Source organism: Capricornis sumatraensis, chromosome 20, assembly GCF_032405125.1.
Source record: "Capricornis sumatraensis isolate serow.1 chromosome 20, serow.2, whole genome shotgun sequence".
Classification (NCBI taxonomy): domain Eukaryota; kingdom Metazoa; phylum Chordata; class Mammalia; order Artiodactyla; family Bovidae; genus Capricornis; species Capricornis sumatraensis.
The window spans coordinates 67768705-67825000 of record NC_091088.1 but is presented as its reverse complement, the minus strand read 5'-3'; the positions used below and the strand labels follow the sequence as shown (position 1 = coordinate 67825000).

The 56296-nt window shown below is 44.8% G+C and overlaps 3 protein-coding genes and 1 non-coding gene across 4 annotated transcripts in view; 3 read left to right on the top strand and 1 right to left on the bottom strand.

The window, feature by feature from the left end:
• LOC138096951 (leukocyte immunoglobulin-like receptor subfamily A member 6) overlaps positions 1-1740 on the top strand; it is a 16226-nt gene extending 14486 nt beyond the window's left edge. Inside the window, exons 13-15 of the mRNA XM_068993180.1 lie at positions 1-33; positions 1362-1414; positions 1493-1740. The exon at positions 1-33 is cut by the window's left edge and continues 99 nt beyond it. Of these exons, the coding sequence (XP_068849281.1) occupies positions 1-33; positions 1362-1414; positions 1493-1633 (227 nt within the window). The 3' untranslated portion in view covers positions 1634-1740. The remainder of the gene's footprint in view (positions 34-1361; positions 1415-1492) is intronic.
• Positions 1741-15117: 13377 nt separating this feature from the next.
• Positions 15118-15189, top strand: TRNAW-CCA (transfer RNA tryptophan (anticodon CCA)). The gene has a single exon. It is a non-coding gene; the product is annotated as a tRNA-Trp (tRNA).
• A 1006-nt stretch (positions 15190-16195) lies between these two features.
• Positions 16196-41785, top strand: NLRP2 (NLR family pyrin domain containing 2). Its single transcript, XM_068993179.1, is given in 10 exon segments — positions 16196-16417; positions 16719-16776; positions 30679-32293; positions 34239-34409; positions 35840-36004; positions 37384-37554; positions 37895-38065; positions 38268-38438; positions 39075-39245; positions 41647-41785. Coding segments are annotated over 10 exon segments (3054 nt in total).
• Positions 41786-44639: 2854 nt separating this feature from the next.
• On the bottom strand, positions 44640-55875 carry GP6 (glycoprotein VI platelet). The gene is made up of 8 exons (XM_068993178.1): positions 55842-55875; positions 53123-53158; positions 52748-53005; positions 51197-51481; positions 49652-49705; positions 47994-48053; positions 46377-46427; positions 44640-44878 (listed from the first exon to the last, which is right to left on the bottom strand). Exons 1-8 carry the CDS (start codon positions 55873-55875, stop codon positions 44640-44642), a joined length of 1017 nt encoding a protein of 338 aa, XP_068849279.1.
• Between the last annotated feature and the right edge of the window lie 421 nt (positions 55876-56296).

Sequence of the window (56296 nt, the reverse complement as noted above, 5' to 3'; positions counted from 1 at the left end):
TTATCCTCTACTGTCTGCGCAAAGCCAAAAGCGGTAGGTCCTTGAGAGCAGGAGGGGAAGCCTGTGTAGAGATCCCTGGGACGCAAATCCCACTGGGGAAACGCGGCGGGGCATTTGCTGGGGGAGGGGGAGGGGCTGAGGGGTCCAGAAGCAATGAGGGGAGGGCTGTTTTGCTGGTTCACGCTGTGATTGTGATTAACTGCCTTCCAGAAGTCAGGGCTGGGGGGAATCTACAGCCACCCTCCCGAAAACATGACCCTCTCTTTGTTTTGTTCACGAGATTGTTGTTGTTGTTTTTGCTGTGTCATTTTTCATTATCAAAGATGAAAAAATGAGAAAGTTCAATCGGGAAAGATGAGATGTAAACACTCGCTTAAGCTGCTGGTGGAAGGATACACGGATTCACAAACATAGTCACCATGGCATTATTTACAATATTACAAAACAATGTCATAAAACAATATATAAAACATAAAACAATAACCCATATACCAAAACAGTGTCATAAAACAGAGCATATAAACCATACACGTTGCTACAACTAACGTGGCCATTTAAAATATGTTTAGGAAACACCTCTAGTGGCAAAGAGAAATATTGAGGCTATAATGTTGTCTGCTAAAATTACAGACACAGAGAGAAAACTAGCAGTGACTAATGGGGAGGGGAGGGCAGTTAAGGGGTAGGGGATTAAGAGGTACAAACTAGTAGGTATAAAATAATCTACAAGGATGGGACTTCTCTGGTGGTCCAGTGGCTAAGACGCCACATTCCCAATGCAGGAGCACAGGTTTGATCCCTGGTCAAGGAACTAGATCCCGCATGCCACAACTAGGGGAAAAAAAAAGATCCCAAATGCCCCAACAACAAAACGGGGAATATAGCAATATTTTATAATAACTATAAATGGAGTTTAACCTTTTAAAACTGTAAATCATTATACTGTATACCTGTAACTTATATTGTATATTCAACATTACTTCAGTTTTTTAAGAAATGACCCTCTCTTTGTCTGTTCGAGCTGCTGTAACAGAACACCATAGACCAGGTGCTTCAAACATCCAGCATTCATTTCTGACAATTCTGGAGGCTGGGAGGTCTGAGATGTAGGTGCTAGGATTCAGCTCCCGGTGAGGATTCTCTTGCAGATGGTCACCTCTCCTGGCAGAGAGAGCGAGCTAGAGCTCTGGCTGAACATGAGAATCCCACCCTCAGGACCCCAGCAAAACCTCAGTTTCTCCCAGGGGCACCATCTCCAAACAGCATCACGTGCAGGTCCCCACTGCAGCAGATGAATCTGGGGGGAAGGGGAGGGGGGGACACAGATACACGGTCCACAACAACCTCCCCCTTCCCTCTAGATGCTGCAAGGAAAGAGAGACAGCCAGAGGCAGCTGGCCGGGCGAATGGACAGGTAGGGGCTTCCTCCCCTAGACTGTCCCTTGGATCCCCGTGTCGCACCCCCGTCTCATATTCTCCCTTCCTTCCTCAGGCTTCTGAAGCTGCAGACCCTCAGGAGGTCACCTATTCCCAGGTGACCTGCCATGTCCCCCACCAGGGGACAGCTGGGGCCCCCTCCTGGGTGCCCAGACAGACCCAGAGCAGCGAGTATGTGACGCTGGCCTTCAGATAAGCCAGGCACCAGGGCCAGCACTTCATCTGGGCGGCAGAACTCACAGCTACTGCTGGTAGCTCCCTCCTCTAGAACTGAGGCTCCAAACCTGACAGCCTGGTTGAGGGAGCCCACATTCCTCGGAAGGTCCTGCTGCCCCCACACACACACCCAGAAATCTGGAGACCTCAGCAACATGTGCCAGTCAGTCCCAGAGTCTCTAATTGCCCAGGAGTCCCTGAGACCCTCTGAAGTCATCAGAAGAGTGACGGGGTAATATTTTGTAAGTTTTCATTATTCATTAATTAAATGTTGTTTAGTTTCTATCATGTCTGACTCTTGGCAACCCCGTGGACTGCAGCACACCAGACTCCCCTGTCCTTCACTGTCTTCCGAAGTTTTCTCAGATTCATGTCCATTGAGTCGGTGATGCCATCCAACCATCTCATCCTCTGTCGTCCCCTTCTCCTCCTGCCCTCAATCATTCCCAGTATCACAGTCTTTTCCATTGAGTCGGCTCCTCCCATCAGGTGGCCAAAGTATTGGAACTTCAGCTTCAGCATCAGTCCTGCCAGTGAATATTCAGGGTTGATTTTCTTTTGCCATGACAACGCTGTGATCCATGAAGGGGAATAATTAAGTAAGTGTACTTAAATCCTCCTGGGTACCAGGTTTTATGTTACAGCCTTCTGAAAACAAAAGCTGAGAATGTTCATAACCTACTGTAAGAAATACTAAAGGAAGTTTTTAAGCAAAGGAAAAAAATATACCAGATGAAATTTTGAATCTATATAAAGGAATGAGAAAGGACTGAACACTGGCTTTTAAGGAATCTATCAGGAGTCTTGAGTGAGTGATAGGAAATTCTGATAGTTTTTTTACCTTTTCTCTAAAAGTCTCCACTTAGAGGCTACTGGGTGCCAATTAACTGAAGGTCCATGGAAATAACTTTGAAACCAGGTTTCCAGTTCAGATAAGTCCTCAGATATAAATACACTCACTCTCATTGTATCTGTATGATTGGTGCTTTATTTTGCAAATTGACTATTTGTAGGGGCACAGGAAAGAGCCTAAAACCATCCCTCTTGTTGAAGAGTTTGTTGTCTAGAGCAGGGGTCAATAAATTAGAACCCACAGGTCAAATCTGGCAAGTCACCAGTTTTGTACCATACATGTTACATTTTTACACTTTTCAATACTTTTTTTTGCTTTTCCCTGGTGGCTCAGAAGGTAAAGAAACCACTTGCAATGCTGGAGACCTGAGTTTGAGCCCTGGGTTGGAAAGATCCCCTGGAGGAGGGCATGGCAACCCACTCCAGTATCCAGTATTCTTGCCTGGAGAATCCCATGGACAGAGGAGCCTGACGGCGAGAACCGGCGCACTAAGCGCAGGCGGCTGTGCGGGGCGCAGGCGAGAGGAGCTACCCCAGGTCTGAGGTCAGGGGCAGCGGCCTAGAGTGCCAGGCTGCGATGGTGCGGAAATGGGCGAGAGGAGCTACCCTGCGTCTGAGGTTAGGGGCGGCAGCCGAGAGGAGCTACCCTGCGTCTGATGTCAGGAGTGGCCGGGAGGAGTCACCCCACGTCCGAGGTCAGGGGCGGCCGGGAGAAGCCACCTCGCGCCGCAGGCCAAGAGCGGCAGCTGGGATGAGACACCTCGCGCCCAAGGCCAGGGGTGGTGGCCCTGAGGAGCCACCCTGAGCCCGAGGCCAGGGGCGGCAGCTGGGAGGAGCATCCCGAGGAGGGGTGGCTGCGCAGGCGCAGGAGGGCCTAGAGGAGCTACCCCACGTTGAAGGTCAGGAACGGCGGCGGTAAGAAGATACCCCTCGTCCAAGGTAAGGAGCAGTGGCTGTGCTTTGCTGAAGCAGCCGTGAAGAGATACCCCACGCCCAAGGTAAGAGAAACCCAAGAACGATGGTAGATGTTGCAAGAGGGCATCAGAGGTCAGACACACTAAAACCATACTCACAGATAACTAGTCAATCTAATCACACTAGGACCGCAGACTTGTCTAACTCAATGAAACCAAGCCATGCCTGCGGGGCAACCCAAGACGGGTGGGTCATGGTGGAGAGGTCTGACAGAGCGTGGTCCACTGGAGAAGGGAATGGCAAGCCACTTCAGTATTCTTGCCTTGAGAACCCTGTGAACAGTATGAAAAGGCATAATGATAGGATACCAAAAGAGGAACTCCCCAGGTCGGTAGGTGCCCAATATACTACTGGAGATCAGTGGAGAAATAACTCCAGAAAGAATGAAGGGATGGAGCCAAAGCAAAACCAATATCCAGCTGTGGATGTGACTGGTGATAGAAGCAAGATCTGATGCTGTAAAGAGCAATATTTCATAGGAACCTGGAATCTCAGGTCCATGAATCAAGGCAAATTGGAAGTGGTCAAAGAAGAGATGGCAAGAGTGAATGTCAACATTGTAGGAATCAGCGAACTACAGTGGACTGGAATGGGTGAATTTAACTCAGATGACCATTATATCTACTACTGTAGGCAGGAATCCCTCAGAAGAAATGGAGTAGCCATCATGGTCAACAGAAGAATCCGAAATGCAGTACTTGAATGCAACCTCAAAAATGACAGAATGATCTCTGTTCGTCTCCAAGGCAAACCATTCAATATCACAGTTATCCAAGTCTATGCCCCAACCAGTAATGCTGAAGAAGCTGAAGTTGGACGGTTCTGTGAAGACCTACAAGACCTTTTAGAACTAACACCCAAAAAAGATGTCCTTTTCATTATAGGGGACTGGAATGCAAAAGTAGGAAGTCAAGAAACACCTGGAGTAACAGGCAAATTTGGCCTTGGAATGTGGAATGAAGCAGGGCAAAGACTAATAGAGTTTTGCCAAGAAAATGCACTGGTCATAGCAAACACCCTCTTCCACAACACAAGAGAAGACTCTACACATGGACATCACCAGATGGTCAAGACCGAAATCAGATTGATTATATTCTATGCAGCTAAAGATGGAGAAGCTCTATGCAGTCAACAAAGACAAGACCAGGAGCTGACTGTGGCTCAGATCATGAATTCCTTATTGCCAAATTCAGACTTAAATTGAAGAAAGTAGGGAAAACCGCTAGACCATTCAGGTATGACCTAAATCAAATCCCTTATGATTGTACAGTGGAAGTGAGAAATAGATTTAAGGGTCTAGATCTGATAGATAGAGTGCCTGATGAACTATGGAATGAGGTTCATGACATTGTACAGGAGACAGGGGTCAAGACCATCCCCATGGAAAAGAAACGTAAAAAAGCAAAATGGCTGTCTGGGGAGGCCTTACAAATAGCTGTGAAAAGAAGAGAGGTGAAAAGCCAAGGAGAAAAGGAAAGATATAAGCATCTGAATGCAGAGTTCCAAAGAATAGCAAGAAGAGATAAGAAAGCCTTCTTCAGCGATCGATGCAAAGAAATCGAGGAAATAACAGAATGGGAAAGGCTAGAGATCTCTTCAAGAAAATTAGAGATACCAAGGGAACATTTCATGCAAAGATGGGCTCGATAAAGGACAGAAATGGTATGGACCTAACAGAAGCAGATGATATTAAGAAGAGGTGGCAAGAATACCCAGAAGAACTGTACAAAAAAGATCTTCACGACCCAGATGATATTGTGATCACTAATCTACAGCCAGACATCTTGGAAAGTGAAGTCAGGTGGGCCTTGGAAAGCATCACTATGAACAAAGCTAGTGGAGGTGATGGAATTCCAGTGGAGCTGTTTCAAATCCTGAAAGATGATGCTGTAAAAGTGCTGCACTCGATATGCCAGCAACTTTGGAAGACTCAGCAGTGGCCACAGGACTGGAAAAGGTCAGTTTTCATTCCAATCTCAAAGAAAGGCAATGTCAAAGAATGCCCAAACTACTGCACAATTGCACTCATCTCACATGCTAGTAAAGTAATGCTCAAAATTCTCCAAGCCAGGCTTCAGCAATACGTGAACTGTGAACTCCCTGATGTTGAAGCTGGTTTTAGAAAAGGCAGAGGAACCAGAGATCAAATTGCCAACATCCGCTGGATCATGGAAAAAGCAAGAGAGTTCCAGAAAAACATCTATTTCTGCTTTATTGACTATGCCAAAGCCTTTGACTGTGTGGATCACAATAAACTGTGGAAAATTCTGAACGAGATGGGAATACCAGACCACCTCACCTGCCTCTTGAGAAATCTGTATGCAGGTCAGGAAGCAACAGTTAGAACTGGACATGGAACAACAGAATGGTTCCAAATAGGAAAAGGAGTGCGTCAAGGCTGTATATTGTCACCCTGCTTATTTAACTTATATGTAGAGTACATCATGAGAAACGCTGGACTGGAAGAAACACAAGCTGGAATCAAGATTGCCAGGAGAAATATTAATAACCTCAGATATGCAGATGACACTACCCTTATGGCAGAAAGTGAAGAGGAGCTAAAAAGCCTCATGAAGAAAGTGAAAGAAGAGAGCGAAAAGTTGGCTTAAAGCTCAACATTCAGAAAACGAAGATCATGGCATCCGGTCCCATCACTTCATGGTAAATAGAGGGGGAAACAGTGGAAACAGTGTCAGACTTTATTTTGGGGGGCTCCAAAATCACTGCAGATGGTGACTGCAGCCATGCAATTAAAAGATGCTTACTCCTTGGAAGAAAAGTTATGACCAACCTAGATAGTATATTCAAAAGCAGAGACATTACTTTGCTGACTAAGGTCCGTCTAGTCAAGGCTGTGGTTTTTCCAGTGGTCATGTATGGATGTGAGAGTTGGACTGTGAAGAAGGCTGAGCACCGAAGAATTGATGTTTTTGAACTGTGGTGCTGAAGAAGACTCTTGAGAGTCCCTTGGACTGCAAGGAGATCCAACCAGTCCATTCTGAAGGAGATTAACCCTGGGATTTCTTTGGAAGGAATGATGCTAAAGCTGAAACTCCAGTACTTTGGGCCACCTGATGCGAAGAGTTGACTCATTGTCAAAGATTGTGATGCTGGGAGGGATTGGGGGCAGAAAGAGAAGGGGATGACAGAGGATGAGATGGCTGGATGGCATCACGGACTCGATGGACATGAGTCTGAGTGAACTCCGGGAGATGGTGATGGACAGGGAGGCCTGGCATGCTGCGATTCATGGGGTCACAAAGAGTCGGACACGACTGAGCGACTGAACTGAACTGAAGTGAACTGCACATATTTAGTGGGTACTATTTGATGATTTTGGATAAATGTAAATGACACGATATCATCACCACAATCAAGGCACTGAAGTGAAGTTAAAATCACTCAGTTGTGTCCGATTCTTTGCGACCCCATGGACTAGTCCATGGAATTCTCCAGGTCAGAATACTGGAGTGGGTAGCCCTTCCCTTCTCCAGGGGATCTTCCCAACCCAGAGATTGAACCTGCATCTCCCACATTGCAGGCAGTTTCTTTACCAGCTGAGCCACAGGGGAAGCCTAACTAGACGTAACCATATCCATGAAACCCAAAGGACCCCAAACAGGATGAAAAAAGTAATATTTTATGACATGTAAAAACTATTTGAAATTCCAACTTCAACCTCCACAAATAAAGGTTTGTTGGAACACAGCCATGCACGTTGATTTACGTATTGCCTGTGCCTATCCCCTCACTGTAATTCCTGTAGCATTAAGGAATTGCAGCAGAGACCAGATGGCTCTCAAAACCTAACATATTTACTCTTTGGCCCTTGACGAAAACATCTGCCAGCTGCTGGTTTACTGCAAATGTTCCAAAACTTCAGTTTCAATAAGAATTATTGGGATGGGAAGAGGGCCTGGAGGGAGGAAGATTAAAAGTTGGTTCTATGGCTTGTTCAGCCAACCAAGGACAGTACTCAGGAAACTTATCATTTATAAAAATTCCCACTCATTTCTAATGCAGATAATTAAGAGGCACCCACTTAAAGAGATGTGACTCTGGTACTGTGATTTTCAAATTTGGTTATGTATTCAAATCAATTAAAGAATTATTTTAAATCCTGGGAACCAGATTCCCCACTCTCCCACCCCCTGGAAAAATCTCTTGGAATGGGACCCCAGCAGTAAAATTCCTGAGGTCTCCCAGGTTATCCCCATATGCAGCCAAGGCTCCAAAGCCATGATGTAGCGCAGCTAGTGCTGTGATGCAGTTAGCGGGCTGCTGATATGTAAACGCATGGCGTGACTGTGTTCCAGTAAATCTGTCTTTACAGAGACGGGAGAAGTGATTTTTTTACATGGGGTCATGGGGATTAGGATGAACAGAAATCAGTCACAGGGACCATAACAGAGGACCTGTGGGCATAAAATGCAGAGGGAAGATATAGTCCCTGAATTCAGTCATCATCACGTGGTGGTGGTTGTTCTTGTTTAGTCCCTAAGTCATGTTCGATGCTTTTGTAACCCCATGGACTGTAGCCTACCTGGCCTCTCTGTCCATGGGATTTCCCAGGCAAGAATACTGGAGTGGGTTGTCATTTCCTCCTCCAGAGAATCTTCCTGACCCACAATTAGAAGCATATGTATGAACACACGAACATGTACACAAACACAAAAATTACATAAAGGGATGGAACCCGAGTCACCTGCATTGGCAGGTGGATTCTTTACCACTGAGCTGCCAAAGGAACCCCCATCATTATGTGCACCTTATATATTTTATATACAACTTCTATTTTTAAAATGAAAATTTAAAAACCCACCATCCCTTTGATAAAAAGTTATTGTAACTTTAGATTAAAAGTCATTGTAACATTGCCCCACATGTTAGGAACCACAAAACTTTGCTTGGGTTGAGCACCAAGTGGATAGAAATGTGAAAAGAGAAAAGAATTAGCTGAAACCAGATTCAAACAAATCTCAAAAATTACATTCAGTCTGGATTTTACAGAAAGGGGGATTGGGAATCAAGGTGCAGTTTGAATAGAGAAGTGACAAGATCAGAACTGCATGTGAGAGAGAGCTCCCTGGAGGTCACCATGGAGACTGGACAGGAGGGGAGGAACTGAGAGAAGCACAGCTCTTTAAAATGGAGGGAATCCATGTCAGAGGTCAGATCTGAGCCCACACAGAAAGGAGGGAGTAGATTTCAGAGCTTCCCAGAAGGTAGCAAACAGAAGCTGCACCACCTGACTGGTTCCTGTGGTTGAGTCAGAGGAAGAAGTTGGGGGAAGCGTCAACTGATGCAGAATTTCTGGAGAGCAGTTTGCAATGTATCTCAGAACTGAAGATGTGGGTCACTTTTGACTCAACAAATCCATTTTAGAAACTTGACTTCAAGAGGTCATTACACCACATGGAACTGTTTTCTCAGGAAATTCTCAGTTCAGTGTCCTTTAAATAAGCAATTACCCTCCAATTAAAAATAAATTTATAAAAAAAGAAAATGGGGGGGGGGGGGAACCGTACATGTTAACCTGAACAAATAGACTGCCAGTTATTTCAATGGCAAAAATGTGTTTATTCAGAATTAGAGAATTACAGTTTAGGGTCTATGACCACGGGGACCCATGTTCCCAAAGGGCAGGAGAAGACCACTTTTATAGAGGGGACTAGGAAGCTGGAACCCACTCCAGTGTTCTTGCCTGGAGAATCCCAGGGAAGGGGAGCCTGGTGGGCTGCCGTCTATGGGGTCGCACAGAGTCGGACACGACTGAAGCGACTTAGCAACAGCGGCAGCAGCAGGAAGCTGGAGGTCTGTAGTAAACAGTCCGTGGCTTTTCATTGGTTGAGTTGTTACGGAGAAGAGGGGTCTTCCTTCTTCCTATCATGCTGAGCTATCAGCTCAGGGTGTGGGAGCGCCCCCTTCTGGTCTCTCCCAACTCCAGTTAATTGAGGTTTCTGTTTGCACTCACAAACACACAATTAGAAGCACATGTATGCACACACGAACATGTACACAAACACAAAAATCACATAAATGGAATAATTATGCTTGGGAATATTATTCTTGGGAATAATAAACACAGTTATGTACATGACCAAATGGAAAACTCTTCAGTTACTTAAATCATGCATAGATTTATGTATTTATATAATATCTAATATGTTATACACATTATATATACTAACATAGAAATAATTATATATGCATATATTTGAATATGCATGTTTATACATTTATATTGTGTATAGTATATTATACATGTAATATATCATGATAATCTATTGTTCAGAATGTATTTTTTATGTGCATGTGCATAATTTAAATGATTGAGTAGTTTTCCATTTTGTCATTCACATGATTCTACATATAACTCACGTTCATACATTTTATTTAGGTATCTATAGATGACTGAGGGCATTCCCAGGTGGCACTAGTGGTAAAAGAATCCTCCTGTCAATGCAGGAGACACAAAAGACAGAGGTTCGACCCCTGGGTCCGGAAGATCCCCTGGAAGAGGAAATGGAAACCCACTCCAGTATACTTTCCCAGAGAATTCCATGGACAGAAGAGCCTGGTGGGCTACAGTCCATGGGTCGCAAAGAGTCAGACACAACTGAAGCTACTGAGTTCACACATCTATGGATACAGATATGAATAGAGACAGAGGTGGAAATGTTAAGGATACACTTTTAAGGAGAAACAGCAGGATACAGAATCAGGAGGATGTAACATTTCTATAAAAATAAATCTGCTTTAAAATATTCATTGCCTCATTTTTCCATGTCTATAAAATCTTACATAAAAATATATTTTTGCAAGATGGCTAGTTCACAGTATCTAAAAGAGCTAAAATATTTAACCATTAAAAGGTTTGTATCACATTATTAACTAATATGGCTTACCTGACCTGTGTGGAAGGGCCTCTGACTACAGTGTTTCAGGCTCTGCATAAAGTACAATTTCTTCTTTTCTGGATTTAAGGTAAAGGGAGAGCCCACTTCACAAAACTGAGGCTCAAACAGAGGATATCCAAACCTTTGAATCCCTTGGCCCTCCTTTCTTTTAAAGCCAGAGGTCCCAAACTTCCCTATTGATCCAGTGGTTAGGAATCCACCTGCCAATGCAGGGAACATGGGTTCAATCCCTGGTCCGGGAAGATCCCACATGCCACAGAGTGACTAAGCCCATGTGCCACAACTACTGAGCCCACATTCTAGAGCCCATGAGCTGCAACAAGAGAAGCCATTGCGATGCAAAGCCCACACACGGCAACAGTGAGCAGTCCCTGCTCACTCCAACTAGAGAAAGCCAGGCACAGCAATGAGGACCCAGCACACCCAGAAAAAGCCCTGGCACAGCAACGAGGACCCAGCACACCCCAAAAATATTAATAATAAAACGTTTAAAGCCAGAGGTCCCCTTCCTGTCCTCTAGTCCAGACCTAACCCATACGGTGGCCAGTAGACACATGTGGCTATTGAAAGCAAGGACTGTAGCTAATGTAAGCTTAAATGTCCTCCCAGTGTGAAATACCAGATTTTGAAGCTTCAGTACCAAATGTCGAAGGGAAAATATCTCAGTTGTTTTTATGTTGACTACAAGTTGAAATAATACTTTGGATATATTGGCGTCAATATATTATAAAAATCAATCTTATTTAGTTTTTTTACTTGTTTGTTATGGCTGTTAGAAAATTTTAAATTACAAGCACGGTCAATATTACATGTTTACTATATTTAGTATGTTAAGCTATTTCATTGTATTCAATTTATTGTATAGTATATTGTCTTCACTGTAAGACTTCAATTTTGAGCAGATAGGCAGAGATGGGGAGAGAGAGACAGAGATATAGATATATTGGTTCTAAAAGATGAAGACTTCAAAACTCCAAATTTTGACGTCTTAATGTAAATCTACAGAAATTAATATTGTAAATATTAATGTTTATGAAATAGTGTAAAACTGATGAACCTGTTTCTGGATGCACTTCTTGTGTTTCTTACATTGAACGTGAAATGTGGATGGATTTTAATGTATCTGGTTCGATGGGAGGAGGCAGCTGATCAACAGCTGAAGGTTCTAAGCAGTGGTTCTCAAGCTTGACTGCGATTACAGTCATCTAGGGGGCCTTGTCTCCTGAGAAACCTGCATGCAGGTCAAAAAGCATCAGTCAGAACCCTGTGTGAAACAACTGGCTGGTTCACGATCGGGAAGGGAGTATGACAGGGGGTTCTGTGTCACCCTGTGGTTTAACCTGTGCGCTGAGCACATCATGAGAAGTGCCGGGCTGGATGAGTTACAAGCTGGAATCAAGATGGGCCAGAGAAACATCAACAACCTCAGATATGTGGATGATACCACTCTAATGGCAGAAAGCAAAGAGGAACTAAAGAGCTTCTTGATAAGGGTGAAGGAGGAGAGTGAAAGCTCCAGCTTAAGACTAAATATTAAAAAAACCAAGATCATGGCATCCGACCCTGTTACTGCATGGCAAATAGAAGGGGAAAAGGTGGGAGTAGTGACGGATTTCCTCTTCTTGGGCTCCCAAATCACTGTGGACGGTGACTGCAGCCATGAAATCAGAAAACAATTGCTTCTTGGCAGGAAAGTGATGACAAACCTAGGCAGTGTGTTGAAAAGCAGAGACCTTGCCGACAAAGGTCCACATAGCAAAGGCTATGATATTCCCAGTAGTCATGTACAGTTGTGAAAGCTGGACCATAAAGAAGGCAGAATGCCAAAGAATTGATGACTTCAAACTGTGGTGCTGGAGAAGACTGAAAGTCCCTTGGACAACAAGAAGATCAAAGCAGTCAATCTTAAGAGAGATTGGTCCTGAACATTCACTGTAAGGACTGATGCTGAAGCTGAAGCTACAGTATTTTGGTCATCTGATGTGAATAGATGACTCTGGAAAAGTCCCTGATGCTGGGAAAGATTGAGGGCAGAAGGAAAAGAAAGCATCAGAGGATGAGATGGTTGGATGGCATCACAGACTCAATAGACATGAGTTTGAGCAAGCTCTGGGAGATGGTGAGGGACAGGGAGGCTTGGCATGCTGCAGTCCATGGGGTCACAAAGAGCTGGACACAACTGAGTGACTCAACGACAACAGGGCACCTTTAAAGAATCTCGGTGTCTGGGCATCTCTGATCTAACCTAGAAATCAGAATCTCTGGGTGTTGATACTTTGAAACCATGCCCCAGGGAGGTGAGTTTTAAGGCAGTCAAGGTTGGGAACCGCTGGTCTGGGAGAACTTGATGCTCAAATTGAGGCAAAGGTCTCCACCTGTCAGTCATTGTCTGGCTGCAGGAAGCTCCTGGCAATGGGATTGGCTCCCAGTGGCCAATCACAGAGCTTGGGCAGAAAGAGGAAGCCTTTTATTGGAGATTTTCTGTGGCTTAAGCACACTCAGAGGCAGAGAGTAGGTCATGGAGCAGGGGTTAGGCATCGGAGAGGTGAGTAACAATCCTGCTTCTTGACTTCATTTCTCTCTATCTTCATTCAACTGCTAAGTCTCTACAATAAAAATTCCTCCTCCTTTTCTTTGACTATTTGGATGTCAAACTGTTGAAGGACTTGAAGTTTCAGGTCAAACTCCTGGTTGTGCAAAGATGGAGCACTCCTGGAGGGGAGACCCTTCCTGGGGCTGCTTCCATAACTTTAAACAGGTTTTTTTCTCTTGCTGAAGCTCAGCCTCCTGAAGTCACAGGAACATAATGTAAACTGGATTAACTTCCCATGCACCTCAGGAGCACAACAGAGGTGACTGTCCTTGGCTCAAACCTTAAACCTAACCCTTTCTTTAGTGGGAAGGCTGTATGGGAATCCCAAGCAGTTAGAGGTGGAAGAAACCCAGCTCAAATGAGGGCCCATAACCCAAGTGTTTCTGTTCTTACAAATTCTTTTTTTCCCTCCTTCCATATCCAGTCAAAAACTATTGATTTCTCTCAAAAGATATAACCTGGATTCAATTAGTTCTCTACAACTAGGTGTGAGTGCTAAGTCGATTCAGTCATGTCTGACTCTTTGCGACCCTATGGACTGTAGCCAGGCTCCTCTGTCCATGGATTCTCCAGGCAAGAATACTAGAGTGTGTTGCCATGTCCTCCTCCAGGGGATCTTCCCAACCCAAGGACGGAACCCACATCCCCTGCATTGGCAGGTGGGTTCTTTACCACTAGTGCCACCTGGGAAGCCTCTCTACAACTACATCTAAGAACAAAGAACCATCATGGCAGAGTAATTAACTAAAACATGGACCCTAGAGCTATTGGTTATACCTGGTTCAGAGCCCAGTTCTGACACTGTATGACCATGTACACGTGGATGATCTGTCTAACCTCTCTGCTAACCCAGTATCAATATCTGGAATAGGGAGGATATAGTACTCGGGAATATCATAGGATTAATGATCCAAGTCTACAGGGTTGATTGCAGTGCCTGGTACTGTCCAGGTGTTCCCTGACCCCACCCTCCCCTGGATGAGTTCAGAATTCTCAGCAGGCAGCAACAAAGACTCTCCTTGACCCAACTCGAGTCAGGATTCTCTGAGTCGCTTTTCACTAGACTTCATCCTTGGGCGCTCTCCCTTTCCTGTTTCATTCTGGTTTGAGCAAGAGAGCCTGGCAGGCTACAGACCGTTGGGTCGCAAAGAGTCACACATGACTGAGCAACTAAGCACAGTACGCCGCTGCTCAGTCAGTTGAGCAAAAATCCCCACCTTCAATATCATCAGATTCGTCACCCCTCAGTGATGTCTGATCATCCCGACCTGCCCTCAGCAAGAATACTCCTAGCCTTGTCGTTTCCTCTTAGTAATTGGGTTCCCACAGAACCCCTCCCTACCCTGTAAATCCTGTTCCTTGGCTCTCAATTCCTACTTGTCTTTATTGTAGTTGGAGTTAAGTTCTCTCTCTCTCCCTCACTTCAAAACCCCTGATTCAGTAACCTCTCTCAAAGTCTTCCTTACCAGCTTCAAGCATCATGAAACATTTTAACCAGCTCCTTGGTGTGACTCCCCTCGCTCCCCAAGAAGTAAGAGAAAGTGCTGCTAAAAACACAGCAGTCTGTGAGGTCTCCCCACTGGAAATTTTGCAGCAGCTTGCTACTGCACTTGGAATCAAATTGTAAATCCTCACTAACCTGGAACCCCTTCAGGACAGGATGTCTGATCCTAGGAGTCACAGCCTTTGTCTGTCTGTATTAGCCAATACACACCTAAACTCTTTGCCTCAGACCTGCCGTATTCATTTCAGCCCTGAAATGATACTAGCCGTTCACACTGCTTAGAATTTCTAACCCCCACCAGTTTCCCTAACCGGCAGCTCCTACTCATCAGGTCCTCAATTGAAATGACACTTCCTCTGAGAAAATCCCATGGTCACATGACCCTTACTCTATTGCTCTGTGCCATCTTGTCTTCAAGCTTTGTCACTGCTCCTGTTTGAACTCACCTGTGAAATGTCTACTGCTCCCCCCTACACGCCATGTGTGTAAACCCCAAGTAGGCAGAGTTCTTACCCATCTTTACAGCTGTCACTTAAGTTCTAAAATTTTTCCTGGGGGAAGGGTCGGGGGATAGATGTATTGGGAATTTGGGATTAGCAGACGTAAGCTACTATATGGCTTCCCTGGTGGCTCAGAGGTTAAAGCGTCTGCCTCCAATGCAGGAGACCCAGGTTCGATCCCTGGGTCGGGAAGATCCCCTGGAGAAGGAAATGGCAATCCACTCCAGTATTCTTGCCCAGAGAATCCCATGGATGGAGAAGCCCTAGTAGGTTACAGTCCACCGGGTCACAAAGAGTCGGACACGACTGAGTGACTTCACCTCACCTTAAGCGACTATATACAGGATGCATAAACAACAGAGTCCTACTGCACAGCACAGAGAACTATGTTCAATATCCTATGACAAATATAATGGAAATGAATACAAAAATGTATATATGTCTAACTGAATCACTCTGCTGTATAGCAGAAATTAATACAACATTAATCAACTATACCTCAATAAATTTTTTATTTAAAATAAAATAATTCCTGACATCCAAAGGAAACTTTTATTGGCATAGATGAATGCCCCTATCCATTTAATAAGGCGGGTGATGGTGTAGTTGATTAGCAATTAGAAATTCAATCTCAGAACCCTTGGCTCAAACCCTCAACTGTTAAAAGGATTTCAAATCCAGGACTGTTGAGTTCAGGAAGTGACTCTTTAAGAAGAGTACATTGAAAAGGCATTCCACTCAATGCAGAGTGAATATCTGTTAAGAAAGTCTCAACTCAAGATCCTCATTTGGTAATCAAGCTCTGTAAACATCCTAAGATAACTACACATCAAGTTGCTACTAAGGGCTGAAGTCAATAGTTCTCATTAATTTATTTGTACATCAATTTACTGGAAAATACCAGATAAGCCGCTGCATACAAGAGATCCAGCAGTGTGGACTTCCTTCCTAGCTTAGCCATCTCCTGTTCTCAGAGGGGCCCTAAGTTCTAAAGCCAAGAAAGAGTTCTAGGTGGGTTTTACCTCTACTGGGGAGTTTGTTCTTAACACAACAGGTTAGGCAGGGAGAATAAACAGCCTATTTCCTGACGCAGAAGCAACCAGCATTTGAGAGGGGAGTACCAATCCCCTGTGCCTTTCCCTTCCTCCCCTTAAAACGTGGTTAATGCCAAAAGTTGAGCTCTTGCTTGTCGGTCAAGATGGCGCCTTCTGCCGAGCTGGGTTTCCATCTGCAGCCTCTAGTAGAGGAGCTCGGCCAGGATGAGCTGAGCAAATTCGAATCTCTTCTGAGGGACCATTCCCTGAAAGAGGAGTTATAGCACCTCCTGCAGACGGAGGTGGAGGAGGCCAGGAGGTAGCCGCCGGCCGACCTTCTCACTGCCCGCTGCCCCAGCTTCTGGGTAGAGATGGTGAGCATCCAGGTCTTTTTTTTAAAAATTTATTTATTTTTAATTAGAGGATAATAACTTGACCTACTGTGTTGGTTTCTTCCATACATCAACATAAATCAGCCATAGGTATACATATGTCCCTTCCTCTTGAACCTCCCTCCCACCCCCAACTCCATCCCACTCCTCTAGGTCATCACAGCACCACGTTGAGCTGCCTGCATCACATAGCAAATTCCCACTGGCTATCCACTTTACATATGTAGTAGTGTATATATTTCCATGCTGCTGTCTCAATTCATTCCACCCTCTCCTTCCCCCATTACGCATCCAGGTCTCTGATGCGATGAGTCAAATGGATCTGTCTGAGAGAGCAAAGGATGAACTCCAGGGTAAGCAGAAACAAGCCCACACTGCATCCTGGGAGGGAGGAGTAATAGTCTCTGTGGTTTTAGAAACACAGAAATGATATTGCTCCATGGAGAGGCCAGCTGACCTGAACACAAGTGCTAGACCTTGGTCAAGTCTGGTGGTGTCTTCCGAGGTTCTTGTATTCTAGCTATTTTTACTCCAAGTGTTGTATACCTACCCTGGCCACTTCACTAAACAACTCTTCTCCTGTTCAAGACTGTTCCTGGAGTAGGTTCATTTTTTCACTCTTTCACATGTCCTCCAAGATCTTATCAACCCTCTGTTTGCAACATTCATGCTGCTGCTGCTAAGTTGCTTCAGTCATGTCCGACTCTGTGTAACCCCATAGACGGCAGCCCACCAGGCTCCTCTGTCCCTGGGATTCTCCAGGAAAGTATACTGAGGTGGGTTGCCATTTCCTTCTCCAATGTATGCATGCATGCTAAGTTGCTTCAGTCGTGTCCGACTCTGTGCGACCCCACAGACAGCAGCCCACCAGGTTCCTCTGTCCACAGGATTCTCCAGGCAAGAATACTGGAGTGGGTTGCCATTTCCCTCTCCATAAAACATTCATAATATTCTGTATATTTAAAAATGCATACAGTATTATGTATATTTAAAAGTAAAATAAAAACATGAAGAGAAGTGAAATTCAAAGAAAAAGTAAAAATACTATGTGCATGCAGGCTCAGTCTCTCGGTTGTGTCCAACTCTTTGTGACCCTATGGACTGTAGTCTACCAGGCTCCTCTGTCCATGGGATTTTCCATGGACTGAGTTGCCATTTCCTACTCCAATTACTCATAAAACAGTTGCCTCTATGTAAAAAATATAGGAGAAAAATGTGAAGCTTAGGGTTATAAACCCTCTATTTTGTGTTCAAGTCCCACTATGTTTCCCTCCCCCATATAATATGACTATAAACATTCTCTCTCTCCCCCACCCTCAGCAAGAGCATTTAACATATCTCTTCTTATCCTGTCATTTTTAAAATTAATTTAATTGGAAGATAATTACCTTACAATATTGTGGTGGTTTTTGTCATACATTGGCATGAATCAGCCATGGGTGTACAGGTGTCCCCCATCCTGAACCCCCCTCCCCTCAGGCCTGTCCCAGTGCACCAACTTGGAGTGCTCCGTTTCATGCTTTGAACTTGGACTGGTGATCTGTTTCACATATGGTAATATGCACGTTTCAATGCTCTTCTCTCAAATCATCCCACCCTGGCCTTCTCCCACAGAGTCCAAAAGTCTGTTCTTTATATCTGTGTCTCTTTTGCTGTCTCGCATGTAGGGTCATCAGTACTATCTTTCTAAACTCCATATATATGTGTTAATATACTGTATTGGTGCTTTACTTTCTGACTTACTTCACTCTGTATAATAGGCTCCAGTTTCATCCACCTCATTAGAATTGATTCACAGGTGTTCTTTTTAATAGTTGAGTAATATTCCATTGTGTATATGTACCACAGCTTTCTTATCCATTCATCTGTTGATGGACATCTAGGTTGTTTCCATGTCCTGGCTATTGTAAACAGTGCTGCGATGAACACTGGGGTACATGTGTCTCTTTCAATTCTGGTTTCCTCGGTGTGTATGCCCAGCAGTGGGATTGCTGGGTCATATGGCAGTTCTAGTTGCAGTTTTTTAAGGAATCTCCACACTGTTCTCCATAGTGGCTGAACTAGTTTGCATTCCCACCAACTATTTAAAAGGGTCGGTTCCCTCTGTCCACACCCTTTCCAGCATTTATTGTTTGTAGACTTTTTGATAGCAGCCTTTCTGACCAGCACGAGATGGCACCTCATTGTGGTTTTGATTTGTATTTCTCTGATAATGAGTGGTGTTGAGCATCTTTTCATGTTTTTGTTAGCCATCTGTATGTCTTCTTTGGAAAGATGTCTGTTTACATCTTTGGCCCATTTTTTGATTGGGTCATTTATTTTTCCGGAATTGAGCTGCAGGAGCTGCTTGTATATTTTTGAGATTAATTCTTTGTCAGTTGCTTCGTTTGCTGTTATTTTCTCCCATTCTGAAAGCTGTCTTTTCACCATGCTTATAGTTTCCTCTGTTGTATAAAAGCTTTTAAGTTTAATTAGGTCCCATTTGTTTATTTTTGCTTTTATTTCCATTACTCTGGGAGGTGGGTCAGAGGATCCTGCTGTGATTTATGTCAGAGAGTGTTTTGCCTATGTTTTCCTCTAGTAGTTTTATAGTTTCTGTTCTTACATTTAGATCTTTAATCCATTTTGAGTTTATTTTTGTGTATGGTGTTAGAAAGTGTTCTAGTTTCATTCTTTTACAGGCGGTTGACCAGTTTTCCCAGCACCACTTATTAAAGAGATTGTCTTTTCTCCGTTGTATATTCTTGCCTCCTTTGTCAAAGATAAGGTGTCCATAGGTGCGTGGATTTATCTCCGGGCTTTCTGTTTTTTTCCATTGACCTATATTTCTGTCTTTGTGCCAGGACCATACTGTCTTGATGACTGTAACTTTGTAGTATAGTCTGAAGTCAGGCAGGTTGATTCCTCCAGTTCCATTCTTCTTTCTCAAGATTGCTTTGGCTATTTGAGGTTTTTTGTATTTCCATACAAATTGTGAAATTATTTGTTCTAGCTCTCTGAAAAATACCATTGGTAGCTTGATAGGGATTGCATTGAATCTATAGATTGCTTTGGGTAGTATACTTATTTTTACTATATTGATTCTTCCAATCCATGAACATAATACATTTCTCCATCTATTTGTGTCATTGATTTCTTTCATCAATGTTTTATACTTTTCTATATATAGGTCTTTAGTTTTTTAGATAGATTTATTCCTAAGTAGTTTATTCTTTTCATCTCAAAGGTGAATGGAATTGTTTCCTTAATTTTTCTTCTGTTTTCTCATTGTTAGTGTTTAGGAATACAAAGGATTTCTGAGTGTTACTTTTATATCCTGCAACTTCACTATATTCATTGATTAGCTATAGTAATTTTCTGCTGGTGTCTTTTTAGGATTTTCTGTGTAGAGGATCGTGTCATCTGCAAACAGAGAGTTTTACTTCTTTTCCAATCTGGATTCCTTTTATTTCTTTATCTTCTCTGATTGCTGTGGCTAAAATTTCCAAAACTATGTTGAATAGAGGTGGTGAGAGTGGGCACCCTTGTCTTGTTCTTGACTTTAGGGGAAATGTTTTCAATTTTCACCACTGAGGATAATATTTGCTGTGGGTTTATCATATATGGCTTTTATTATGTTGAAGTATGCTCCTTCTGTGCCTGCTTTCTGGAGGGTTTTGTCATAAATGGATGTTGAATTTTGTCAAAGGCTTTCTCTGCATCTATTGAGATAGTAAAACATTTTTATCTTTCAATTTGTTAATGTGATGTATCACATTGATTGATTTGTGAATATTGAAGAATCTTTGCATCCCTGGGATAAAGCCCACTTGGTCATGATGTATGATCTTTTTAATATGTTGTTGGATTCTGTTTGCTAGGATTTTGTTGAGGATTTTTACATCTATGTTCATCAGTGATAATGGCCTGTAGTTTTCCTTTTTGGTGGCATCTTTGTCTGGTTTTGGTATTAGGGTGATGGCGGCCTCATAGAATGAGTTTGGCAGTTTACCTTCCTCTGCAATTTTCTGGAAGTTTTAGTAGGATAGGTGTTAGCTCTTCTCTAAATTTTTGGTAGAATTCAGCTGTGAAACCATCTGGTCCTGGGCTTTTGTTTGTTGGAAGATTTTTTATTACAGTTTCAATTTCTGCACTTGTGATGGGTCTGTTAAGATTTTCTGTTTCTTCCTGGTTCAGTTTTGGAAGGTTATGCTTTTCTAAGAATTAGTCCATTTCTTCCAAGTTGTCCATTTTATTGTCATATAGTTGCTAATAGTAGTCTCTTATGATCCTTTGTATTTCTTTGTTGTCTGTTGTGATTTTTCCATTTCCATTTCTAACTTTGTTGATTTGATTCTTCTCCCTTTTTTCTTGATGAGTCTGGCTAATGGTTTGTCTATTTTATTTACTCAAAGAATCAGCTTTTAGTTTTGTTGGGTTTTGCTATAGTCTCCTTTGTTTCTTTTTCATTTATTTCTGCCCTAATTTTTATGATTTATTTCCTTCTACTAATGCTGGGGCTCTTCATTTCTTCTTTTTCTAGTTGCTGTGGGTGTAAAGTTAGGTAATTTATTTGATTTTTCTTTTGTTTCTTGAGGTAAGCTTGTATTGCTATGAACCATCCCCTTAGCACTGCTTTTACTGAAACCCATAGGTTTGGGGTTGTTGTGTTTTCATTTTCATTTATTTCTATGCATATTTTGATTTCATTTTTTATTTCTTCTGTGATTTGTTGGTTATTCAGCAGTGTGTTGTTTAGCCTTCATATGTTTGCATTTTTAATAGTTTTTTTTTCCCTGTAGTTGACATCTAATCTTACCACACTGTGATCAGAAGAGATGCTTAAAATTATTTCAATTTTTTTAAATTTACCAAGGCTAGATTTATGGTGCAGGATGTGATCTATCCTGGAGAGTGTTCCATGTGCACTTGAGAAAAAGGTGAAATTCATTGTTTTAGGGTGAAATGTCTTATAGATATCAATTAGGTCTAACTGGTCCATTGTATCATTTAAAGTTTGCATTTCCTTGCTAATTTTCTGTTTGGTAGATCTATCCATAGGTGTGAGTGGGGTATTAGAGGCTCACACTTTTGTTGTGTTACTTTTAATTTCCCCTTTCACACTTATCAACATTTGCCTTACATACTGTGGTGCCTCTATGTTGGGTGCATATATATTTATAATTTTTATATCTTCTTCTTGGATTGATCCTTTGATCAATATGTAGTGTCCTTCTTTGTCTGTTTTCATGGCCTTTATTGCAAAGTCCATTTTATCTGATATGAGTATTGCTACTCCTGCTCTCTTTTGGTCTCCATTTGCATGAAGTATCTTTTTCCAGCCCTTCACTTTAAGTATTTATGTGTCCCTTGGTTTGAGGTGGGTCTCTTGCAGACAGCATATATAGCAGTCTTGTTTTTGTATCCATTCAGCCAGTCTTTGTCTTTTGGTTGGGGCATTCAACCCCCATTTACATGTAAGGTAATTATTGATAATTATGATCCCATTGCCATTTACTTTGTTCTTTTGGGTTCAAGTTTATACACCTTTTCTGTGTTTCCTGTCTAGAGAAGATCCTTTAGCATTTGTTGAAGAGCTGGTTTGGTGGTGCTGAATTCTCTCAGCCTTTGCTTGTCTGTAAAGCCTTTGATTTCTCCTTCATATTTGAATGAGATCCTTGCTGGGTACAGTAATCTGGGTTGTAGGTTTTTCTCTTTCCTCACTTTAAGTATGTCCTGCCATTCCCTCCTGGCCTGAAGACTTTCTATTGAAAGATAAGCAGTTATCCTTATGGGGATCCCCTTGTGTGTTATTTGTTGTTTTTCCCTTGCTGCTTTTAATATTTGCTCTTAGTGTGTGATCTTTGTTAATTTGAATAATATGTGTCTTGTGGTGTTTCACCTTGGGTTTATCCTGTTCAGGACTCTCTGGGTTTCTTGGACTTTGGTGGCTATTTCCTTCCCCGTTTTATGAAAGTTTTCAACTATTATCTCCTCGGGTATTTTCTCATGGCCTTTCTTTTTGTCTTCTTCTTCTGGGACTCCTATGATTCAAATGTTGGGGCATTTAACATTGTCCAGGAGGTCTCTGAGGTTGTCCTCATTTCTTTTAATTCTTTTTTCTTTTTTCCTTTCTGCTTCACTTATTTCCACAATTCTCTCTTCCACCTCACTTAGCCTATCTTCTGCCTCAGTCATTCTACTGTTGGTTCCCTCCAGAGTGTTTTTTTATCTCAGTTATTGCATTATTCATTATTGATTGACTCTTTTTTATTTCTTCTAGGTCCTTGTTAAACATTTCTTGCATCTTTTCAATCCTTGTCTCCAGGCTATTATCTGTAACTCCATTTTGTTTTCAAGCTTTTGGATCACTTTTACTATCTTTATTCTGAATTCTTTTTCAGGTAGACTCCCTATCTCCTCCTCTTTTGTTTGGTTTGGTGGGCATTTATCATGTTTCTTTACCTGCTGAATATTTTTCTGCCTTTTCATTTTGTTTAGATTGCTGTGTTTGGGATGGCCTCTCTTTAGGCTGGAAGTTTGTGGTTACTCTTTATTATGGAACTTGCTCCCTGTTTGTGGGGTTGAACTAGTGGCTTGTCAAGGTTTCCTGGTTAGGGGAACTTGCATCTGTGTTCTGGTAGTTGGAGCTGGATCTCTTCTCTCTGGAGTGCAATGAAGTGTCCAGTAGTGAGTTTGGGGGTGTCTATGGGCTTGGCATGGCTTTGGGCAGCCTGTATTTTAATGCTCAGGGCTGTGTTCCTGCATTGCTGGAGAATTAGTGTGGTATGTCTTGCTCTGGAACTTGTTGGCTCTTGGGCGGAGCTTGGTTTCAGTGTAGGTATGGAGGCTTTTGGATGAGCTCTTGTCTATTAATGTTCCCTAGAATCAGGAGTTCTGTGGTTTTCTCAAATTTTGGATTTAAGCCTCTGGATTTCAGTCTTATTCTTACGGTAACCTCTAGACTTCTCCATCCATACAGCACAGATGATAAAACATCTAGGTTAATGGTGAAAGTGGAGAGTGAAAAAGTTGGCTTAAAGCTTAACATTCAGAAAACGAAGATCATGGCATCTGGTCCCGTCACTTCATGGGAGATAGATGGGGAAACAATGGAAACAGTGTCAGACTTTATTTTGGGGGGCTCCAAAATCACTGCAGATGGTGACTGCAGCCATGAAATTAAAAGACGCTTACTCCTTGGAAGAAAAGTTATGACCAACCTAGATAGCATGTTGAAAAGCAGAGACATTACTTTGCCAACAAAGGTCTATCTAGTCAAGGCTATGGTTTTTCCACTGGTCATGATCTATGTGAAAGTTGGACTGTGAAGACAGCTAAGCACTGAAGAATTGATGCTTTTGAGCTGTGGTGTTGGAGAAGACTCTTGAGAGTCCCTTGGACTGCAAGGAGATCCAACCAGTTCATTCCGAAGGAGATCAGCCCTGGGTGTTCTTTGGAAGGAATGATGCTGAAGCTGAAACTCCAATACTTCAGCCACCTCGTGTGAAGAGTTGACTCCTTGGAAAAGACTCTGATGCTGGGAGGGATTAGGGGCAGGAGGAAAATGGGACGACAGAGGATGAGATGGCTGGATGGCATCACTGACTCGATGGAGGTGAGTCTGAGTGAACTCCAAGAGTTGGTGATGGACAGGGAGGCCTGGTGTGCTGTGATTCATGGGGTCGCAAAGAGTCAGACATGACTGAGCGACTGAACTGATCTGAACTCATGGTGAAAAAATTCTCCACAGTGAGGGAGACCCAGAGAGGCTCACAGAGTTACATGGAGATAAGAAGGAGGAGGGAGATAGAGGTGACCAGGAGAAGAAGAGGGGGAGTCACAAGGGAAGAGAGCAGTCTAGCCAGCAATCAATTCCCTGTGTGCTCTCTGCAGCCCGGAGCACCCAGACAGATTCACAGAGTTAAGTAGAGAAGAGAAGGGGGAGAGAGGAGATAGATGTGACCTGAGGGAAAAAAGGGAGAGTCAAAAGAGGAGAGAGCAATCAAGCTAGTAATCACACCCCTAAGTGAAAATGGATATTGAAGATTCTTAAAGGTACAAAATTGACAGCAAATACCAAAAAGCAAAGATTAAAAATCTAGAGTAGAGGTTCAGTCAGTTCAGTTCACTTCAGTCGCTCAGTCATGTCCGACTCTTTGCAACCCCATGGACTGCAGCACGCCAGGCGTCCCTGTCCATCGCCAACTCCCAGAGTTGACTCAAACTCATGTCCATTGAGTAAGTGATGCCATCCAGCCATCTCATCCTCTGTTGTCCCCTTCTCCTCCTGCCTTCATTCTTTCCCAGCATCAGGGTCTTTTCCAGTGAGTCAGTTTTTCGTATCAGGTGGCCAAAGTACTGGAGTTCACCTTCAGCATCAGTCCTTCCAATGAACACCCAGGACTGATTTCCTTTAGGATGGACTGGTTGGATCTCCTTGCAGTCCAAGAGACTCTCAAGAGTCTTCTCCAATACTACAGTTCAAAAGCATCAGCTCCCTCATATTGTCCTCAGGGCATTCAGGCCCGGTCCTTACCCTAAGCATGCAGCCCACGCCTCCCTGTCCAGCCCCTGCTTGCTGGTGGCAGACAGGAGTGTCTGGGCTACTTCTCCACTGGGAGTTGCAGTTAGGCACGGATTCTGTGGGGTGTTTTTCTTCTTCTGGTTATGTTGCCCTCTGAGACTCCAAAACTCCCCCACAGACCCGCTGATGAGAGGGTCTCCTGCTGTTTGTAAACTTCTCCTCCTTCACGACTCCCTCTCCAGGACTAGTCTCCATCCCTAACTCTTTTGTCTCTTTTTGTCTTCCCTATTTTGTCCTACCTCCTTTCATAGAGAATAGGCTGCCTTTCTGGGTATCTGGTGTCCTCTGTCAGCATTCAGAAGTTGCTTTGTGGAAGTTGCTCAGCATTCAAATGCTCTTTTGATGAATTTGTGGGCGAGAAAGTGCATTTTAGTTAGTTGCCAATTTAAATTCAGTTTTCAGCTTTTTGTAAATTTTATTTTGTCTTTATTTTTTGGCCACGCAACATAGCATGTAGGATCTTAGCTCCCCCACCAGGAATCAAACCCTCACCCCGTGCATTAGAAGCATGGACTCTTAGCCACTGAACCACCAGGGAAGTCCCAGCTTCAGTTTTTAGCCTACTGTTACCTCTTCAATGGACAGGTGTTGGTTTTAGGCCCTAAAACCATCTGGAGGGTGCAAATTTTAAAATCACTTGAAGAAACTCAGAGGGCTGTACAACTACAAAGGTCTGGGCTCTGAAAAGTGCTCATTTCTTCCTTTTTTTTTTCAGAAACAGCTTTGAAGTCAGTGCAGGAAAATAAGCCTCCATCGTTTGGTAAGTCACCTCATTCACAATCTCACTTTATCTAAAAGTGAGATTTTAGAATTCAGGATTGTTTTAATTAGAAAACACATCATACTGAGCAGTAGGAACGCAAAGAAACAAAAGACCTCGCCTCTGCTGTCATCCAGGTGGGCAACAGTAAGACATCGAAAGCTACCATGAGGCAATGTTTATGCCAGAAATCAGTAAATACACACAAACATGAGAGAGAGAGAGAGAGAGAGAGAGAGAGACAGAGAGAGAGACAGAGAGAGAGACAGAGAGAGAGACAGAGAGTGAACTTCCTCTTGGAATCTGAATAGGCTGAATTTTAGATGGCCCTAAAGCCAGGGTTGGCAAACCATGGCTTCCAAAGCAAATCCAGCCCACCGTGTGCTTTTGTAGATCCTTCGATCCCTGGGTCGGGAAGATCCCCTGGAGAAGGAAATGGCAACCCACTCCAGCACTCTTGCCTGGAAAGTTCTATGGACAGAGGAGCCTTGTAGACTATAGTCCATGGGGTCGCAAAGAGTCGGACACGACTGAGCAACTTCACTTCTTCACAAGCTAAGAATGGTATGTGCATTTTTAAATGGCTGGGAAGATCAAAAGAATACTTTACAGGGACTTCCTTGGTTTTCGAGTAGCTAAGACTCCATGCTCTCAATGTAGGGGGCTAGGGTTCAATCCCTGGGCTGGGAATTGGATCCCACATGTCACAACTAAGACCCAACTGAAAGTCACTCAGTCATGTCCAGCTCTTTGCGACCCCATGGACTATACAGTCCATGGAATTCTCCAGGCCAGAATACTCGAGTGGGTAGCTGATCCCTTCTCCAGGGGATCTTTCTGACCCAGGAATCGAACCTGGGTCTCCTGCATTGCAGGTGGATTCTTTACCAACTGAGCATCAGGGAAACCTCAAGATCCAATACAGACAATAAATAATTTTTTAAAAAAGAAATATTTTATGGCCTATGAAAATCATGTGAAATTCAAATTTAACTACATATTAATATAAATAAACTTCTTTGTACATAGTCATTTGCTTATATATTATATTACCTATGACTGCTTCTGCCCCACAAGGGCAGAGATGAGTAATTGCAACAAACTATATTGTGCATAAAACAGAAAATCTTCACTATCTGCTCCTTTGCAGAGGGGATTTTTTAAAAAGTTTGCTAATCCTGGCCAAAAAGAATTTTTGAATTTGTGATTTTCAACATTATCTTCTCTTGACATCCCCAGTATCTTTAAAAATAACTCGGGTTCAAGGCAATTGTAGACTAGGGGGCTGGTTTGAAAAGTGAAGACAGCCATTCATACATAATCCCCCTACCAAAAATCTAACTGCTTCTATTGATACACAAATATGTTAAATATCCTACTGTCAGGATCTAAATTCAAACATAAGCTAATGATCTGTTAGAGGTGACATTTGGCAATGCTTTAAGGAATAGTACCAGCCTCAAAGTTGATATTTAATTTAATGTTGTAACTAAACTAGCGTCAGAGAGTTCGCTGTCTAAAAATCTTTCTCTTGGGGACTTCCCTGATGGTTCAGTGGTTAAGACTTCACCTTAAGGCAGGAGATGCAGGTTCGATCCCCACATACCTTAATGGCCAAAAAACCAAAACATAACACAGAAGCAATATTGTAATAAATTCATTAAAGACTTCATAAAAGTGGTCCACATTAAAAAAAATTCTTAAAAAAAACCTTAGCTCTTGGCAACATGACATCACCTGTATACAAACATTTTTTCCCTAGAGCCCCTGCTCCCCTGTTTAATCTTCAAAATGAATGGTTGGTTGGCCATTTTTCACTCTGTATACTTATCCTGGAAGGCTCACCTGGAGTCTTACTGACTATTTATATGCCAAGGACTCTCCAGGTGACATCTTCAGCATTTCCCTGAACTTCAGATACTCATATCCTGTTGCCTCCTGGATACCTTTTCAGAAGTTCCACACACTCACCTCTTCTTTTGTTTTGCCTTTGAGGTCCTAGCTTCCTGACCAGGGATTGAACTCAGGTCCTCAGCACTAAAGCTCAGAATCCCAACCACTGGACCACCAGGGAACTCCCTCACCTCTTCATTATCCATGTTGCACTTGAAGTATTTCTTCTCCTGTATGACTTCTCCCTGTTCCAAGGTTGCATCCTAGGACTATGTAACTTTACATACCTTGTCAGAAACTAGGGAGTTTGTCTTGAAGGCTTTTTGATGCCCCTCGGAAAGAGCCATTGTCTGTATGTGCCCATTTCTTAACTGCACAGGAATTCAGTTGTCAGAAATGGCACTGAGATCATGGTCTGACACTTTAATTTTATCTCCAGAACCTCAATAACACTCTTTTCATGTAATCTGGGCATAGACATTGAGACCAATTGTTGAACTTGAAACTTCTTGAAATCCCACTCTCTTATAAACAGAAGCTTCAATACTGGCATAGTGGCAAGACCATAACACCCTCCCTTTTCTTCAGGGACAACAAAATGTGAAAACCTGGAACAAACACAGCAGCATTTAGGAGAAGAGGAAGACGAAGAGCCAGGTTGATCTTAGGACGTCCAATGTTGGAGTAAACTAAATCAAGCGGACCCTTCCTGGCTGTCCTCTCCCACTCTTCGGGGGAACCTCATCTCTCTCTAACTTTACCACTATTCATAGTCCCCTAGACATGTTCATTGTCAACCTAGACAGCATATTAAAAAGCACAGACATTACTTTGCCAACAAAAGTCCATCTAGTCAAAGATATGGTTTTTCCCGTAGTCATGTATGGATGTGAGAGTTGGACTATAAAGAAAGCTGAGCACCAAAGAATTGATGCTTTTGAACTGTGGTGTTGGAGAAGACTCTTGAGAGTCCCTTGGACTGCAAGGAGATCCAACCAGTCCATCCTAAAGGAAATCAGTCCTGAATATTCATTGGAAGGACTGATGCTGAAGCTGAAACTTCCATCCTTTGGCCACCTGATGCGAAGAGCTGACTCATTTGAAAAGACCCTGATGCTGAAGGCAGATTGAAGGCAGGAGAAGAGGACAACAGAATGAGATGGCTGGATGGCATCACCGACTTGATGGACATGAGTTTTAATAGGCTCTGGGAGTTGGTGATGGACAGGCAAGCCTGGCATGCTGCAGTCCATGGGATTGCAAAGAGTCGGACACGACTGAGTGACTGGACTGAACTGATGCATCATCCCCAGTTGTCTTATGGAGAATGCCTTCCTCCCTATCTTGTTCCTATTATGTAAGAATATTGAGGGAAATAAACATTTGGGAAAGCCAGAATTCAGTTCATGGAAAATCAGGAGTACATGGTATAGAATTTCTTAGATTTTGCCAATTGTTCAGACAACTTTGATAGTGCCAACTCACAGATTAGAAAATTGAGACCTATCGTAGGTGGCTGATTTGCCTCAACCGATGTGGAGGTCAGTTTAACATTAGTCTCACTCTCAAGTCTGCTTCAACAGCTCTGTTGAAGTATAACTTATGTATCATAAATTTCATTCATTTTAAGTGTACCTGTTAATAACTTTTAGTCAATTTACTGAGTTGTACAAAAATCACCACTATTCAATTTTACAATCTGTCCATCACCTCCAAAAAGATCCTTCTTGTCCATATGTAACTGTTACCTGGTCTCTATCCCCCAAGTCCAGGCAGCCGTTAATTTTTTTGTCTCTCTAGATTCTCCATTTCTGAATATGTGTGGTCTTTTGTGTCTTTTTTTTTTTTAACTTACAATAACATTTTTGAGGTTTTGGGGGCTTCCCTGATGGCTTAGTTGGTAAAGAATCCACCTGCAATGCAGGAGACTCTGGTTGAATTCCTAGGTTGGAAAGATCTGCTGAAGAAGGGATAGGCTACCCACTCCAGTATTCTTGGGCTTCCCTTGTGGCTCAGCTGGTAAAGAATCTGCCTGCAATGTGGGAGACCTGGGTTCAGTCCCTAGGTTGGGAAGATCCCCTGGATGAGGGCATGGCAACCCACTCCAGGATTCTGGCCTGGAGAATTCCATGGACTGTATAGTCCATGGGGTCACAAAGAGTTGGATACAACTGAGCAACTTTCCAAAAAAAATGCTTTTGAGGTTCATCCATGTCGTTACATGTGTCTCTGAACCATTCCTTTTTGTTGCTGAGTAATATTCTATTGAGTGGATATAAAATGTTTGGGTTGCTTATTCATCGGGGAAGGGAAGTTTGAATCATATCTATTTATTGACTGTCTTGAATAACGCTGCCATGTGCACTCTTTGTATAGAGGGTGCAAGTCTTTGTATAGACACGTGACCATTTATCTTGGGTGCATACTTACGAGTTGCCTGTACTGTAATACTTGAGCTCCTATAATGACTTGAGACTATTATGGGGAAGATCCATTACCTGTTTTCTGGGCACTTCTTCTAGTCCCTTGGAAAAGATAGACAAATAATTTAAATAAACCACATTGAGTTGTGATAGAGGCAGCATTTCTTGTTATGGTTCCAAGAGTAGAGGCATGCAACTTGGTTTAGGGACTCACTTGCTATCTTCATCACTATAAACCCAACTTTACACATCCCAGCACACACTGTGGACAAAAAAACTTAGATTCTGGACTCCTTGGAGTCTACTTTAACACCCTATTTCTGGTTAAAAAAAAAAAGCAAGTACACCAGTTTTGTATCAAGCTCACTTTAATTTGTATTTTGCAGAGCTGGTCCAAGTACAGGAAGAAGATGTCACAAACCTACAAGAAACAACAGAAGATTTGGAAGGAGAAAAGCCAGGTCTGTCCTCTCTACCTGGAGTGAGTTTGGTGTCAGGTGGTTCTTTATAAACCTCATTTCTTCTTTTTCCCTTTCCTACTTAAAACAAAGCATCATCTCCCTAATGAATAACCAACTATACTCTGTCTATCCCCTGATTCTTATCACTGAAGGTAAACAAGATAAATACAGAAATATATCGAAGAAGTTGTTCTGTCAACGCTGGAAGAACTTCTGGCCTAGACTCAGTGAAGATGTTTGTATTGTCACCCAAAGATATGAGACCCTGATCCCATTCTGTAATCCTAAAATGCTGGCCGGGCCATTTCCATACACTGTGGTGCTGCACGGCCCTGCCGGCGTTGGGAAAACCACGCTGGCAAAGAAACTGATGCTGGACTGGACACAGGACAACCTGGCAGAGACCTCCAACTCCGCCTTCTACCTCAGCTGCAAGGAGCTCAACCACAGGGGGACGTGCACCTTTGCAGAGCTGATATCTGCCAACTGGCCACATGTGCAGGACGACATACCGGCGATCCTGGCCCGGGCACAGAAAGTCCTCTTCATCCTCGACGGTTTTGATGAGCTCAAAGTCCCCTCGGGGGCGCTCATCCACGACCTATGTGGCGACTGGAAGAAGCAGAAGCCGGTGCCCGTCCTCCTGGGAAGTTTACTAAAGAGAAAGATGCTACCCAAGGCCACCTTACTCATCACCACCCGACCGGGCGCCCTGCAGGAGCTGCGGCTCTTAACAGAACAGCCGCTCTTCATAGAGATCGAGGGGCTCTTGGAGGAGGACCGGAAGGCGTATTTCCTGAAACACTTCGAGGAGGAGAGTCAGGCCCTGCGAGCTTTCGACTTGATGAAGAGCAACGCGGCTCTGTTCCAGCTGGGCTCGGCGCCCTCCGTGTGCTGGCTGGCCTGCACCTGTCTGAGACAGCAGATGGAGAGCGGGGAGGACCCCGCCGCCACCTGCCGGACCACCACGGCCCTGTTCCTGCGCTTCTTCTGCAGCCGCTTCCCCCGCAGCCGCTTCCCCCCACCGCGCGGCGGCGGCCCCAGCCGGGGCCTCCAGGCTCCGCTCAAGCCCCTGTGCCTCTTGGCTGCCGAGGGCGTGTGGACGCGGAGCTCCGTGTTCGATGGGGAAGACCTCAGGCGACTTGGGGTGGGCCCGTCTGCCCTCTCTCCTTTCCTGGACGGGAATATTCTCCAGAAGAGCGAAGACGGCGAGGCCTGCTACTCTTTCATCCATCTCAGCGTCCAGCACTTTCTGGCCGCCATGTTCTATGTCTTGGAGCCGGAAGAGCAGGAGGAGGACGGGCTGGGCGGCCGCCGGTGGCACGTTGGGGATGTGGGGAAACTGCTGTCCAAGGCGGAAAGGCTGAAGAACCCCAGCCTGACCCACGTCGGGTACTTCCTGTTTGGCCTCTGCAACGAAAGAAGGGCCATGGAGCTGGAGGCCACTTTCGGCTGTCTGGTATCAACGGAGATCAGGCGGGAGCTCCTGAAATACACATTGATGCCCCATGGGAAGAAATCCTTCTCAGTGATGGACACGAAGGAGGTTCTGAGCTGTCTGTACGAGTCTCAGGAGGAGCAGCTCGTGAAAGATGCCATGGCCCACGTTAAGGAAATGTCCCTGCGTTTGAAAAATAAAACGGATGTCATGCACTCATCATTCTGCCTCAAGCACTGTGGAAACTTGCAGAAACTTTCACTGCAGGTAGAAGAGGGGATATTCCTGGATAGTGATAGCGCACTGGAATCAGGCACTCAGGTTGAAAGGTGAGAACTCATTTTTTTACCCGGCTAGTTCTCCTATCTTTTGCCTTATTCCGTGGTTCATTAAGAAAAAGCCAGTGTGTCTTTTTCCCTCTTGCTTAAGGTCAGTAAGTGGCCTTTTGTGGCCTTGTGTCCTGCCAACCTAACATTCAAGGCAGGAGGTATGATGGTATTTAGAAATGGGAGCTTTGGAACCAGACCTTCTTTGGAGACCCACCTCCATTTTCCTTTAGCCAAACCATTTTTTGCAAATGTCTCCGCCTGTTTCAGTCTGCAGGTTGGCTGTGTAGATCTGGGGAGACGTATGACATGGTGGTCCGATTTGGGGCCTGACTTCTAGAAAAGCATTAAAGATGGAGTCAGGAGTTGAATCTGCCAAGTTTCTGAACACTACACCTCACCCACGATCACGGAAACTCTCTCCCAGGAACTTCACCTTACAGATAATGAGATGGCCAGTTATGAATCTTTGTTATTTTCAATTTAGGCACAAATAACATCAACTGAGATCATGTGCAGTTTCCAAATACTTCTAACTTGGCACCTACTAGAAACAGGTCACCTTCCATGTTAAGATGAAGATACTGGCTTCAGAAAAGAGTGTGTGGCTGGGATTAGAGCTCAAGTCTGTTGGCTTATAAAGTCCTGTGGTCACAATCTAAAATCTCTACCTCACGGTGATGTGTAATACCTGTTGACATACTGATATTCATCTTATCAACCCACCTCTTCCTCCCTCCTAGGTTGTTATCTGAAGTCTGTGTCTAAAATCTTCATGTATATTTGTCGAACTAGAATAAAATGCCCTCGTTAGCCCCCTGGTGGAGGTGTCTGTTTTACGTATTCCCTTAACATTCTTTCACTTTCCTTCACCACTTGGTGAAGTCATAAGCTTGATTTACTTCCAGGAAGTGTTAGGACCATGATAACTTGACATCAGCATTTCTCTACCTTATGGATCCATCTATATTCATATTCTGATTTTTCCCCTTCTTTCACTCAAATGTTTTGACAGGCTTGCATACTAATTTATCTAAATCTTTGTTTAGTCATTGAGCTGTGTCTGACTCTTTTGCAATCCCATGGACTATAGCCCGCCAGGCTCCTCTGTCCATGGGATTTCCCAGGCAAGAATACTGAAGTGGGTTGCCATTTCCTACTCCACAGGATCTTCCTGACCCAGGGATTGAACCCAGGTCTCCTCTTTCCTCTGCTAAAATCCTTCCACTCAAAAGCAATCACCAGAACAAAATAACCATTCTTTGAGAAATCTTTGTACATGAATATGCAACTGCTTAAAGATTGTATTTTCTCAAAATTTTATGGACATCATCTTAGGTCAGCAAATATGGTTATAAATTAGCTTGAATATTACATATATGGATTTACCATCAAATATCCAAATAACTTCCATTGATGTGTACACCTACTCTTAAGTGTTTATCAGTGATGTATATTGCTTTCAATCTTTGATCAATGATATGGTTAGAATTTTGATTTATTTTAAGGCTCTGTTAGGTTGACATGTGAGAAGTTCAATTCTTTCTCCAGTAATATGTCTTAGGTATTGGGTTGTCTGATACTTGTGCTAAATAATTAAATCACCCAACTTTTAGAGTTATAATTTCTTATTAGGGCCTCCCAGGTGGCTCAGTAGTAAAGAATCCACCTGCCAGTTCAGGAGATGCAGGTTCGATCCCTGGGTCAGGAAGATCCCCTGGAGAAGGGGATGCCAACCCCCTCCAGTATTCTTGCCTGGGAGATCCCATGGACAGAGGAGCCGGGCAGGCTACAGTCCAGAGGATCGCAAAGAGTAGGAGACAATTGAGCAACTAAACAACGATAATGCGCGGGCAGAGCAACCCGAAACACAGCCACGAAGATGGACGAATGTCACTTTTCTCTCCAGCAGTATTTGTTAAGTCCCTCCTTCGTCTCTTTCCCATAGGTCCCAGAATGAGCAACACATTCTCCCTCTCTGGATGGATCTTTGTTCTGTGTTTGAATCAAACAGGAATCTGCTCTTTCTGGACATCAGTCAGAGCTTCCTCAGTACCTCTTCAGTGAGAATTCTTTGTGAAAAAATAGCCTCTGCTGCCTCTAGTCTCCAGAAAGTGGTGTAAGTAGCAGCTAGTCCCTGGATTAAAACTTCCAGGGCATTTCCAAGCTTCTTACATTTTTGCCCCCTAAGACAGCATTTTAGTTAGAGTTTTCCTGGACCTGAGGTTCATTTCTGTGGCTAGTCCTCTTTGGGTATTTTTTTCTCAACACAGAGAAATAAGAGCTCTTCCCACTTTGGGTTTCATTGGCTCTGCAGTCCTGATTCTAAGCCCAAGAGCATTCCTTGGAGTCAAAGTATTCAGCAGGCTGTTAACCAACATTTCAGAAATGGAGACTTGACTGAGATTAAAAGGTGCTGATTTGGGGTCATTTAGGACCACAGCCCAAGAGACACAGATTCAGGAAGTGCTTGAACTGTGTTCTCCCTGACTACAAAATTGAGGAGGTTTATAAAGCAGAAAATGCAGTGTTACAGTCAGTTACCTGAGTTGTTCATCGAGAATTATAATTGGAGCTGGCAAGAAGTAAGAGTGCTCCTTGAGCAAGGATTGCTTGGGGTTTGAAATGGTTGCATAGTTACAAGGGGAGATTGGAGGGACAGTAAGAGTGGGGTTGGAGTGTGGTGTCCTTGGGCTTTTTAAGAAAGTTCAAGTTCTCAGTGATGCAGAGAGGTGTCTGAGACCAGATTCTCAGTAGCCACCTGACTCCAATTTTGAATACCTGAACTGTGATTCCTCCATTATAATTTTGTCATCAAGAACATAGCATTGTTGAAATGCATCCATTGGTAACACTTCAAGGAAAAGAGATGCTGCCTTATCTTTCTCAAAAAGTCATAGGAGAATAGCTTTTGTCTAAAATGACTGTTTATGACTGACTTCCCTTCGGCAAAAGTTTGAAACAACTAAAGAAATTGGAGCTTCTGCTTTCATAAGATCTGTCTATCATCTATCTGTCTGTCTACCTATCTATCTATCCATCTATGACATGACAGCTGCTAACAGCTCAGATCTTTTTCTCCTATGAGAAGAACTGGATAATTAGTTATTTCCTGTTTTTTAAAAAATGAAACGAGCTTCTAATTGTAATGAGCTGTTCATTAAACAGCACAAAGTTTCAGGTATGCAAGATGGTAAGCTCTGGTGACCTGATGGACAGCAATGTGATGACTGCTAACATTACTGCTCTGAATACTTGAAATTTGCTAAGACAGCTCATCATAAGTGTCGTCACCACAGAAGAAAAGAAGGAAGGGGATCTGTGTGCAGTGGTGGCTTGATAGTAGGGGTGACTTCACAAGGTACTTGTATATCAAAACATGGAGTCATATGCTTTAAATATACACAGTTTTATCTGTCAACAGTATGTCAATAAAGGAAAAAATATGAAAAAAATCAATTCTAACATTTAAGCCCATGGCAGCTCTTTATTCTATGTGTATGCAGTATAGGTATACAAACTCCAGCTAACATCTGTTTCTTTTCCCAGCCTCAAAAATATTTCCCCAGCTGATACTTATCGGAACTTCTGTATGGCTTTTGGTGGTCACAAGACTTTAACACATCTGACCCTTCAAGGAAACGACCAGAATGACGTGCTTCCCCCATTGTGTGAGGTCTTGAGGAACCCCAAATGTAATCTGAACTATCTCAGGTATATCAGCCTCACCACTGCTGAAAACCCTCAGCCTGTGAACAGAGCTAGCACAAACCTACATGGCAATGCTGTGCAAATCAGAGGGGGCAGGAATCCCTTATTCTGACTGGATACCTCACTCCAGTACTCTTGCCTGGAAAATCCCATGGATGGAGGAGGCTGGTAGGCTGCAGTCCATGGGGTCGCTAAGAGTCAGACACGACTGAGCGACTTCACTTTCACTTTTCACTTTCATGCATTGGAGAAGGAAATGGCAACCCACTCCAGTGTTCTTGCCTGGAGAATCCCAGGGACAGGGGAGCCTGGTGGGCTGCCGTCTATGGGGTCACACAGAGTCGGACACGATTGAAGTGACTTAGCAGTAGCAGAGTCAGAACGACTTAATGACTAAGCAACAACCACCACCACTTAAGGCACATGCCCCAGAATAGAAAATGAGCTGGAGGGGACTCCCCTGGAGGTCCAGTGGTTAAGACTCCATGCTTCCCTTCCATGGGGTGTGGATTCAATCCCTAGTCAGGGAACAAAGATCCCACATGCCAGGCAGCGTGGCCTACCCACCCCCCAAGAAAGAAAAACATGTTACCTGTATTCTACTCCTGGAAATGCATATTCTTTATCACAATACTATATATTATGTTCCAATAAAGTTTTATTTGCTCATGATGAAGAATGTGTACCTCCAGGAATAGAATACTTATCTCCAGATAGAATATAGTTGCACAATATGCTCGGGTGGCTGGATTTCTAAATAAGTAGTTCTTGGTGTGTCATCTCCAGACCACAGTAGCAGCACCATCACTGGGGAACTTGATAAAAAGATCCAAATTCTTGGGTCTCACCCAGATTCTTCAGAATCAAATTCTGGGTATATGGCCCAGGAATTTGTTAAAAGACATCTTCCAAGTGACTGCAGGACACCTTAAAACATAGATCGCTGGCCTCTACATCTAGAGTCTCTAGATGATTTGCATTTCTACACAGTTACCAGGTGATGCTGATGCAGCTGGTCCAGGAATCACACTTGGACAACCTCTGCTCCAGATAATTTAGTCCAGGGTTAACATAATGGCATGCTAAGTCATTTCAGCTGGGTCCAACTCTTTATGACCCCATGGACCGTATCCTACCAGGCTCTCCTGTCCATGGGATTCTCCAGGTAAGAATACTGGAGTGGGTTGCCAAGCCCACCTCCAGGGGATCTCCCCAACCCAGGCATCGAACCCACGTCTCTTGGTCTCTGGCACTGGCAGGTGGGTTCTTTACCGCTAGAGCCACCTGGGAAGCGCTAACATAACAGAGTGAGACAAAACTGTAGACAGTTGTGTGTCCAGTGTCTGGTCCTCGTGAATGCCTTGTTGCCATTTCTCCTGCAGGTTGGTGTCTTGTTCTGCCTCCGCTCAGCAATGGGCTGATCTCTCCTGCTGCCTCAGAACCAACCAGTCCCTCACATGCTTGAACCTCACAGCAAATGAGCTCCTGGATGAGGGAGCCAAGTTGCTATACATGACCCTGAGATACCCGACGTGCTTCCTACAGAGGCTGTCGTAAGTCTCTCCTCTCTTTCCATTGAGTGTCTTTGTGGTAGATGTAGGGTCACACAGAAAAGAGAAGAGGTGACACCTGGAATTGCTGGGTGAGCAGGATGGAGCACCCCACTGATACAGGTGCCTTACTCCCACTTTTGGCCCCAGACAAATGGCTCATGTGACTCATCCTTCTCTCATTCCTGTCCCTTTATGACCACGATCACTAGCACACCACTGACAGAGGCAGAGAATTAACAAAAAGGGGTGTGACCGAGGACTCTAGTCATTGAAGACAGCCAAGAAAGTTGGGTCCTGGAAATGCTTTCACCATCTGGCTATCTGTGTGGTGCTTTTGCAGGTTGGAGAACTGTCACCTTACAGAAGCCTATTGCAAAGATCTGTCTTCTGCTTTGATTGTCAACCAGAGGCTGACCCACCTGTGTTTGGCCAAGAATGCTCTTGGAGATCGTGGGGTGAAACTGCTGTGTGAGGGCCTGACTTACCCTGAATGTCAACTGCAAACCCTGGTGTAAGTCTGTGCTGGCTGTGTGTGTCTGTGTGTGGTATGTATACATGCATACTGCATTCAAGTAGGGCGGTTTCTAGTTACCGTCTCCAGTGTCTTCAAACTCATCTAAAAAGCCATGGCTTGAGATAGATGGTCATGGTTTTGGTGTGTCTCACTGGCGAGGAAAAATATTTTTTTTTTCTTCATGTGATCTGATTTCTAGGCTATGGTGTTGCAACATAACCAGCGATGGCTGCATTCATCTCTCGACACTCCTCCAGCAAAATTCAAGCCTCACACACTTGGATCTGGGGCTGAATCACATAGGAATTATTGGATTGAAGTTTCTGTGCGAGGCTTTGAAGAAACCACTGTGTAAACTAAGATGTCTATGGTGAGTTACGGTTTTGTGAACTTTAGTCTGTATCTAAAAGGTACTATCAATATAGCAGACCTCCCCCACAATTTTCATTGAGCATTTTAAAAATTCCACCAGGATGGGGCTTTCCTGGTGGCTCAGTGGTAAAGAATCCACCTGCCAATACAGGGGACACGGGTTTGATCCCTGATCCGGAAAGATCCCACATGCCACAGGACAACTAAGCCCATGTGCCACAACTCTAAAGCCTGTGCTCTGGAGCCTGTGAGCTTCAAGTGCTGACGTTTGCACGCCCTGAGCCCATGCTTCCCAACAAGAGAAACCACTGCAGTGAGAAGCCTGAGCACCATAACTAGAGAGTAGCCCCCACACACCGCAACTGGAGAAGGCCCGCATGCATCAGTGAAAACCCAGTGCAGCCAAAAGTAGGCAAGTCTTTAAAGAATAAATACAAATTAAAAATTCGACCAGGATGGCATTTTTCACGCCCACAAACAAAATTTAATCCCCAAATTCATAGTGAACCACAGAAGATCCCAAATCAACCCTGACCACAAAGACCACTACCACCCAAGTGTGTGCCTGGCATATGGGGTGGTATCAACGAGCATTGGTTGAGTAAATCAGTGAATGTGTGTGTTTCACCTACAGGTTGTGGGGATGTGCCATCACTCCCTTCTGTTGTGCAGAACTCTCATCTGCCCTTAGAAGCAATCAGAACCTGATCACGCTGGACCTGGGCCAAAATTCCTTGGGGTCCAGTGGAGTAAGCATGCTGTGTGATGCCTTGAAACTTCAAAGCTGTCCCCTCCAGACACTCAGGTATGACCCTCCTCCTCCCCTGAGTGTTTGCTCCACGATCCTAGGTTATGGGGAACACAAACTACAGGCACTTGTTGTAGGCATTTAACGCTCACATTCAACTTTCATTTATTGATGTCTGGTTATGAGATAATTTTCCCATAGGTTCCTTCCATTGTTTTGACAGAGAAGACGAGTCGAAGCAGACAAAAACTCAACCTGGAAACCAAGAGGCTGGACTTAGGGTTTGTCTACCTGAGGGGGGAGTTGTGGCGGCCAGCGATTGGCTCATTAGGGAAATGGAATCACAGCTCTTATATGGTGTTTTTGGAAAGTTTGTTTGTGGACTGTATTAGTTACAGAGGTCCAGTGGGTCAATGCCAGCCTTAGAAGCATGTTCTTTGGAGTGAGTTTGCTGTCTAATCGAAGTGATCTGTGGTCATAGAAGCCACTGCTTGTCTTCTGCTTGCTCACTGTTCTATTGTTCTTGCTCTATTGCTGATTTGCTGCTGTGGCAACAAAGAACCATAAAACTCTTCCCAAGAGTGTGGGAACTTTTTTAAATCCTCAAATGCAACCTAGACAATTAACGGCTTTTGTTGTTCATCCACTAAGTCAGGTCCGACTCTGCAACCCCATGGACTGCAGCACACCAGGCTCCTCTGTCCTCCGTGATCTCCAGAGTTTGCTCAGATTCATGTCCATGGAGTTAGTGATGCTATCTAACCACCTCATCCTCTGCTACCCCCTTCTCCTTTTGCCTTTGGTCTTTCCCACCATCAGGGTCTTTTCCAGTGAGTTGACTCTTCGTATCAGGTGGCCAAAGTATTGCAGCTTTGGCTTCAGCATCAGTCTTTACAATGAATACTCAGTGTTGATATTTTCAGTATTGACTCTTTGATCTCCTTGCTGTCCAAGGGAGATGTTGCTGTCCAACACATTTGTATCTTCTGATCTGTCCTTTGCACCCCATTTCTGATTCCTTCAACACTTTCAACCACACACAGATCATCTGTGGGACTATTTTTTTGTTTTTCTACCAAAGACTATGACCAACCTCTGACAATCATGAATAGACACAACTATGTCTGACCTTGAAGGGTCATGTTTTAAATATTTTGAAGCTAGTTTGCGTATATTTTAGCAAAAATTATATTGATTGCTGACAAGGTTTCTGCTCAAGCTAGCTTAAGGTTGATGGGATACATGGAGTTTGGGGACAGGGGTGGTCTGTCAGCTTTACTGAGATATAATTAACAAAATTGTATATATTTAAGGTATGCAATGTGATATTTTGATGTATGTATATATTGTGGAATGAGCATCACAATCAATGTAATTAACACACCCATTGCCTCACATAGTTACATTTGTGTGTGTGGTGTGAACACATAAGATCTGCTCTCTTAGCAGATATCAGATATACAATACAGTATTATTAACTATAGTCACCAAGCTGTACATAAGACCCCCAAAACTTTTTCATCTTATAACTGAAGGCTTGTTGCATGGATATATTGTGAAACTCAAACAACAAAACAGATTTTGATTAATATGCCAGCAAAATCGGGACTATAATGCCAATCAGAAACACGGCAGCCAATATGCTTGGTCTCCTGGTTTTATAATTAAATTATAATTTTAATTTAATTATTCCCTCTGCTTCCCCGGTCCCCATTTCCACATACACATGACTGAATATGGTTACTAACAGGCAAATCGAAGAAATGAGACTGGTCTTATCACGGGTCACATACGGGGTGGCAGTTATCTAGAAGCTCGTAGCCAAGGAGCATAAAAAGCTAATCCCACTGACGTAATTCAAGTGTGTCTGCCTGATCCTGGATTCACTAGGTAGAAGTTATCAATGTTATGGAATAGGTAGGTTTTAGACGGACATCACAGAGGTATTCATCAACTCCATCTCTAGTGCCAAGCATGATATGATAATCACCCAAGATCATTCAAGCACCCAAAGCTATGTAGTGTCTTTATACCATCACAATGTTAACCTAGGGCTTCCCTGGTGGCTTAGGGGTAAAGAATCTGCCTGCCAATGCAGGAGACCTGGGTTTGATCCTGGCTCAGGAAGATGCCCTGGAGAAGGAAATGGCAACCCACTCCAGTATTCTCACCTGGGAAATCCCATGGACAGAGGAGACTGGTGGGCTACAGTCCATGACTGTAGAGTCAGACATGACTTAGTGACTACACCACCACCACCACCAATGCTAACCCAGTAGCATCTTTTTTCCCGACCAAATCGATCTGGAACTCTACTCTGCAGCATAGAATAACCAATGGAGATGGCCCTTGCTCTGTAAATCCCTAAATCATGAGCTTTGCCAGGCACCTGGGCATTTGGAGTGAAGTTCCTCAAAGCAATAAGAAAATGTTCTCTCTCCCACATTCTACCTCCTAGGTTGAAGATAGATGAATCTGATGCTCGAATCCAGAAGCTGCTGAGAGAAATGAAGGAAAGCAACCCACAGCTGACTATTGAGAGTGATCATCGAGACCCAAAAGATAACAGACCTTCTTCTCATGACTTCATTTTCTGAATCCCCCTGGAGCCATTCATTCCCCAGTAAATTCCTAGATCATCAAGGTGATGGTGAACTCCCCAAGATCCTTCTCAGTGTTGTTAGTTGCTTAGCCAGATGTTAGTTTAGCTGTGGTTGAGCCTCTGGTTTACATAAAACATACACTCATCACTTAACCCTGTGGTGGATGAAATGTCTGTGTCTTGAGTATATCAAGAAAAATAAAGGTGAAAGCATTCATGAGTGAAGTCTTATTTATGAATGGATTCCAACTGAACTTAGAGAAAAGCTACTTTATTCAGGGAGAACTTAGCCCAGGGGTGAGGGAATGGGAAAGAAATGTTGGTGATCACATTGATTTGTCTGCGAAGTCATTGCCCAGATCTGGTGTTTCTTATCTGTGTGGCTAGATACCTGACAAGTCTTCCTCATTGGAGTATTTCTCCTACTAACCCCACAATATTTTGCAGGCCTCTTAGGTGCTTCAGTGGCCTTCCCTGGTGGCTCAGAAGGTAAAGGATCTGCCTGCAAGGCAGGAAACCAGAGTTCAATCCCTGGGTCAGGAAATCCCCTGGAGGAGGAAATGGCAACCCACTCTAGTTTCCTTGCATGGACAGCGGAGCCTGGTGGGCTACAGTCCATGGGGTCTCAAAGAGTCAGACACGACTGAGCGACTAACACACACATACCTGAAGCACATCATGATCCCATCATTGCTCTGATTAACTTTTAATGATTCCATGTTAATTTAATGATTCCACAGAAAACAGAACTTCATGGTATGCATAGCTCTTCTTACAGCCCCCAGAATTCCCTTGTGACATACAGAAACCCCAAATTCCTTAAAGCAGCAGTACAAGAATTACTTTTTTATTAGAACCTTTATTTTTTGCTTTGCTTTTCATTGAAGTTTAGTTGATTTACATTGGTGTGTTAATTTCTGCTGTACAGCAAAGTGACTCAGTGATATATACATCTATATATTCCTTTTAATGTTATTTTCTATAAGAATTACTTTCTTATTAAGCACTATTTTCTTTCAAACCTTACTTCCTTCTAGATAGTTCCTCTAGCCCAAGTGGCACAGAGGGCACATTGGGGGAGGGCTCTGAGCTCAGAGTCGCCAGGAAGGCAGGCAACCTGGGGGCTGGCAGTGTTGGGGGAGGGGCCAGATCTTGCCAATCTTCATCACAGCTCCTGGGGGAAGTTCCCTAACAAAGTCAGGGTTTGAGGTTCACTCTGGTAGGAACTGGAACCCCAGATGTGTACCAGAGTCATATTCATGGGAGAGCCAGACTGGACTTCATCTGAAGACTGTGTCAGCAACAGAGAGGCTTCTGTTTAGCAGGAGGGCACCCAGCTAGGTGCCGCAGTCTGGCAACAGGAAAAGGGAAGTATTTCTGACATGTCACTTACCTCCCTAGGACAAGTGACCCCACACAGACAGGGATGGATGTCAGGGAGTAAAGTTGGGTTGGTTTGGTTTTTTTTTTTCCTTTTTATTAAGGTGAAATTCATGTAAAATAAAATTTACCATTTTAAGGTGAACAACTCAGTGCCATTTAGTACACTTTGTTATGAAACCACCACCTCTACCTAGCTGCAAAAGGTTTTCATCATTGCAAAATAAGAAAAGAAAAACAATCACTGATTAAGTAATTACCCTGATGATAGGAAAGATCAAAGGCACAAAGAGAAGGGGGGGGGTGCCAGAGGATGAGATGGTTGGATGGATGGCATCATCAACTCAATGGACATGAATCTGAGCAAACTCTGGGAGACAGTGAAGGACAGGGAAGCCTGGTGTGCTGCAGTCCATGGGGTCAAAAAGAGTCAGACATGACTTGGCGACTTATCAACAAGTAATTACTCCCTATTTCTTCCTTGCCTCAACCCCTGTCAACCACCAGTCCATCTTCTGTCTCTATGGGTTTACCTATCCAAACCTTTAGGATAAGCTTAGGACTTTGGACTTTTTTTCTAATATAAAGGCAAGTCATTAACATGCTGCTTATAATTATTATTATATTCAAAGGGGAAAGAATAGAAGACCCAAAAGCCTGAAAGAGTCAGGTACAACCCAAGAAACAAAAAGATGTTTTTTCAGACTGTAGCTTAAGACAGTGTTAGCATGAGGGTTACATTTGGGGATAATCAGAAAAAGAAAAAAAAACCTCAGGAACTGATTCACTTTCCTGCATACCAGAAACTAACACAACATTATAAATTAACTATACGTCAATAGAATTTTTTTAAAAAAACACAAGGCAGGTGGGCAACGAGGACACATGGGAGAGTTTTGGGCAGAGGAGGGATTGAGTCAGCTGTGAGAGGGGGTGATGTCAGAAGTCAATCCTCAGTGGGGAAAAGAGGGTGGGACGAACTGAGAGAGCAGCCCTGAAACACATACCCTACCACGTGTAAAACCGATAGCCAGTGGGAATTTGCTGTATGACGCAGGGAGCTCAAGCTGGTGCTCTGTGACAACTAGAGGGGTTGGGAGGTGGGAGGGAGGTTCAAGAGGGAGGGGACATGTGTATACCTATGGCTGATTCAGGTTGCTGTATGGCACAGACCAACACAACACTGTAAAGCAATTATCCTCCAATTAAAAATAAATAGAATGAAAAAAAAAATTAGTCCATCTGGAGGGACTTCCCTGGTGGTCTAGTGGTTAAGACTCTTCTTTCCAATGCAGGGGGCGTGGGTTCAATCCCTGGTTACAAAACTAAAATCCCCGCATGCCTCGCAGTCCGCCCCCCCCCCCAAAAAAAGGCAGTGAGCAAGACAACAGTGAGTAGACTGTGGCTCTCATAGTCACACTAGGTCCCCTCTCCACTCACACGACCAAGACGCAACCAAGCCTGAGACTCTAGTGACGGAAGCCTCGGTTGTGACCATCTGGTCGACCCCTATCCTGCCGACCCTTTGGTTTCTGGGTCTGCGGGAGGGGTGGGAGTGGCCTGTGTGCAGCTCTGATCTGGTGCATCATTGGAGGTTTCCTTCGGCTGTGCCAGTCTTCTGCCAGAAGCCCCACCAGGAGAATTAGAATCACAGCCCCAAGGCATATCCGGGCCAGATTGCCCTTGGTGTAGTGCTGGAGGGCAAGACCTAGAGGAACAAGAAGAGACAGGAGCAGATGATAAAAGCCCAGCTCCAAGGGGACTTCCCTGGTGATCCAGGGGTTAAGACTTGACCTTCCAATGCCAAGGATGCAGGTTCAGTCCCTGGTTGGGGAGCTAAGATCCCTCAAAGCCAAAAAAACAAAACCTAAAACAGAAGCAATACAATGAAGACTTTAAAAGTGGTCCATATCCAAAAAAATAATGATAATAATCTTGGGGCTCCCCTGGTGGCCCAGTGGTTTAAAATCTGCCTTCCAATGCAGGGGGACACAGGCTGGATCCCTGGTCAGGAGACTAAGGTCCCACATGCCACGAGCCTGTGAGGCTTGACTACTGAGCCCAAGCACCACAACCAGAGAGAAAACCACGTGCCATATCAGAGATGCCTCAAGCTGCAACTAAGCAGCAGCCCAGTCAAAAATAAAACTCATAAATAAATAGTAAGCAAGCAAACAAACAAAGCTCCTCTCCAGAACCCACTCCAAGCCACATACTGGGTTTGTCACAGCCAAATCCTTCATCTGAAAACCTATTACTCTTCGCTAGCTAGAAAAGCTATGACAAACCTAGACAGCATATTAACAAACAGAGACATTACTTTGCAAACAAAGGTCTGTCTAGTCAAATCTATGGTTTTTCCAGTAGTCATGTATGGATGTGAGAGTTGGACCACAAAGAAAGCTGAGTGCTGAAGAACTGATGCTTTTGAACTGTGGTGTTGGAGAAGACTCTTGAGAGTCCTTGGACTGCAAGGAGATCAAACCAGTTAACCCTAAAGGATATCAACTGTGAATATTCATTGGGAGGACTGATGCTGAAACTGAAACTCCAATATTTTGGCCACCAGATGCAAAGAACTGACTCATTAGAAAAGACCCTGATGCTGGGAAAGATTGAGGGCAGGAGGAGAAGGGGACGACAGAGGATGAGATGGTTGGATGGCATCACCAACTCCATGGACATGAGTCTGAGCAAACTCCAGGAGATGCTGAAGGACAGTGAAGCCTGGCATGCTGCAGTCCGTGGGGTTGCAAAGAGTCGGACACAACTGAAGAATAACAAGCTAGGATGCCAACCTCCTTCCTCAAGGATTCCTCTCGTCTTCACCAAGCATCAGGACTAGATAAGCCCCATTCTTTGGGTAGCATGTCTTCCACTCACCCCCTCACAGGCCTCTGATACAACTTCCCACACACAGACACTACCTGGTTGTTTGGCTGATTGTGGAAGAGGAGACTGTCATAAGGGGTGGTGCAGAGATGAAATTTCCCTTCCTCTGACCTTTTAGATAATCTCCACCTTCACACTGGTCTTTGCCCAATTCTGAGCTCCATATGCTGACACTACTCCTCCCCTTCTTAGCTGACACACCAGAACCCAAGACCAGAGAGCTGCAGCTTCTTTGCAGGGAAAGCACCCAGTTTGGGGTAAAGACATGGGCTAGAGGGGGCAGGAAGTTGGTCCAGAGAAGGACACTTACTCACCAGTTGGAGGGTCTGACTCCTTTGGAAGGACAGTGATATTCCTAGAAGCTTCTGGGAATCAAAAACAATAAGTGTAAAGAGGTGGAACCATCTCTTCTACCCCTGTTTCTACCCAATCCTGAACAGCTGCACTGAGGGCCAGAATTCCAGGTTTTTAAGAACAGTGTGAACTACAAAGGGCTTCTCTGATGGCTAGGTGGTAAAAAAAAAAAAAAAAAAAAGCCTGCCAATGCAGGAGACACGAGTTCAATTCCTGGATTGGAAAGATCCTCTGGAGGGGGAAATGCCAACCCATACCAGTATTCTTGGCTGAGAAATCCCATGGACAGTGGAGCCTGGTAAGCTACAGTCCACGGGGTTGCAAAGAGTCAGACATGACTGAGTGAGTCAGCAACATGAACTGCAGAGTCAGAGTGTTCGGATTGGAGCCTCAGACTCATCACTTATTAGATGTGGGTAGAATGACAATGTTAGTCACTCAGCCACGTCTGACTCTTTGCGACCCCATGGACTGTAGCTCATCAGGCTCCTCTGTCCATGGAATTCTCTAGGCAAGAATACTGGAGTGGGTTGCCATTGCCTTCTCCAGGGGATTGTCCCGACCCGGGAATCAAACCCAGGTGTCCTGCATTACAAGTAGATTCTTTACCATCTGGCAAATGACTTAATAGCTATAGGTCAGTTTTCCTGCTCCTCCTGAGAGTGACTGGGGACCAAGAAGGGTTTTGAACACAGGATGGAGAGGAATCTCCTCAGAGTCTTGGAAAGAACCTGCTGGAATCAGGAACCTAAAGTGTGTGGACCCCATGAAGATAGCTAAGGAATCCTCAGGGAATCTGCCAAGGTTTTCTGTCTTGAAGGAAAAGGAGACTCTCCCTAGAGAAGCCGAGGGCAAGAGCACAACAGTGGGAGGGGCACCTAACTGCACTGGACTGGAGGGTGTACTGTGTCCAGGGAGCTGCGATCTACGCGGGGCTGAAGCACAGGACCGTGCCTGGAAGCAGTGGGAACAAGGCTACACTCATCGATCAGAGCCAAGTTGGAAGAGCACAGGGATTTCCCTGAGGGTCCAGTGGTTCAGACCCTGCACTTCCAGTGCAGAGGGCGTGAGTCTGATCCCTGTTTGATCCCATGCAGCACAGCCAACAAATTAAAGAAAAAAAATTCAGAACTTACTACCCATGTAGAAGAGTTCTTGTGGCGACACACTAAGTGAGAGAAAGTCCAAAAGAAAAAGAACACCACAGTGCTGGGGACGGGAGGGAGGCTCAAGAGGGAGGGGACATGTGTATAGCTGATTCACGTTGTTGCGCAGCAGAAACCAACACGTCATTGTAAAGCAGTTGTCCCTCAATTAAAAGTGAATTTAGAGAAGAAGAAGAGCCCAGCGTAGGGATAAGTGATGGTGTCCCCACGGTAGCCTCGGTGCCGCCGTCTGGGAAGCAGCCACGTTTCCCAGAATGTTCCTCTGCCCCCGAGCTCAGAGCCCATCTCCACCCGACCCTCGCCCTCAAATCGAGGACTTTCCTGGGAAGGGTCAGGTGGTTTTGAGAAGCAGCCTGAAAGCTGACAGCCTCAGATGACGGAGGAGCGAGCTCTGAGTGCCTGGTTACTCACCAGTTGTGGAGGCTTCCTTCGCAATCGAGTGGTTCAGTTTCCTGGAGGCTTCTGTGAATTCTAAGCAAGACGATTATAAGAAAGTGGGTAGTGCCGGGTCTGCTTCGTGAGTCCCTACTCCCCTCGCCCCTTCTGAGCTATCCGATCTTCCTGGAACTCATTCATCTACCACACACTGCACAGACACAGAGGAAAGACAAACTCAGAAAGCCCAAGATAAACCCGTCTTCTACTTCTGAGTGGCTTCCTGAGAAACAGCTCCATTCATCCGCTGATGGACATTGGGTTACTTCCATGTTGGGGCTGTTGTGAATTCTGCTACTATATGAACATTCACATACAAGCTTCTGTGTGAATACACTTTTTAAAATTTTCTTGACTGTAGATACTGAGGGTGAGGGCTTCCCTGTTGGCTCTGCGGTAAAGAATCTGCCTGCAATGCAGGAGACCTGGGTTCAATCCCAGGTCCAGAAAGATCCCTCATACTGTGGAGCAGTTAAGCCCCTGTGCTACAACTATTGAGCCTGTGCTCTAGAGCCTAGGAGCTGCAACTACTGAAGCCCACGTGCTCTAGAGCCCATGCTCCGAAACAAGAGAAGCCACCACAATAAGAAGCCCTTGTGTCACGACTAGAGGGTAGCCTCCGCTCTCCACATCCAGAAAAAAAAGCCCATTCAGCAGTAAAGACCCAGCACAGCCGAGGACAAATAATTTTTTTTTAATTTTCTTTGAAAAAAGGTAGCACTATTGATTCATGCAACAACTTGGAAAAATCTCAGGGGTATTATGGTCAGTTCAGTTCAGTCGCTCAGTTATGTCCGACTCTCTGCAATGCCATAGACTACCGCACGCCAGACTTCCCTGTCCATCACCAACTCCTGGAGCTTGCTCAAACTCATGTCCATCGAGTATTATGATGGGGGGATGGTGGAGACAATCTCAAAAAGTCCCATGTTGTATGATTCCGTTTATATGTAACATTATCAAAGTGACAAAATTAAATCTAGGAAGAACAAATTAGCCAGGGGTTAGGGATCAGGCGATGGCACCCCACTCCAGTACTCTTGCCTGGAAAATCCATGGACAGAGGAGCCTGGTGGGCTGCAGTCCATGGGGTCGCTGAGGGTCGGACACAACTGAGCGACTTCACTTTCACTTTTTCCTTTCATGCATGGAGAAGGAAATGGCAACCCACTCCAGTGTTCTTGCCTGGAGAATCCCAGGGATGGGGAAGCCTGGTGGGCTGCCACCTATGGGGTCGCACAGAGCCGGACACGACTGAAGCGACTTAGCAGCAGCAGCAGTAGTAGGGATCATGGGAGGGGAGAGGTGTCTATAACGGCGGGACCTTGAGAATATCTTTGTGAGGCTGGAATAGCGCTTTTTGTTTTCTTCCCTTGGAACAGTATTTTGAATGCAGTGGTAGTTCTGTGAATCTTTGTGATGAATCGACATAGAACTATACGTATATATTGTGCCAATGTCAGATTTCTGGGTTTTCTGTTGTGCTGTAATTATGTAAGAAGATCCCCTGGAGGGGGAAATGGCAACCCACTCCAGTATTCAAGTAAATCGAGAAATCTAGACTAAGAGGAAAAGGGTAACAGGGTTCCTGCGCCTGTATACCACAGACACAGGGTGAATGCTCCGAAACCTACCTGTTGCAGTAGAAGGTGGCTCCGTGGGCAGCCAGGTGGGGGTCACAGAGGCCCCTGAGAAACCAGAGAAAAAAAAGAGAGAGCGATCTGTGCACTGTTATGTGTGGTTCCTGAGCAAACCCGTTTCCTCACCTGGAAACTAAAAATACGGACGCTTCCACCACTGGACTGCGGTGAGTCTTAAACAGCGTTTGAAAGGCGCACCTAGCACATTCTGGAGCTAATGAATGACGATCCCTGTAGCTGCCTTCCCTACTTTCCAAACTACAGTCCTGTCCCTTCTTCTGGATCCCGGTGACCTGCCATCTTACAGATCCTGAGAACAAAAGTGGCTTTTGTCTCCTGGGAACCAGATGAGGAGGCAAAAACCGTGGACTATGTCCAGAGAAAGACAGGCATCCTATGTGGGGACAAATGGGGACTGCCAAGGGAAAAAACAGCCCCTTTCCTCTCCCATGACCCTTGCTATCTGCTTGTTTACCCAGACCAATCACCCAGGCATTATTCCCAGGCAATAATACCCAGGCACTATTCATAGCATTCAAATTAAAACAGCATTCAATTTTCCTTTTCCTGGCTTTCACTTTCTCCAGGCTTCCACTGCAGGGGTGCAAGCTCAGTCCCTGGTCAGGGAACCAAGATCCTGCATGCCACAAGGTGCAGCCAGAAAAAAGAAAAAATACATAAATTAAAATTTGTAAATAAAAACTGATTAATTAATGTAAAAGTGAATATATGCATGTATATGTATATATACATGTAACTCATTCGCTTTGCTGTACACCTAAAGTTAACACCATATTGTGAATCAACCACATGCGCGTGTGCTAAGTCACTTCAGTCGTGTCCAACTCTTTGCAACCTGGTGGACTGTAGCTCACGAGGCTTATGTGCCCATGGGGATTCTCCAAGCACAAATACTGGTGTGGGATCCTCCAGGGGATCTTCCCAACCCAGTGATCGAACGTGAGTCCTGCATTAGCAGGCAGGTTCTTTACCACTGGCACCACACTAGCTGAGAAGCCCTGTAAATCAACTATACTCCAATACACATTTTTTAAAAAATAGAAAATCTTGGGCTGGGAAGACCATCCTGGATTATCTGAGTGGGTCCAATTACAAAGGTCCGTAAAAGCCTAAGAGCGAAGCAGGAAGGTGGAAGAGTCAGAGAGAAAGAGCAAGATTAGAAAATGCTATGAAACTGGCTTTGATGATGAAGGAAGGGACCGTGGGAGCCAAGAGATACAGGTGATTCTAGAAGCTGGAGAAGGCACCAGAAATGAATTCTCCCCTTGAGCTTCCAGAAGGAAGGCTGGCTGACACCTTGGTTTTATCCCTGCAGGACCCATTTCGGACTTCTGACTTCCAGAACTGTAAGGTCATACATTTGTGAAATTTAAGCCAGCGAACTTGTGGTCACTTGTTACAGAAGCACCCAGACACTCAAACACCCTCCAAAGCCTCTGACTCCCCATGCTCCCTCCCCTGGAAACTTCCATCAGGGACTGCCAAGGCTGGAGAAAAGGTTTTGTCTGTACCCCTGACCTGTGACTACAAGCTCCAGGGGGTCGCTGGGGGCTGACCACAGGTATGGATGTGCGCTGGAAAAGCTATAGCATCGGTAGATTCCGCTGTGGGCGGCAGTCACCGTGACGATGGGGAAGTCTGCCCGGTACCACCTCTCCGGTGTCTTGAAGGGCCTGGTGTCCCCCTCCTTGTAGAGAGCAAATTGGTCAAAACCATATTGGCTCTGACAGCGTAGAGTCACGGTCACTCCTGCGGGCACCGCCGTGCTGGGCTGGGCTGAGAGCGAGGGCTTGGGGAAACTTTCTGGGAAAGGAGAGAACTTTAGTATTAAAGACGGTGGCCACTGTGGGAAACAGTATGGAGGCTCCTCAGAAAACTAAGAATAGAATTACCCACCGTATGATCCAGCAATCCCTCTCCCACATACCCAGACGAAACTCTGGCTCAAAAAGATACACGCACCCTCGCGTTCACAGCAGCAATACTGACAACAGCTAAGACATGGAGACAGCCTAAATATGCATCGACCGAGGAATGGATAGAGAAGCCGCGACCCACATATACGATGGAACACTACGTAGCCCCAAAAAAGAGTGGGATAACGCCATTTGCAACAACATGCCATGTGCAACTAGAGACAATCATTCGAAGCGAAGTAAGTCAGACAGAGAAGACAAATAGCACATGATATCAGCTGCGTGTGGGGCCTAAAATGTGACACAAAGGAGCCTGTCTATGAGATAGGAACAGGCTCGTGGACACAGAGCACAGGCTGGCGGTTGCCAAGGGAAAGAGGGTTGGGAGAGGCACGGAGCGGGAGGTGGGGGCTAGCAGATATAAGCCTGTACATATAGGATGGATGAACAACAAGGTTCTACTACTGTACAGCACAGAGAACTATATTCAATACCCTATGATAAACCAGAATGGAAAAATATTTTTCAAAAAAATATACATAAAACTGGAGCACTTTGCTGTACAGCAGAAATTAACAGCATTGTAAATCAAGTATACTTCAATTAAAAAATATTAAAACTGGGGTGGGGGGATAAAAGAGAGAGAGAGGTGGTTAAAACTCCACCTTTCCATTGAAGGGGCCAGATGGTTGGACCCCTGGATGGAAAACTAAGATCCCACATGCCCCAAGGGTGTGGCCACAAGATAAATATTTTTTAAGGCATAAACGTGGCTAGAGGGGTGCACATTTTTTCCTCTCGTGTCAGGCTTGGCTGTGACTTGGAATGGCAATCTAGGAATCTGTCTTTATTTAAAATTGTGCTATTGTGAACATCCTAGATTTTTTGCATTGATTTGGGCTGGGTTTTTTTCATATTGCATTAACATTTTATTTATGTGGGTTACTGAGTTTGGGGCACCTTCCCTAAATTTGGCACTCAAGGCCAACGTCTTGCTTGCCCCACCCTAATCCCAACATCCCCACCCCCTCCCTCGCCCCAGGACTTTGGGTTTAGGGTCTTCATCACCCCCGACTCTCACCCTCTTGGCGCCCAGAACAGAGGACCTCACAGACCTGAGACTCCGCGGCCAGCCCCGCCCACCCCCGGTTACCAGTAGCAACCAGCTCCAGCTGGCTGCTGGGAGGGGACCAGCGCATCCCTATCTGATAGGAGCAGCGGTAGCGGCCGGCTTGGTCTCTTTTCATCTCCGAGATGAAGATCTCCGCCTGGTCAAAATACCTCCCGGATTTCAGCTTCTCCAGGCGGTACAGGTCTGCACCCGGAGGTCCCTGGCAGCGAATGGTCACCGGCCTCCCCAGGGGCACGAGGGAGCTGGGCAGGGCCTGGAGGGAGGGCTCGGACAGAGGACCTGGAAGCGAAGCAAATCCTAGGGAAGCTCAGCTTCCGACAGAGCCCTCCCGTCCCGGGCCGTCCCCCCGCTCCTGCCCTCTCACTGGCTGAACCCAGAAGACGGATCTGGACTCACCTTCCGGAGCGCATATCACCTGGCCCAGACACAGCCCTGGGGAAAGAGCAAGCGACCAGTCACCAGGACGTCGTGTGAACCCACATCTGCGTGCTGCACACTGAGCTGACAAACTTGCGTGCATTTGCTTTTTTTAACTGAGGATATAGTTGAGAGTCCCTTGGACAGCAAGGAGATCCAACCAGCCTATCCTAAAGGAAATCATCCCTGAATATTCATTGGAAGAACTGATTCTGAAGCTGAAGCTCCAATATTTTGGCCACCTGATGTGAAGAGCTGACTCATTTGAAAAGACCCTGATGCTGGGAAAGACTGAAGGCAGGAGGAGAAGGGGACGACAGGGGATGAAATGGTTGGATCGCATCACTGACTCGATGGACATGAGTTTGGGTAAACTCCGGGAGTTGGTGATGGACAGGGAGGCCTGGCGTGCCGCAGTCCACAGGGTCCTAAAGAGTCGGACTGCCTGAACAACTGAACCGAACTGAACTGATAGTTGATTAACAACTTTGTGTTAGTTTCAAGTATTCCCTTTCTTTTGTCATCATTGTGTGTGTGTGTCTTTTTTTTTTTCAAAGATACACAAGCACATGATTGACATGAAAGAAGCCAACCTGGGACGCCTCTGGTGGTCCAGTGACCAGGACCCTGCCCTTCCAATGCAGGGGCCCAGGTTCGATCCCTGCTCAGGGAACTGAGATCCCACAAGCCCTGTGGCATGGCCAGTTAATAAAAATTAAAAAATAAACACAGGGCTCCCAGTTAAATTTGAATTTCAGATAAACAACAAATAATTTTTTTTTGCACAGTGTATCCCATGAGGTCCATAGTCCTGCAGCTGGCAGGAGGTAGATTTAAACACTAGCAGCACATTTTTGCAGTAAATCAGGTGGATCTGGTGCTAACATTGCTTAGTTTGTATTTGAGCCTGTCGCTGCATGACTTAAACAAGTTACTTAATCCCTCTGGGCCTGTGTTCTCACCTGTGAGTTGGGAATAACAGGAGGCCCTGCTTCATCAGGTTGCGATGGGGATTAAATGAGTGTCTATTTAGAAACACAGAGTAGGGCTTCCCTGGTGGCTCAGTGGTAAAGAATCCACCTGCCTGCCAGTGCAGGAGACATGGGTTCGATCCCTGATGCGAGAAGATCCCACGTGCCCGGGAGCACTGAGCCCGTGCACCACAACTACTGAGCCGCTGCTCTGGAGCCTGGGAACCGCAACTGCTGAGCCCCGGTCCTGAGACTACTGAAGCCTGTGGGCCCCGGAGCCTGTGCTCCGCAGCGAGAGAAGCGATGAGAAGCCTGGGCGCCGCAACCAGAGAGGAGCCCCCATTACAACTACAGATAGCCCGCGTGCAGCAGCAAAGACCCAGCACAGCCAAAAATGAAATAAAAGCACAGAATAATGCATGTGTAAGAGCTCCGTGAGTTCTTTCAAGGGTGGATAAAGGCATGAGTGACTGAGGGGCAGTTTGTCTTCACAGTATGCACTCTTATCCCCGATAACACAACTGCTCTCCCTTCCTGCTTAGCCCCGGGAGCCTCTGTCCTTTTCCGTGATAAAATTCCTTTGAAGAAACAAGGAAATCATGCGCAGACGTGCCCAGAATAGAGCTTGATACGAAGGAGACTTAAAAAACGCATCTGAGCCTCCCCACCAGTCCTGTTACAGGAGACTCTTACTCCAGTGTTATTGAGATTGACTGACAAATAAAACTCTTACATATCCCAGGTGTATGGCGTGATGACCTGTAAAATAATGACCGCAATCAAGCTAGTTAACACATCCGTCACCTCACATAATTAAATATCTTTGGGGGTATTTTTCTGGTGAGAAATCTAAATTTCAGGTACGTGCTATAGAACGGTTAACTGTTGTCACCATGTTATGACTTAAACCCCCAGAACTGATTTCATCTTATAAGTGGGATTTTGTACCTTTTGACCCATATCATCTACCTCTCCATTACCCGCACCTCCACCCTCAACCGCTTGTCCCCAACCCGGGCAATCACCAAGCTACTCTCTGCTTTTGTGGGTTTGACTTTTTGAGACTCCATGTATAAGTAGGATCCTGCCATATTTGTTTATCTGGCTTATATTGCTTAGCATAATACCCTCAAGACCAATCACATCGTCACAAACGGCAAAATTGTTGGCACCAGAACCTAAAGGGATATTGACAAGCTAAATCTATAATCTAGCACTGATATCAAATCCACCTCAAACAAAATTAAAAATTATAAGACAACAAGGACCACTGTAGAGTACAGGGAATGCTATTCAATATTTTGTAATAACCTATAAGGGAAAAGAACCTGAAAAAGAATATATATACATACATACATATATAATATATATGTGTGTGATTCACTTTGCTGAGCACCTGAAACTAACACATTGTAAGTCAAGTACACTTTAATTAATTAGTTAATTAAAAACAAAACGCTATGGTGTAGTGGGAAAAGGCTGCAGCCCGACACTCTGAGACCTGTATTCATTTATCACCCCAGCCACGAATAAACTAGAATAATTCATACAAGCAGCATCTCCCTGGGTCCCAGTTTGCCCACCCAGCAAATAAGTGAGGTGATGCCTGTAGGTCGCCTCTTGCCCTGAAAGTTACCTCTTGCCCTGGTTCAATTAAAAAAAAAAAACTAACATTCTTTGTCTCCTAGCCCAGTGCCTGTCCCTCAGCATTTTCCAGAATGACTCACCAAGACAGAGGAGGGCAGACAGGACTGGGGCCATGGTTCCTCGCCTGTCCTGAGCTCTGCAGCCCAGGAGGGGAGCCTTGGGTGGGGGCTGGAGCCGGACACAGGGTGCGATGGTGGGGGTGAAGGGCCCTCCCCTCCTCCCCCGTCAGCCTGGCTTTCCCTAGTTGGCACTCATCAAGCCGGAGCCATAGCGTGACTTGCACACAAGCTCCAGGCAGCCTGGCTTATCTCCTGCTGCCAGCCCAGGGTCCCAGCGCGTCTGCCTCGTGAGGCATCATCCGTGTTCTGCTACTACCAGTAGCCCCTTACATTCATTAAGGGGGCTCGCAAATCAAAACCCCAAAGGGTCAGTGAAATCCATAGAGTCAGAAAGTACACTGGGGACTTCCCTGGTGGTCCAGTGGCTAAGACTCTGAGCTCCCAATGCAGGGGACCCCCGGGTTCCATCCCTGGTC

Bases quoted from the DNA above. Each gene is read 5' to 3' on its own strand.
- GP6 (XM_068993178.1), bottom strand. From the start codon at position 55,875: ATGGCCCCAGTCCTGTCTGCCCTCCTCTGTCTTG. The intron at 53,159-55,841 runs GTGAGTCATTCT...CTCTTTCCCCAG, and splicing joins GTCTGCCCTCCTCTGTCTTG to GGCTGTGTCTGGGCCAGGTG. The intron at 51,482-52,747 runs GTAACCGGGGGT...CTCCTTTCCCAG, and splicing joins GCTGGAGCTGGTTGCTACTG to AAAGTTTCCCCAAGCCCTCG.